Genomic DNA, 72,089 nt, shown 5'->3' on the forward strand with positions numbered 1-72,089 from the left:
TTTTTCACCGTAACTCTAAAATATACGGTGAATGTGTGTGCTCACTAAATGCTATAACAGACCGCTAAAAATTCAATGGAGAACTTTATATACGTTTTAGGGACCTCGTGAAAATCTAAAAGTTTTCACGAATCGACTCAATCACATAGGTCTTAGTTTGTCAACATAGTCAGTGTAGCCATTCACTATGGTGCCAGAATTGAAATTTTAATTATTTTGAGGTAATTAGAAGAGCCAGAATGGGATACGGTCTATGCCATTAGACTTAGATGAATATTTAAGATTTTATGGCGCAATAAAACCATTTTTTAGTTTTAGGATGAAACGTCTATTCGAAAACGCATTTTGATTATTTTGAGGCCCTTCAGAGCTAAATTTTTATAAATGATTTGCACCATAAGGTTAGTATCTATGTTTAGGACTTTATAGTGTAAAGTTTTATTTGGACACTTAGCAAGATCTTAGCCATAGTTGGTGAATAACATTGGACACTTGGCACCAAAATGAACCATGAGATAAAAATGTGAAAGAAACAAGGTGTGAGATCATGCCACCTAAGAAAAATACTATTCCATCCTATCATCCAAATTGTATCAAATCGAAGAGAGTTTAAACCTTAGTGAAACTCCAAATACTTGGAATCCAATTGAAACCCCAAAAGCTTAGAGAAAACCAAAACCCTAAACGGTTTTCCCAAACCCAAAATTTGCTTCCAAACCCTAAATGGCTCCAGTTTCTAGTTTAGTGTTTAATCACTTGATTAAATTACTTTCACATGCTATTAATCAATTAAATTCATGCTATGACATCATTATTCAATCCCTTAAACCTTGAAAATTTTATTGTGCCAAGAAAAATTAGATTTATGCTTGATAGCATCTTAAACCCTAACCAAACCCTCTTTAAACCCAAATTGAGGCCCATTCAGTTAAGACTCATTAAGGCCCACGAAATTGGACCACCTTTGCAAGGGTTGTGGAGGAAGTTTCCCCCATCTATGGCTCACCAAACTCTACCCAAAATACCCCCAAGTTGTAGTTGATTGGAAGGCCAAAGCCACCTCACTCATCAAGTCCCATAAGGCAACTCTAGGGAGCAATACCATGGGTTGGTTTTGCCCATTGTTTTGGGCTGACACACCATCACTCAAGTGTCACTCAAGCCCTCTCTTCAGCCCTCAGATTGTGTAAGAGCGTCCAGTCCATTTCCCTTTTATTTCATCCATTTTCCCACACCCAATAAACTTAGAAGCTCTTTCAGACAGCTTTCATAAGCCCTTTTGCTTGCCATTTTTGAAGCATTTGTACTTATTTTCTAACAAATATCCCTTCACGAAAGTTGTTCCTATTTGAGTCTAACTTATGTGGATATCTTTTTTTGTTGATTTTAATGGCCATTTGATCAGTCAAAATTTGTTTTGACCATGGAAAGGTCGCTCTAGGCAATAAACTCGACAATGCTTGATATTTTGGAATTTTTGACCAAGCTATTGGAATAGGTAGAAAATTTTATGGAGTGTACTTATCATGTTTATATGAAAGTTTGATGAGGATTTGTTTCATGTTATAAGTTTTTGATAAAATATTTTCTTAGATCTAAAAAGCTGGAAATTGGAAGGAGTAAGATAGTTTATGTTTTGTGAAAGTTTGAATCGTTTGTGGCTAAATCATGCCCAATGGCTATGATATTTTTATTTGATGGTTCTAAGCCTTTTTATATACATGTTAGGATATTATTTTGAAGATTTTAGATGTTGATTTATAAATATATGATTTTTATGTATGAGGAAACTTGGTTAGGCCATAAAGTTGAAGTTGGGGTTCGATCCTTGTTATGGTTTAATTTTGGCCATGTGATCTTGAGTTTAATGCTTGAATATATTTTAGGACATGTTTTTAAACTATGTGATGTTGTTGGTTTGTGATTTTTTTCATGGTATATTTCGGATCAAGTGGTTTGATCAAAACAAAACTTTGAGAAAATATGTTTTTGAGTTTAAGTGTTGAAGCCGAAAGTTTGGTGATGGATTTGTGATTTTTAATTGATGATTCAAAAGATGAAATTTCTTATGAGTATGTTAGGAATATATTGGAAATTATTTTTGAACTTTAGAGCTCTTGAAAATGTTTTATTATGGAGTTCCAGACTTGCTCTCTTGAGTGCAGGACTCTGGCTCAATAGCCGATTTAGTCAAAAGGCATTCATAAGCTATATCTTTCTATTGTGTATACCTGTAAGATCGTTAATTACCTACATCTGCCCTGTCAAAAAAATATTTTATGTAAATATTGGTTCTCGGTCTAGCTCATGTCTCATCTGAAAGAAACTCTCCTGAAAAGGAGACCAAACCTTGTGAAACAAAGGTTATGTTAATGCTTGGAGCTTAGTATTTAAAAGTTTTGTGCTTTTGTGAAGTGGATTTTTATTGGTTGTTTTAGTATGCTATTTGGACATAGGATATGATTTTCTATGTTACAATATTTCAGTTTTAAGCATGAGGAATGAGGTTGAGGGAATTGCAACAAAAATCAAGAGTTTTTGCTTTTGAAGGTTTTGGCTTAGTGTGTTGTGATAGTTGTGATGTGTTTTAAACTTTTATAATTAGATATTTAAGTTTATGACAAAATTTACATGATGAATGTAAATTTTGGTGATTTCTGGAGCTAGAATGTGAAATCTTTAAGTTAAAGGTAAAATGATCATTTTTCCATAATGTAGAGGGTAAAATAGTAATTTTACTCTAAGATAGCATTTCATGTTTCTAAGTCAATAGTGAGAAATTTCTAATGTTTAGAGGTCTTTACTTACAATTTCTCGTGTTTCATGATTTCTCCATAACGCGACAATTACTGTAAGTTAGCTTCTACTGTCAGATTACTATGTATGTATGATTGTTTATGTATTTATGTTATCATATATTCCATGCTATGCCATGTCACTATATATTTATCTGTTATACATAATATTTTGTCACAAAATATTTATCTGTTATACATAATATTCTGTCATGAAATATTTATCTGTTACACGAATAATATTTGTCTGCAATACATTATGTCATATCACGTAATGTTATCTATTATATGTTATGTCATGTTATGTAATGTTGTCTGTTATATGTTATGCCATGTTATGTACTGTATGTTTGTTTCATGTTACGTCGAATCATGCATCTCACGCACATATCACGTTTCATTATGTCAAGTTATATGTCCTTTTGTTTTATGTCACGTTATGTCTCGAGTACAATTTGTGTATCTTGAAACCAGTATTTTTCAAGTCAAGTCAAGCCTGTTTCTTTTAATCACGACCGTAAGTGCTAGAATAAGGGAATATCCTAATGGAACTCTATTGTTCACACTAGAGTGTCTAAACTAGTGTGAAATTTTCTAAGTTGACAAGGTAAAGATCAACAGGCTTTAAATGGGGTCTAATTAACTGGTCACTAAAGCGAAGTCAGGCACTAATGCTGACGGTGCCACCTACATTTCAATTTCATTTTATATGTACTCGTGCTGGTGTAGATACTTGACACTGGATACGTACATTATGTGTTCCATAGCAGGTGCAGATACCTCTGAATTGTCAAGTATGTTGACGCACTCACAGCTGGTACATATACTTGTGTTGTGATGAGGTAATCGGTAGGGAGACACGGATCAAGAGGAATCGCGTAGCACCCATATGGTTACTTTTATTAATCATGCTTAATTATTGAACAAGATTTCAAGTTCATGTATTTCACATTCATGTTCATGTTATTTAACGTTCAATTCAGTTCATGTTCAATTTCAATTAATTCACGTTCAATTCAAGTTTAATTCATATTTAGTTCACGTTCAGCTTTATGTCATATTTAAGTTCACTTCAGTTCATTTCTTTTCATATCAGTTCATGTCATGTCAAGTTTCGAGTTTAGTCCATGCTCTGTTTAAGTCATGTCAGTTCATGATATATTATATGTCAAGTCACGTCATGCTTATTTATGATTATGGTTATACATTCAAGCCTTTACTGCCATACATGCATCCATAAACTGTATGTTAAGTTTCATGTTAACCTGCTGATATTTGTACTCTAATCTCACAATGGTAATTCCAACTACCATTCCCCCCCCTCCGGAATGGTAGATCATGTCCCAAGATTAAGAGATGCGGCAAATCGGCTGGCTTGACAGTGACGGCATGACGCAGAGCTCATCACTTCGACGCTTCATTTTTATGATAGTATTATGGCATCCTTGACTGGGTTGCACGAGCTACTCGATGGATTAGGCTAGTAGTTATCGTAGTTTTGCATGTACTTCGGGAGCTCTGTCTCCAGTTCTAATTATGTTGCAGACCTATTGGATAAGTACTGTAACCTTTTAGTTATTAGGTTATATTGTGAATGTCATAAAGTATGTTTATGTTTTTGGGATACATTACTTCTGGTACATAGTATTGCTCAAAGAAAAAAAATTATCCGATGCGAATATTACATATTGTTAGTTTCATGCTCTGTGTATTGCATCGTTATCTGTTATGAATGAGGACAGGTAATTTTGTATTGCATGTCCAGATGCTTCAAGTTCAGTCAAATCTCAAGCAGGATTTGGGGGCATTACATCCCAACCATGCCACATGATTGTAAAACACATCACTATCATGTGCACGATGAGCAATACCATAAGGGAGAGAAATCACATAGTCAACTACAAATAATTAAACCACAACTCTCAAATAGTATTTTAGGACCATTCCTCTCCATGTGCAATCTTATGTGCAGTAACCTTCCAAAAAACATGCGTCTACCAAGAGATTATGCTTTTATATATAAAAATCATTTGCACAACTATGAAGTTAGCGATTCATCACAATCTCACTTAGGGTCAAACTCATAATATAAATCTTAAATTCCAGTCAGCAAGTTCAACTGTGACTTTTAAGAATCTACAAGGTGATCACAAATATCATTCAACAAACTTAATTTGCGACTTCAATGTTTCATATGAATCTCATGTACTCAACAACAACATGTGAGATAACCAACCTTTATTTTTCATTAAGGGTAAAGCGAATAGGATCTTTGCCTTTAAGGACAATCACAACAGTTTAGCCATTACTTCTAATGACTTGTCCAAATTGCATCACAAACTTAATCAAATAAGTCATATTTACCATGTAATGAAATTTCAACCTCTAACTCCTATGAGCAAACCATAATGGCAACACCAAATAATATAGGCAAAAATAAATTCTTTGGTATTCACCATCTCATTAATTGTCAATAGATTTTGAACAAGAACTTCTAGAAATTGTTTTTCTCGTAAACAATCTCGCAAAACATGAAGTTTGAGTTTCTTTTTACAAACCCATGTCCACTGGCTAGTAGTATGGAAAGCAACTAAATAGGCAACAATTAATAATCTAACACAACAGATTGACTTGTCTCTTAGGGGGACACTTTTCAAAAATTGTCAAAAGTGTCTTAAGAACCCATTTTATTCAATAGGTCATCAATAATAATGACTAGGTACATTGGGTATTTTTGTACAAATGGTTGATTTAGTTCGCATGAAATAATACCAGTGCATTCATATGCTTTTTATACCAAAATAGTACAAAGAACAACATGTGCTCAACGTACTTTGCGCCTAAATATCACAAAAACTAACCATCTAATTTGGCTACAAGAATCAACTATTTAACTCATTATAGAAAAAATTTCATCAAATGTGTGATCAATGGTTATCTGTAGGCAACTCAGCTAGTGCTAAGAGATGGATTTATACCTCTATCATCTCCAGTTTTTCTTTGTTAATCGGATCAACACCCTAGGTTAGATCATATAAGTGGAATGAATCTAAAATTCTATGTTAAGATTCCTACCATGTGAATTCAATACTCTTAGCGGAGCACATATTATAAATATTCTATTCTAGTCTCTAAACGATGAGATAATAGTGATATATAGCCACCACACTAATTATGAGAATCTTATATTCTAGTGAGTTTTGAGAGTCACTATTACTAGTGCTACACTCTCATTCAAAGGTATACTCCCATACTTTCACTATTTTCGGCAATTTTTTGTTTCAAAATTTTGAAAATATTTATATTAAGGTAATGTGTGATAAAATGTTCTTTAAAAATTATTCTTTTAAAAAAATATTAATTAAATTCACAATACCCAACTCTCGCCGAAAATATGAGTAATTTTCTTGACTCAACAAAAATATTCAAACTTAGATCCTCCATAATCTTAATAGAATTCATGTTTGCATAAAATAATCAATTGGCCTTACTTAAAGGCCAATGAACTTCATTTAAGAAAGACATGTTAGAATTAAGGTCGCAACCCCATATTACATCAACTTAAGTGTGATGTAATAACTATTTTATGTCATAATTTACTTATAACTCAATTCTTAGCAAGTCATAACATTACGAGATAATTGCTCTCATCATATAACTCATACAATTGTGATTGGAAAAAAATATTTTATATGATGACACAACTTTTCTTATTCCATATCCTTAGTATGCATGTATATGAGCTTTAACATAGAAAATACTCATATTTCATTTTCTTGTTGACTATGCTAAACTAGAATACAATAGAAGCGATTACCTCTAGCAGCAAATCTCAGATCGAGTGTGATTGATCAACGAACTTTCACAGTCGTTGTTGTTCATCCGAAATCATCATCATCAATAGTGGTGTAACACCCCGTATTTTAGTGTATTTTTAATGAATGAATTATTTTAATGATTTAGAATTTATTCTCTTGTTTTAAAATTATTGGATTTTTAATTGGAATATTTTTATGATTTTTTAGTTTACAAAAATTATTTTTGAAGTGCTTTATTTAAATTAATTATTGTTATGTGTTTAAATTTCTTCTCGAATTAAATTAACTTATTATCGGATTTAATTGTTTATTTTCATTTTAATCACTGCATTTGAATTATTTTATTTCACTTGCTGTTTTAAAATCGTTTCCGTTGGATCATTTTTGTGACCCAAGATGTGGGGTTTGGACCTCATTTCTTTCCCTACATTTTCTCTTTCCTCTTTTCTTTTCTTCCTTTTTCTTTTTCTTCTTCTTTTTTTTTTCTTTCTTTTTTTTTCTTTCTTCCTGGTTCTTCCCGTGCGACCCAGCCCCCTCCCTCTCTCTCTCTCTCGTGCGTTATTCTTCATCCACCTAGCCCCGCCACGTCGCGCCGCCGTGAGCGACACCGCCCGGCTCCCCAGCTCCCCCAGTCGCTGGCGACCACCACCCTCCGATTTCAACCCCAACAGCACCGCCGTTAGCCCCCACGCGCCACACGAAGCCGCGGCACCTCTTGTGCTCGCGCACCGCCGTCGCACCACCATTGGCCGCCATTTCTTCACCACATCATCATCGACCTCCAAGCAACCCATTGGACCCAACCCTACCTCCGATCCATCACCGGTGAAGCACATCCAACCTCATTTCCGATTTGGGTGTTTTTGGTCTTCAACCACCATTTGCGCCGCCACCCACGGCCAACATTCACCACCACTAGCTTCACCGACCTTCCTAAGCCCTACCCCCTATCAATCTCAGGTCTTCGTTTGCACCCGTTGAAAAATGGGTATCTGTGACCCATGGCCACAGTGCATTTTGCACTGTTTTGCAACTGCATTTCCAGTTCTTGCACCTCCGTGATCCTCTGAAAATTATTATATAGCGCTGTAAGTATTTTCCAAAGAATTCTTGTGAATTTAATGTATTTTTACACTAACACGTTACACTGTATTTAAACTGTTGATTGGTTGTGTCGGACTGAGTCCGAGGAGTAAGGGGGTCGGTTGGATTGGATGATAGAGTTGTTTGTGTGATTGGTTTATGCTACGAGATTTGTTGGCTGTTTCGGATTTAAATATTGGTGTTTTGTATTTAACGTGTGTTATGGTGGATATTGGTGATTTTAGGAAGTGATGATATATTTTGGGATTATGAAGGTTTTAAGTTTTTAAGAATTAAAATAGGTTATTTAAGAAGTTTAGGCTTAAATATCGAAATCCGTGATTGATTGGAAACTTATGGAAATTATGTGATTATTTTTATAGGTGACGATTTATAGTCGACTCGACATTTTTGATGAAAATTTTGAAAAGCTAAGTTGTCTAGGTAAGTGGGGTTCCTATGCTAGATTTGCATAAAAAAAAAAGAAGAAATGAACTGAGGTTGGGTTGTAAAAAAAAAATGTGCATGTTGTTTTAAAAAGAAAAAATGAAAAACAACCTCAGTATATATTTCGTATTCCATCATGAGATACATATGAAAGAGAAAAGAAATGTTTTTGACATAAAATGTATAGACATGAGCAATATTTGACATGTTTCTGAAATATGCAAAAGAGCGAATATGATATCATTAAATTTTTATGCATGTGATATGAAATGATTTTGATCTGTTTTTTATCAAATGGAAATTATATGAATATGTTTCGCACGTGTTTTGATATGATATGAATATGATAAAACTTTGGCATACGTATTTGTTCTGAATATGGTTCTGAGATGATGATACTGGTTCACGTGATATGGTTGGTACCACCATGATATGATATGATATGAGTGCACCCACTTTGGAAACAAAGTGGTCTTTTTATATGTTCTTTCCTGTGTGCATACTCGGGGCTCCGAGATTGAAAAAGGGGAAGTTCACCACATGATACTGCCTAGTTTGGCCACGGGGTTAAACATGGTATATGATATGATATGATAAGATAAAGATGTTCAGTTATGTTATGCCAAAGCGTTTTTGAATGTGAAATGGATCCTTAAATATGAATTGTTGATTTTGAGTATGAAAAGATTGAAAAGTCACTCTGATTTTTTGATAACACGTTTTTTCTGAGATATGCATATAAAAATAAAATGTTTTTGTTTCTGCATACTGAATTTTTTGAAAAGGCTCATGTTTACATAATAGTATATGTTCTCTGCTTACTGAGTTGTTGATAACTCACCCCTTATCTCCACCATCTTTTTCAGATGATTTGAATGTTTCAGTTGAGGATCAAGGATATGGAGTATGGGTGAGAAGAGTTAAGAATGATGGTTTAAGCATAAAAGGTTTATATGGGTATTGAGAATTTTCATTCAGTAAACTTGTTGTGCTCTGATGATGTGATTTGTTGGGAGATTGAGGTTTATATTAAGACTTTGTATGGTCTTAGAATAGTTATTCTGGAGTAATTGATGTAAATATATAAGTATTTTGTACGATAGAGAAAAATTAGAGTATGTACTGTGTGGAAGGAAAATGATTTTTAAGTGACATGAGTTAACTCTCCAGACCCTTGGATACGGGGCATTACAAGTGGAGTGTGCTATATGAGTATATGGAAGAAAGCCATAGTAATATCCACATATTTCACGGCCTAAAATGCCAGGACTAGAGAGACACACATTTGGGAGAGAGGTTTCTATTTGTGCATGAAGTGCTTCATTCAGAGGGAGAGGGGCTTTATAAATAGCCCCTCTAAGTATAATCCCAGCCGTCTTAGCCTTTAAGGCTCATGAAGTGCCTATTAATTAGCCACTTTATAACCCCTAGCCAAAGGAAGGGAAGGAGTGGCCATAGTGGGCATCCCTTTACTACATATTGAAAATATGTTTTTAGAACTTTTGAGCCGAGATCAATTTCCAAAACAGAAATTTAGTTTTTCATTCACCAAAATCATTTTCCGTTTGACTTACATTTCCAAACATATTCAAACATTAATGAAAACCATGAAATTCTATTTCTAAAAATTGTTTTACAGCAAAACAAACCGCCTTATAACTTAAAAGCATTTGGAAATTAACCGTGGTGAACATTCATTCAGGTAGCAGAAGTGCGCCTACAGACGGGTTGATGTATAGGGATATCATTTTTTCATGATGATCTTGCCAGATTAATTGCTTATATATTTTTCAAACTGCAACTTGCAAAAATATGAGCTTTTCATATTTTAAATTCGAAGAGATGAAATCAGGAACATGTCTTCTGAGTAGGGGTGGGCACAATTCGTGTTTGCATGTAGGTTGTCATATTTGGATCGTGTCAAGTTATGAGTAATAGACTATATGGGTCAACTCGAACCCAACCTGTTTAATTAAACGGGCCAGGCCCTGAAATCCTAACGCAGGACCCGTTTAAATAACGAGTGATACTACACGACCCATTTAATCCATTTCAACTCATTTAACCCCTTTCATATCAATTGGTTGATTTAACCCATATATTTGATTTTTTAACCCAACTAATATAATATAGTTAATTATATAAATCATTCACAATTACAACTGGATTTATATATGATAAAATATTTTATTATCAACATCCAAGCAAATAATACATTAGAAAATTTAATATTCTCATAAAATAAAATTACATATTAACAAAGAAAATTTAATAATTTGAGATATTAAGTAGTAGCCAAATACTAATATTAATATTACATCCCACAATAAAAATAAAAAAGCATATAAAATTAAGTATTTATAAAATTTAAAAATAGAATTAATTCTTGTAAAAAATGAAAATCAAGTTTTGACTGGATCCGAAACCGAATTAAGTTATTTGATTTTTTTTTTTAAAAGAAGAGTCGGTAGCCACACACATAACTGCCTCGTCCCAAGTTTATTAAAAAGGCTCTCACTTATGGCGGAAGAATACTGTGGTAACATTATTACACTTGGGAGTTTACAAAATATAATTCTATAAACTAACCCAAAACCAAGTGTCAAAACAAACCATTAAGATCATAATAAACCAGCAAAATGCCAATTCTAACAAGCCTAAAACAAATAAAACAAAGCAAAACCGAGGCTCTTATTATGTCTATAAGCACCTTACTGACCACCTATAGGAGAAAATAACTTATTTCCTTCTTAAATATGGCAAACCGCCCTTATCAAGTTTGAGGAATCCTCTAGCTGTCCGTGGAAGTTCCAAAGCAGAATAATAAGTAAAATTACTCCATTTTGCACCAAATTTAGCCAAAAAATCAGCAATTGCATTGCATTCCCTAAATATGTGTCTACTAGTGAAACGAATCTGACCAAGAGAGTTCATGATTTCTTCCCAATAATCTTCTAGGTACCACAAACCACACCTACGACTTCCAATCCAATCAATAATCAATTTTGAATCCATCTCAATCTCAATAGCATCAAAGCCCGTACACCTAGTATGCCTCAAGCCATAAAGCAAGCCAATAACCTCAGCATGGTTATTAGAACCACAAACTATAGGCACCTAAGTTATTTGATTTAAGGTTATGTTTGGATGTTGAAATGAATTGAGTTGAGTTGAGTTGAGATGATAAAATATTGTTAGAATATTATTTTTTAATATTATTATTATTTTAGAATTTGAAAAAGTTAAATTGTTTATTATATTTTATATTGAGATTTGAAAAAGTTGTAATGATGAGTTGAGATGAGTTTGATAACCAAACTCACCCTTAAACATATGAAATTCGTATGTATTTCGAGTCGTTTTATCATTTTCTTATTGTGGATATATGTGATCATTACGTACGTATTCGTTTAATTTTCTAGTACTCCATGTTTTAAATCCTTAATTTGTAGCCCTACTGGAGTCTTTATTAATCATGTTCACTTCATTTTTTGACTTTCGAAAATATAGATATATAGACAATCCAGCTCATGATAACTTGGGTACATATTTCAAACAAATTAATAGTTCCAATATTAGAACCACCCTGATGGGTGATCAATGGAGCAACAATATTATTCATCGATAGAAAATTACCGGAAAGCAGAAAATTATATATGTACTTCAAGATTCGATACATGCAACAATATTATTCATCGATAGAAAATTACCGGAAAGCAGAAAATTATATATGTACTTCAAGATTCGATACATGGCCGCCAGTTTCAATCTGTATGTACGTGCGTAAGTGCGCTTACCTTGCCAATGGATTGAGTTCAGTACCCAGATCCATGTTGATCATTTTCATGGATTCTTTGGAATCGCCCTCATTCGCCCGAGCTAATTCAGTTGCCATACACTCCTTTAGGTCCACCACTACCTGGCTCATGGTTGGCCTTTTCGTAGCAGTTGGAGATACACAACCCATTGCTATTTCAACGGCTTTCCAAACAGAATTACTGTTGAAGTTTCCCTGCAACCTGGGATCAACAATATTTTTTATGTCCCCCTTGGCAAGCATGGACCTCACGAATTCACTTACGTGAGTCCTTGCCTCAGATCTTTCTATAGCGGGTCGACTCGTGATTATCTTCAGCAGAACCACTCCAAAGCTATAGACATCACTTTTCTCGGTAAACCTGTTTGTTATGTTGTACCTGCGCGTAAGTAAACAGAGCATGCACCTTACGTTTTCATCACCTTTGTTGCAATGTTGTTCACAAATAACTAAATGAGAGAAATACTGACTCGGGGTCAAGGTAGCCAGGGGTGCCAGCAACAACTGTAGAAACATGAGTGGCGCCACTATCAGTAGGGAAAATCTTGGAGAGCCCAAAATCAGCCAGTTTTGCCTGCAGATTTTCGTTCAACAATATGTTTGTAGTCTTCACGTCTCTGTGGACTATAGGTGGCTTACAACCACAGTGCAGATACTCCAATCCTAATTTTCCCATTCCACACAATTCCATGGGTTCAGTTTTTTTTTTTTAAAAAAAAAAAAATTCCAAGTTAACTCTTTGCAGCATGCTACCTTTTGCAGCATCCGTCGCGATTCGAAGTCTATCTTCCCAAGTCAAGGTTTTTGCGTTCCAATCTGCATCCATTAACAAAATTCTTAAGAAAAATGCTATTTGTAATTACAATTTTTATTTATATCACAATGCATGTGACGAGCTATTGTTATATTGATCAAAATTTCGAAATTTAAAGTTTAAAAAGAAAACTGATAAAATGAGTCTAAAAGTATAAGTACATATATAGCACTACAACTTAATTCCTAAGCCTTTGACCATCAATGCCATTGCCATAAAATTCTGGGAAAGGAATTTTTTTTTTCCTGATTCCTAAAAATATCAGGGAGATTTTCTTTCCTATATCGAGGACAAAATTAAGTATAAAAAAGCTTAAATGTCTGCAAGTCTTTGGTAAATAATTTCATTATTCCCAAACCTGAAAGATGTGCTCCCAAGTCTCCGTTGGCCATGTACTCGTAAATGAGCCCCATGTTCGTTCCTTCATAGCAGTACCCAAAGAGGGTAGTCAAGTTTCGATGATGGACTCTCATAAGAAGTCTAACCTGTAAATTAGAATTACCACGTGATCCTTAGTTTAATATATAAATGTATACACCAATACATACATACATACATTCATGGTAGGTATGTATGTATGAATTTATATTAGCGAAAAGTTCTAATATTATGAGTGATGGTACGTGCCTCCGATTGAAACTGCTGATAACCTTGAACTGATGAATGAGAGAGCATCTTCACTGCAACTTGGGTGTTATCTATGTAGCCATGATAAACTGTTCCGAAGCCACCCCTTCCAAGAATTCTCTCAAAGTTGTTGGTAATTCTTAGTAGTTCAGAGTACGTAAATTGACGCTGTAAAGTCTCCAATGACATGATATTCTGCTTGTTGGATTCAGAATCTACCATCGTATCTGAAAAACAAACATGGTCGCGTTAGGCATGACTTTTGTAAAGAGTGTTTTTTGTTTGTTTACATATTAGTCTTACGTACCGTGTTTTGTTCTCCTTTTAGTCCCCCAAAAGATAGCCACGACAATCAATGTGAGGACAATCAATCCACCGACAGCTGATGCTACTATTGGAATAACATTGTTGTTTTTCTTCTTTTGGCAAGAACGGGACCCACATAGATCTGGATTTTCTCCCACGCTAGCAAAATAAGGCATGGAATTTAATTGCAAAGCGATTATATTGATGTATCATTAATTAATTTTTAGATATTACAAATTTACAATTGTGCTAGCTTTAGCTTCTTCGCTCGCTAGAGATATACGATCGATAAATCAATTTCTTTGACAAATATCATACCTTAATGATAGTAAACCATCGTCTCTTCTTTCAATTAGCTCAAGTGGAACTGAACCTGTGAGCTTGTTTCGTTCTAAGTTTCTGCAAAGGCAGAATGATTATGATTTCCGCTTAATTCATGACCCAGTTCGAGTTTTGTTAGAATCAGTCTTTTAATAAATAAAAAAAAAGGTCCAAGTAACTTACAAGACCCTCAAGTTTGGTAACTTAGACAGAAAACCAGGCACTGATCCAATCAAGCTATTGTTTGATAGATCCCTGTAATAAGGAATCATTACAATTTTGATATTGATTGTCGAAAATAATTGTGAAGTAATTAGGATTTTTTATTAGAAAAATTCTATTCACGAGCTAGTGTGGAGTATGCACAATGTATGATCTCGCCTGTTGATATTGTAGGATTTAATTTGTAAGAAAAATTTTCAAATTGAAATCTTACAAATTAAATTTGCATGTCACATATTCAATGATATGAATGATGTGTTCTCCACATCAACTTATGAATAGATTATTTCTTTTTATTTATTTGATTATGGGAATTATTCATACTTACAAAGATTGTAACATTATGAGATTTGATATATCAGCAGATATCTCTCCGGTCAATCCACTTGAGGACAAGTTCCTGAGCAATTTACATTTTCCAAATTAGGGATAGTTGAGAACAAGTAATTGGAAAGTGATAAAGCTGTTCAAATCAAGGAAGGAAACTTACAAGGATGTGATCCTGGGGGCATTATCAGCATCATAGCTACAATCTAGACCTTCCCACGAGTACACTTTCGGGGCACATGGATCTCCTTGCCAATTTCTCTTTATTCCATATGTTGATTTGATCTTGCTGATGGCATCAACTAAAAATTCTCATATACATATATCCAATTAGCCAGTCAAATTTATGCAGATCAATAGAATGAAGTACGTACGAAACTCATGATAGAGAAAGCTTATAATTTGTGTGTGGAAGAACGTACCATCCGCTCGGTCTGTTTCTGGTTGCAAGAAATCTTTCACATAATAGATCTCAACTGCGTTTAGGATGGGTGGAAGTGTTGAATTTTCCACTTTGACGATCGAGAAATTATACGTCCCTCCAGCCACGGGCGATGTACTGTACACCCTAGTTGTATACAGGTAATCAGGGACAATAGGTCCATGCCAGTATTCCCCATTGAGAGTAATGTTGAATGATCTGTACTGGTTGGGTTCTAGCTTTACGACTTCAGCAAAGTACACGTAGATATAGATTTGCTGATCGTCTGGTTTCCAGTAGATCAATTCCATGGGATCGTTCTCATTTATTGGGGTTATTGCAGTACTCATGACAACAGATGGTGGTTGGTCATCATACTGACTTTGGGAATCAATGGTAAGTCCTGTGCTCAAGTCTTTCAAGTCAATGGAGTTATAGGGCGACTGCGAGGACGTTTTCCATTCATAGGAGTTATAGGGTGTCCAGCGGCGATCATACACATCGTCTGGGTACCTAATTAATTAAACACATATATTCAGTATAATAATACCGGAGCAGAATGAATGTTTTATTGAAAAGTTTTGCAACTAATATCATCATTCTCACATATCATATATTATACTTTTTTTATTTTTAAATTTTTTGTTTTGTTTTATTCTTCTTAAATTAATTGAATTTTTCTACTTATTATCTATATACCACATATTTGATAAAAAAAAAAAAAAAAAAGTGTTATGTATACGAATGATGAGTAAAATTTTTCTTTATTGTAAGACAGACAATTTTCCACAGCTCAAACTTACTTCACAGCCAGAATATTCGTGAAAGATGTATTCACTTTGCAGCAATTAATATTAATGAAAATTTAGCAGTACTTGATCTCATATAGAATGACTTACCGGTATGCGTAATCGCTAGTCGAACCAGTGTCTGCGCGCCAAAAGAGTGCCAACGATCCAGATTTGGTCACGTACGAGTTGTTTTGTAATGGCCTGAACACTATTGTTGATATAAATGGTGTCCCTAGGCCGGTGTTTACGAGACAGACGTGTATATAGTTTCGAGTTGGGACATGTATGACCTCCTTGTTAATACTAAAGGATGCATTCCTCACCTTGACTGTATCCCACATGTTTGTCCCCAGATACAGATCGAATTCTGGTAAATTACCTTCTACATCGTAATTCCCATGCAAGAAGGTTCCTCGTATCAAATATCTAATGCCTCTTCTGATGTTAATGGTGTAACAGTTCCGGACTCCTTGAGGAAAGCTTCTGACAGTCCATACCTGCCGTTGAAGGGTATCTATCAATTCAGATGCTATGCTCCTACTAATACCAGTGTCTATGAAGTTGGCGTCTGAGACGTAATCTATGCCTGTTGTCTTTTCCTTGTATGTTGAATTTGCTGGCAACAACCCACAATCTATGCTTATGAAGCCTGAGACAGATCATAAAACAGAGAACAATATCTTAGATTTATGCATGCATGGTTAGCCCAACCAAAACCAATTAATACTGTACGTACGACAAGATTTAGAGCATGTCATACCTGATTGATCCTGGGCATGAACCAGAAGTAGTAGTATAAGAGACAAAACACCAAGAAATGCAAGGATGAAAGGTTGGAACCCCCCCATCACCAGAGAATTACTTAATTTCTTTCTTGTTTATGGGAACAATTAATGTTGCGGACACGTTGAATTTATACTGCCAATACAGGAGGACTTGAGCAACGAAGTCGTCAATGTCCTTGTCACTATATGTAGAAGGATTTTCCTGCCGATGACGGCTCATCGAATTCTTTAATTCACATGTTCACACCATGTTTTTAATCAAATTTTAGAGGCTAGAGCGAAAGACAATATATATATATATATATATATATGATTATTACGTACAGTGGATTTGGTTTGTAGTCGTTTTATTGATAATCATGTACAATTATATTTATATATAAGTAAATATTCTTCATGCATTCTATTATCAGCTAGCGGCAATTGGATAACGTTATAACTCAAGAAAAAGTCTCCCATTGCTTTACAACGGCAAAGCCTTCGTTATTGATTAGTTTTTGCCAATAAACGGCTGAGTTTTGATCAAGAGATCTAACTGCTACATACTTTGCCACTTCAGTTACACTGTTTACTTTGCCCCATTGACGTCCACGTGGTTAATTTATTAAAAAAAATTATTCAAAACAATATGGCATCCAAAAATACATAAAAATGAATATTGAAACCCTAGGTTCTTTCTACCCCATTTATATTTATGTTTTTAATTTTTTTAATAAATCACGTGATGTTACGTCAATGAAACAAAGTAAGCAGTATAACTGTGGTGGCGTAATAGCATTTGATCTATTTGATCAAACCTGTGGGCAGTAGTTAGAATTAATTCCTAAAAATTATCTCCTGTTAGAAATTATATATACGTACGTTTTTGCAATTTTTATGGCCGGGGGTTTTTCTTAAAATCAATTAATTGGTTGAATGTTGACTTTGGGGTACGCAAATACTAATAGGATTTTTGTAATATTGAACAATTAATATATTTCACATTTTATAGGTATGGGTATTGTTATAAAGTAATGTTTGATATAAGTTTTAAATAGATAAATTTTAAATAAACATATATATGATAGAATATTGAATTTAATGCATATCCATATGAGCCTTCACATGAGTACCATTGATATTAATGCTGGAGCTGATTTTCATGAAATGTTTTAAAAATCTGATTTTTAAAATTTTTCAATATATATATATATATATATAACACATATAATCAATGGTGTAGTACTACTGAGTCATGTGTGGCTTTTTTTTAATATTTTGACCAAGTATTTGTTTTCAAAGTCAATATCGATCGTTACAATTATGTTAATTAATCAGCCAGAAAAGAAATTTAATATTTAAAAAAAAACTATTTCAGTGTTTACATATGTAATCATGGAGACTTGGTCATTTAGCAAATCGGTTGACTGTGTTAAATAACGTTTTTCAAGTGGAATGTCCACATCCTCAAAAAAATAAAGAAAAACCGATAGGCATAACTGTCTATATCATACTGTTAGTCAAAGTTGTAAAAATTGTTTTGTACTTACCGGTACGGTCGGTATTTGTCGTACCAGTCATTGGGCCGATATAAGTACTATTTATATTTTATACCGGCTTAAATATTGACCGTACCGGCTGGTACCAGTTGTTTCGATCTGTATTTCAACTTGTACCGGCCTGTATTTCGACCTTCATTTTTTTAAAAATTTTTTCAAGCTACAAGTTTATTTTTTTACTCCAATTCAGATTAGACTATTTATAATTTATATATATGTATTTATATATAATTTATTTATATATAGACTATTATTTTGAAATATAATTTATTTATATATCGACTATCTCGAAATGTTATCCCGAAACGCTATTATGAAACGGTACCGGTACTGAAATATTTTATTCCAATACCTTGACCGATACAGCGTCTGGTACGGTATTCAAAACATTGCTGTTAGCTTCTCCGAAAAATGTATGTCACAAAATGAAACACAAAAACTAATAACGTGTGATATGTTAAATTATAAATTTATATTTATTATAAACTAGATTTAATATATTATATAAAATATGTCAATTTATAAACTTATTTTTATGTGATCTTATGTTTTATATATATAAACTCAATTTTTTTTTTTCAGAAATAGCAGTAGTACTACTGCTATATGCATGCATGTAAGGGTTTGTTTGTTTGTATGTAAAACGTTTATTTTATGAAAGATTATTTTAGTAAATTAGTTTTTAAGAAAACAAATGTTTTTTCTGGTAATGGTTATCACATCAGAATATTTTTCTAAAAACGCTTTTTATTGTTTGGTAAGTGTCATCTTTTACGTAAATGTAATTTTTTTGTGTGATTTATATAATATTAATGCGTCAACTATCCTTTTGCTTCTGCAATAAAGTTTTTATGCACTAGTTAGTGTTAAATACCAAAATCTATGTGCATGAAATTTTTCTTAAAGTCAAGTTGCAATTTGTGAATTTTAATTGTACTTTTACTATGTGCTTGTAAGATAGATTTAATTAGTAATTTTGTTAGAAATTAAACTATTAACGTGACAAGCTACATCTCATAAAATAAAAAGAAACCTAATTAAAAATAAAAAATAAAAACTTCAAAGAAACTGCAGTGTGTTATTTGATATTAGAGAGTTAGAGACCAAGATTGTGTTAGTAAAACTAAATCAGAATACAGCTGAAGCGTTTACCTCTAGTGGCAAATCTCAAATCAAGTGCGGTTGTTCAACGAACTTCTACAATTGTTGTTGTTCGTCCAAAATCATCATTGTCGATGGGGGAATGTGCTACGTGGTAGAAAGGCAGAGCAACACCCACATGTTCCACAACCTAAAATGTCTGGACTAAAGATCAGATGCACATTTGAGAGAGAGATTTTATGTCTGTGCATGAAGTGCTCATACTGACAAATAGGCTATGTGATTACCGAGCATATTTGTAAAAGAAAAATGGGAGCATTATACCAAATCTCTCTAAGAGAAAATCAGTATAGTAACATCCCTAAAAGTGTCTCGTTATAGCCCGACTCATTTGGTCACATCAGACTAAGAATCCCTAATCCATCTCGAGTCCGAATGGCTCAGAACAATGCTTTATCGCCATAAAACATGATGTACCAACAATTATGTCTCAACTTCCAAGAAGCAACATAACTTGCCTATAGTTAGTTTAAACACAATATTTATGTATTATCAAATAGTCTTCTATTTGCCCTCATATCATTCGGTTTTAGTCAAGTCGCTTTTCCAGTAATGTCTCTTTAGACCGTATCATTCATGGTCATAGACAACGTGCCAAAGTAACAGACATTAAACCTTCAACCTCATGACATGGTCAAAGGTCTCCTAAGGGTATAAATAAATTAAGGTCATCAATTGTGACTTACAAGACTCACCCGTTGTGGAAGCAGAGATTCATTCACTCGCATCTATTGTTGGTCTTAATAATACATGTAGTATGAAATACATGCTACGATAGAGTTCTCTTTTAAAAAAGAGCGTATGTCTAATCTCAATACACCTTACAGATCTTAGTCTAGTTGTTATCTTAACGCCTAACCAGAGTCCCTCCTTTTGCTCGCTATTTGAAGCACCAAAAACGATCTCGCATCTGACTAAACCACAAGTTACATAGATCATAAGCTATTAATGTATGGTCTTAACAAATAACAAATACCTCATATTAACCTAGCTAAGAGTATCCTCATTGGATTATACAAATGCAAATGTAAAATTTACATAATCTCACATAATTTTGCATTTGGCTATTCCACTTAAAACCTATTCCAACATTGGATTATCCATCTATTAATTAAATAATAATATTTTTTCTAAATTATTTTTCCTATTAATTTTTTTTCTAAATTAAGAGCTACAAGGAAATATTGTTTTTATTTCCTTTTTATTAATAATAAATATCACCTATTTCTAGGTAAATTCAAAAGTCAATAAATTACATCAACCCACAATTATAACCCAAAAACAAATGATGAAATTCTGCAGGAACTTTATAATAACAAACATAATTTTCTTCGTCAAATGAGTTCAAAAAAAATATTTTAATCCCTAGTTCATTGAGAGAGAGAGAGAGAGAGAGAGAGAGAGAGAGAGAGGCCCGCATGATTAACATAGCACTAGAGCAGTTCGGTAGAGGAAGAGAGAAAGTGTTCAAAGTTAAGAAAGTATTTTTTATTCCATTTGGTCTAGCTACAGTGAAATCTAAATATGACCCACATCACTAATTTACTGTAGCTAGAAGTAATTTTCTTTTGCATTTGCATAATCTAATGCAGTGTATTTTTTGGCCCTATTATCCAAACTCCTCATTTTTGTTTGGATTTGCATTATCCAATAAGGATGCTCTAAGGCGAAATAAATAAATATATATATATATTTGTGTCAACCATCTCTTTATGCTACATAAGCATCATGGGACACAATTTGTCATCTCCACTCCCTTTCTAAGCTCCAGAGGAGATCGCTCTTGTGAGTGAGCCGATCTAAGTCTATTGATATATCATTTTCGTCATAACTACCAAATATATGTTGAATGTGTGTGTTCATTAAATGCTCTCAATCATGCCACATTATCATAGAATACATCACTATCATGTGCACGACGAGCAATACCATGAGGGAGAGAAATTACATAGTCAACTACAAACAATTAAACCACAACTCTCAAGTGGTGTTTTAGGACCATTTCTCTCCATGCGCAATCTCATGTGCAGTAACCTTCCATAAAACATGCGCCTACCAAGAGATTTTGTTTTTATATATAAAAAGCATTTACATAACCATGAAGTCAACGACTCATCGCGAATCTCACTTAAGGTCAAACTCACAATATAAACCTTAGATTCTAATCAACAAGTCCAGCTGCGACTTTTAAGAATCTACAAGGTGATCACAAATATCATTAACCAAACATAATTTCCGACTTTAAGGTTTCATATGAATCTCATGTACTCAACAACAACATGTGAGATAATCGGTCTTTATTTTTCATTAGGGGTAAAACGAATATGACCTTTGCTTGCAAGGACAATCACAATAGTCTAGTCATTTCTTCTAATGACTTCTACAAATCGTATCGCAAACTTACTTAATCAAATAGGCCATATTTATCCTCTAACGAAATCTCAATCTCTAACTCACATGAGCAAACCATAATGGAAATACCAAATAGTATAGACCAAAATTGATTCTTTGGTATTTACCATCTCATTAATTGTTAATGGATTTTGAACAATAACTTTTAGAAACTATTTTTTTTTTTTTTTTGTAAATAGTCTTGTAAGACATGAAATTTGAGCTACTTTTCAAAAACTCATGTCCACTACCTCGTAGTATGGAAAGCTACTAAATTGGCGATAATTAATAATCTAACACAACTAGATCGACATCTCTCTTGGGGGATACTTTTCTAGGATTGTCGCTAACTAGTGTCCGAAGAACTCATTTTATTCAATAGGTCATCAATAATAACGACTAGGTACGTTGAGTATTTTTGAACAAATGGTTTGTTTATGCCGCATGAAAATAATACTAGCAACATTCATATGTTTTTTGTACCAAAATAGTACAAGCAACAATCATGCACTCAAAGTACTTTGCGCTTAAACATCACAAAAAGTAATTATCTAATTCTTCTACGAGAATCAACTATTTAACTCATTCTAGAAAAAAGTTTCATTAAATGTGTGATCAATGGTTATCTACAGGCAACTCAGCTAGTATCAAGAGATGGATTTATACCTCTATTAACCCCAATTTTTCTTTGTTAATCGAATCAACAACCATAGATTAGATCATATAAGTAGAGTGAATCTAAAATTCTATGTTATAATTCTTAGTATTTGAATTCAAAACTTTTAGCGGAACACATATTACAAATATTCTCTTTTAGTCTCTAAACGAAGAGATAATACTGATATATAGTAACGACCCGTCCCCAAGGGTCCGGAGAGTTAACTCATATTACCTGATAATCAACTCCAACACTGCTAATAAACTTCCAAAAGCTCCAAATCAAACGTAAGCACTTCCAATTTAAATAATCGCACAAACTCATTTATCAAATCCTCGATATAATCAATTCATCAAAATGTCATGTCATCAGAACAAAATGAAATTTCTTAACAAAAATCGCCAATGCTCATCGACACTTTCTATTCTTAATCCATTATTCTTAAGTCATCTCGCTTAACGCTTCATAGTCTTGATCTTCAGCTGAAATATCTAAAATCATCTAAAAATATTAGATAAGGGGGGGTGAGTTATCAACAACTCAGTAAGTAGAAAACATATACTAGTATGTAAACGAGAGCTTTTGCAGAGTTCAAAATGCAGAGTCAGAACATGTTATCAAAAATATCAGAGCAAAAGTTCAAAAATATTTTTATTTAAAATTTTCTTGGCATAGCATAATCGAAACATCATATCAAAACAGAATTTCATGTTTAACCTCCATGGTAGGGTTGTGCAATCTGCAGAAAGTCAAGCAGAACATAAATCATCATGAATATCAAAGCGATTGCACTCAGAACAAAAAACCACTATTATATCTCATGGTGGGGCCAGAGGTCACTATTGTATCCCTTGATGGGGCCAGATGTCACTATTGTATCCCGTGATTGGGCCAGAGTTCACTATTGTATCCCATGATAAGGCTAGAGGTCAGTATTATATCTCGTGACTGGGCTAGAGGTCACTATTGTATCCCAGACAGGGCCAGTGGTCACTATTGTATTCCGTGACTGGGTCATAGGTCACTATTGTATCCTGTGACAGGACCACATATCAGAGCAAAACACAATCAGAATTAGAATCAGAGTCAGAACAGAATCAGAACCAGAGTCAGAACAGAATCAGAAATCAGAGTCAGAACAGAACCAGAGTCAAAACAGAATCAGAATCAAAGTCAAAACAGAATCAGAAATCAGAGTCAGAACAAAATCAGAACTAGAGTCAGAACAAAATCAGAATGTTATGCCAAAGATTTTTCAGATGCCAAGTCATTCCAAAACAGAATACTGAACAAAATCATATGTAAGACCCAGCATTGCTAGACCCATGCACGCGGTTCACGTTTTCAGAAATCATTTCACGGGTTCACGCCACGCATCGCACGGTTCACGTTTTTCGTTTCCATTTTTGTGCATGTTTTTCTTCCCTTTTATTTAGGTTTGATCTACTTTCTATTTTGATCTATATATATATATGAAGCAACTACAACCCTAGACTAAGTGCCGCTCGGTTCCCTCTTCACAGAAGACCACGGTTTCTCTGCAAAACACCAAACTGAAGCCTCGGTCTGCAACAATAGATGGCCACCTGCAGAGCCACTTCCGTGCAGCAACTCCACCACACCAAGCGAAACCACGCCGGTATCTAGGTCGTTCGGAGTCCATCACCCCAACCGCACGCCACCTCAGTCTCACGGTGCTGCCATCCAACTCACGTAGCCCCGGTTTCAAGCTCCGAAACACTCTGTTTTTGTTGTCAAAAAACAGAGCATTGTCTAAGCCGCGGTGATCACCCTCCATTGTGCACTCCTCCGTGCTGCGCCTCCACAGAAACCACCGGCGAGGTCATTCCTCCACCCAGGTCCGCCTCACGCTGCCTCATCCCACGCTAGGAGCCACTCCACGCCGCCGTGTATATCCCCACCCTCCGTAAGTGCTTCCGCCGCACTGTGTGAAGTGAGTTTTCTGTTTCTCGTGTACTTACATATATATATATATGCATGAATGTATACGAAAATTTATTTGTTTTCTTCTGGTGTAAATATATATATATATATATTTGTACATATATATATACGGATTTTCTGGTGTAAATATATGTAGATATATATATATATACGGATGTATATGTAAAATCATATTAAATTAATAGTAGGAAATAATAACGTTTTGTTTTATTTTATTTTATTTTATTTTCTGTTCTCTTAGTGCGCCTCCAAAGTAGTGTTGGGGTGTTAGCTTAATTAAGTTAGGTTATGTAATTCGGATTTGAAATCATGAGTATGATACGTGGATTGTAAAGTGTGTTTTATTTAGGCGTAGATGCATGAATTTATTATAGTTATGTTACTTTGTATTGTAAATTATAGAATAAAATAAAATGTTTAGTCGAAGTCGGATATTGATGAGTTTAGAAAGTGATGCTGGTATGTTGAGAATAATGAGAATTTTGAGTTTGAGGAATTAAAAATGGACTATTTTAGAAGCGGTAGGCTTGAATATCAAAATACGAGATTAATTGGAGACTTATGGAAATTTACGTGATTATCTTGTAGGTGACGAATAAATCTTAGTTCGGCATTTCTGAGGAAATATTTCGAAAAGCTAAGAAGTCCAGGTAAGCGGGGTCCTATGCTAGGTTTTATACGAACTATCGAGACTGAGGTTGACTTCTTGAAAACTTTACATATTTTGTGATGAAATGAAAACTTGAGAAAAATTCAACCTCGGTCGTTTATTTGCATCACTCATGAAATCTGAACGAAAAGGAGAAAATATTTTCTGACATGCATTGTGTAGACATGAGCAATATTTGACATGTTTCTGAAATATACAGAAGAGCGAATATGATATCAATGAAATTTTTATGCATGTGATATGAAATGATATGGATCTGTTTTTGATCAAATAGAAATGATATGAATATGTTTCGCACGTGTTTTGATATGATATGGATATGATAAAACTTTGGCATACTTATCTGTTCTGAATATGGTTCTGATATGATGATACTGTTCACGTGATATGGTTGGTACCACCATGATATGATATGAGTGCACCCACTTTGGAAACAAAGTGGTCTTTTTACGTGTTCTTTTCTGTGTGCACACTCGGGGCTCCGAGATTGAAAAAGGGGAAGTTCACTACATGATACTGCCTGGTTTGGCCACCGGGGATAGCACAACCCTACCACGGGAGTTAAACATGGTATATGATATGACATGATAAGATTGAGATGTTCAGTTATGTTATGCCAAAGCGTTTTTGAATATGAAATAGATCCTCAAATATGAATTGTTGACATGAGTTAACTCTCCGGACCCTCGGGTACGGGGCGTTACAGTTGGTATCAGAGCCAGGTTTGAGGTTCTGCAGACTATAGAGCGTAAGATCATGGAGTATAGATAGGCTTTAAGAAATCATTTTCAGATTGGATGTGATGGTGGAGTGGGTTATGAGGAAGAATATCATAGGTATTCGAGGTCTTAAATTTTACGAACTTTAGGAATGACTTTGATGTGTAGGATTTTGTAGGTCTATGAGTGGAATTCATGTTGTTTGTGGTTTGGTTTGATTTTGGAGACTTTTATTAAATAGATTTGATGGCGTTAAAGTTTTAGACTTTGGAGTTTAATCATTACTACTGTTGCGCGTACTTCTTTTCTCTTTATTACAGGATGCCACCTCGTCGTCGCGAACGAAGTATGTCGGACTTGAACGTGAACGAGAACGAAAGGGGAGCAAACCCGAGTGCTTCTGAAGTACTACGAGCAGCAGCTCATCAGTTAATAGACGAACTCGCGCAAAATCCCGTAGGTCGCCAACGCAACTCTAATGAAGGAGGTGGTAACATAGAACAGTTCAATCGGATGCACCCCCCTTCATTTGATGGCAAAGGCGAACCCACCTTAGCTGAAGATTGGGTGCAAGATATTGAGGAAATATTGCGGGTGTTAACCTGCACAGATGAACAAAAGGTGGCATATGCAACTTTCAAACTGACCGGTGAGGCAAAAAGATGGTGGATCTCAGAAAGAACTATCCGAGAAGCAGGGGGAACAGAAATAGTCAGTTGGCCACATTTTAAGCAGATTTTTCTTGAGCGATTTTTTCCAAGCTCGGCTCGAGAGGACAAGGCAATGGAATTTGCCACTCTGGTGCAGGGATCCATGACGGTGCACCAATATGCAGCTAGATTCATTGAATTATCTCGTTTTGCTGCGTATCTGATTCCTGACGAAGAAAAGAAAGCGCGTAAATTCGAACAAGGGCTGAATGAAAAACTTTATGAGCGAGTAGTGGGCTTCCAGATTCGAAATTTCTCAGAATTGGTAGATAAGGCCACAGTTTTTGAGCGAAGCCTTCAAAGGAGCGCTGCATTGCACGATCAGAAGAAGAGGACTATTTCTTCGGGGCCTCATTTTGGTATGGACCAAGGAGCGTGGAAAAAGAGAAATGAAGGTAGTAGCTCAGGAAAAAGAATGGTTCAGGGCACCCATCAAGCGTATCAATGTAGAACTTGCAACCGAGTGCATACTGGAGTATGCAGGAAGGAAGCGGGACTATGCTACCGTTGTGGCAGATCGGGCCATTATCTCAGGGACTGCCCTCTACGATTGGATAACAGCAGGCCCCCACCACCACCTAGAACAGAAGGGACAGCGCGAGGCAACATGCAGCGTACTACTGCACCTGCAAGGGTTTTTGCTCTGACACCTGGAGAGGCGGAGGATAGGAATGATGTGATCACGGGTATGACTTCTTGGTTATGTTTTTAAGATATTGATTTGTGGATTACGATTAAGACTTAAAAATTTTAGTTCATGAATGATGTTGATTATGACCACAGGTACTATTTCTTTGTTTTCTAAAAATGCCACTGTACTATTTGATTCGGGAGCGACACATTCGTTTGTTTCCATGACCTATGCTCGATTTTGCACCTTAGAAACTGAAGAGTTAAAGTCCAAGTTGGTGGTTGCGACCCCAACAGGAAATTCGGTAGTCTGTGACAAGTTCCTACCAGGGTGTCCTTTATTGATTGAGGGAAGATTGATGCCAGCAGATTTGATAGTGTTTAACATGTTTGGGTTTGATGTAATCTTGGGTATGGATTGGCTGGCTTGCTACCACGCCAGCATAGACTGTTTTAAAAAGGAAGTGATATTTAGGCCCCCAAAAGAAAGTGAATTTCGATTCTCAGGTTCAAAAGTGAGGATGCATCCACCCATCATATCTGCCGTTCAAGTTGGGAAATTGTTACGAGATGGTTGTCAGGGATTCTTAACCTGCGTGGTAGAAGTACCAAAAGAGGAGTTGAACTTAGAGCAGATACCTGTGGTGAGAGAATATCCAGAGGTTTTCCCAGAAGATTTACCTGGACTCCCGCCCGAGCGGGAAGTGGAGTTTACTATTGAACTAGCTCCAGGCACGGCACCCCTTTCAAAAGCACCTTATCGAATGGCACCGTCGGAGTTAGTGGAACTCAAGGAACAATTGCAAGACCTGTTGGATAAGGGTTTTATCAGGCCCAGTGTATCACCTTGGGGAGCTCCAGTCCTCTTTGTGAAGAAGAAGGATGGATCGATGAGGATGTGTATTGACTACAGGGAACTCAATCGTGTGACCATAAAGAATAAGTACTCGCTACCCCGTATAGATGATCTGTTTGATCAGCTCCAGGGCGCTCAGGTATTTTCAAAGATTGATCTTCGATCGGGTTACCATCAATTGAAGATCAGAGCAGAGGACGTAGCTAAGACGGCGTTTAGGACTCGTTATGGCCATTATGAGTTTTTGGTCATGCCTTTTGGCCTGACTAATGCCCCAGCAGTATTTATGGATTTGATGAACAGGGTGTTACATGAATTTTTGGATAAGTTTGTAGTTGTTTTTATTGATGACATATTGGTTTACTCCAAGGGCAAACCCGAGCATGAGGAACATTTGAGGCTGGTACTTGGGACACTCAGAGATAAAAAGTTGTTTGCTAAATTGAAGAAGTGTGAATTTTGGCTTGATTCAATCGCATTTCTGGGGCATGTAGTTTCGAAAGATGGCATTTCAGTGGACCCGGGAAAAGTAGAAGCAGTGGTTAATTGGCCGACGCCGAAGAATGTGCATGAGGTTAGAAGTTTCTTGGGATTGGCGGGTTATTACCGTCGATTCATTGACAGTTTCGCCAAGATAGCAGTTCCTCTCACAGCACTCACCAAGAAAAATAATAAGTTTGAATGGACAACAAAGTGCGAAGAAAGCTTTCAGGAGTTGAAACGGAGATTAGTGACGACTCCGGTATTAGCAGTTCCCACGGCTAGAGGGGGATTTGTAGTTTATAGCGACGCGTCAAGGCTTGGTTTGGGGTGCGTGCTGATGCAACATGGGAAGGTTATTGCATATGCCTCACGCCAACTGAAAGCGTACGAGCAGAATTATCCCACGCATGATCTGGAGCTTGCAGCCGTCATTTTTGCACTTAAGATTTGGAGACACTATCTGTATGGGGAAAAGTGTGAGATTTACACGGATCACAAGAGTTTGAAATATTTCTTCACCCAAAAAGAATTAAATATGAGGCAGAGGAGATGGCTCGAGTTGATCAAGGATTATGACTGCACCATCAACTATCACCCAGGCAAAGCTAATGTTGTAGCCGACGCCTTGAGTAGGAAGTCGGTGGGACCAGCAGTTGCAGCCCTCACCACTCAACATAGGTTGTTAATGGACCTAGAAAGAGCCGGTATTGAGGTTATCACTAGTGATACAAGTACCTTCTTGGCCAATTTGATAGTTCAACCAACCTTATTAGATAGAATCAAAGCTGCTCAGAAGGTGGATTTAGGGTTGGTGAAACTAGTGGAAGAAGTCGGGAACGGGGACAGATCTGACTTTAGCGTTTCCGAAGATGGAGTTTTAAGATTTAGAGGTAGATTATGCGTGCCAGCTAATGAAGAACTGAAAAGAGTAATTCTTGAAGAAGCACACCGTTCTTTATACACAGTTCACCCAGGGAGTACCAAAATGTATCGGGACTTGAGAGAGTCTTTTTGGTGGAATGGTATGAAAAGAGAAATTGCTAAATTTGTAGAACAATGCCTAACTTGCCAACAGGTGAAGGCGGAGCATCAGAGACCAGCCGGATTACTACAACCACTCCAGATCCCAGAGTGGAAGTGGGAGCATATCTCCATGGACTTTGTGACGGGCCTACCGAGGGCATTGAGCGGACAAGATGCTATATGGGTGATCGTGGATCGCCTAACAAAAACTGCTCATTTTGTGCCTATTAAAGTTTCTTATAAATTGGACAAACTAGCTGAATTGTATGTGCGGGAAATAGTGAGGTTGCATGGGGTACCGGTATCCATTGTGTCAGATAGAGACCCTCGTTTCACTTCCAAGTTCTGGCAAAGCTTACAGGAAGCAATGGGTACTAAGTTAAATTTCAGTACTGCATTTCACCCTCAGACAGACGGACAGTCAGAAAGAACTATTCAAATCTTGAGGGCATGTGTGATGGATTTTAAGGGAACTTGGATGCACCATTTACCGTTGGTTGAGTTTGCTTATAATAATAGTTTCCAGACTAGCATTGGAATGGCACCCTATGAGGTTTTGTATGGTAGGAGGTGTAGATCTCCATTGTATTGGGATGAAGTAGGTGAAAGGAAACTTTTGGGACCAAAGATTATTCAGCAGACTACAGAGAAGATAGATATCGTTCGGGCAAGAATGAAAGCAGCTCAAAGCCGACAAAAGAGTTATGCAGACAAGCGTCGCCGCCAATTGGAGTTTGAGGTGGGAGACAAAGTATTTTTGAGAATAGCACCTACGAAGGGAATTATGAGATTTGGAAAGAAGGGCAAGTTGAGCCCAAGATATATTGGGCCATTTGAGATTCTTGACCGGATTGGACCAGTGGCTTATAGAGTAGCACTTCCACCGGCACTTGCGGGAGTGCATAATGTATTTCATATTTCCATGCTGAGGAAATATATTCCCGACCCGACGCACGTTATTGACTATGAACCACTTCAGATTCAGGAGGATATGACTTATGCGGAAGAGCCAGTTCGGATTTTGGAAAGGAAAGAACAAGTGCTACGGACTCGAACTATCCCTTTTGTTAAAGTGTTGTGGAAAAATCATGCTATTAGTGAAGCTTCTTGGGAGTTGGAGGAAGAAATGCGAGATAAGTACCCACGACTTTTCGATGGGAGTTTCGACAATTTATAGCAAATTCCGAGGACGGAATTTTTTTTAAGGGGGGGGAGGATGTAAGACCCAGCATTGCTAGACCCATGCACGCGGTTCACGTTTTCAGAAATCATTTCACGGGTTCACGCCACGCATCGCACGGTTCACGTTTTTCGTTTCCATTTTTGTGCATGTTTTTCTTCCCTTTTATTTAGGTTTGATCTATTTTCTATTTTGATCTATATATATATATGAAGCAACTACAACCCTAGACTAAGTGCCGCTCGGTTCCCTCTTCACAGAAGACCACGGTTTCTCTGCAAAACACCAAACTGAAGCCTCGGTCTGCAACAATAGATGGCCACCTGCAGAGCCACTTCCGTGCAGCAACTCCACCACACCAAGCGAAACCACGCCGGTATCTAGGTCGTTCGGAGTCCATCACCCCAACCGCACGCCACCTCAGTCTCACGGTGCTGCCATCCAACTCACGTAGCCCCGGTTTCAAGCTCCGAAACACTCTGTTTTTGTTGTCAAAAAACAGAGCATTGTCTAAGCCGCGGTGATCACCCTCCATTGTGCACTCCTCCGTGCTGCGCCTCCACAGAAACCACCGGCGAGGTCATTCCTCCACCCAGGTCCGCCTCACGCTGCCTCATCCCACGCTAGGAGCCACTCCACGCCGCCGTGTATATCCCCACCCTCCGTAAGTGCTTCCGCCGCACTGTGTGAAGTGAGTTTTCTGTTTCTCGTGTACTTACATATATATATATATGCATGAATGTATACGAAAATTTATTTGTTTTCTTCTGGTGTAAATATATATATATATATATTTGTACATATATATATACGGATTTTCTGGTGTAAATATATGTAGATATATATATATATACGGATGTATATGTAAAATCATATTAAATTAATAGTAGGAAATAATAACGTTTTGTTTTATTTTATTTTATTTTATTTTCTGTTCTCTTAGTGCGCCTCCAAAGTAGTGTTGGGGTGTTAGCTTAATTAAGTTAGGTTATGTAATTCGGATTTGAAATCATGAGTATGATACGTGGATTGTAAAGTGTGTTTTATTTAGGCGTAGATGCATGAATTTATTATAGTTATGTTACTTTGTATTGTAAATTATAGAATAAAATAAAATGTTTAGTCGAAGTCGGATATTGATGAGTTTAGAAAGTGATGCTGGTATGTTGAGAATAATGAGAATTTTGAGTTTGAGGAATTAAAAATGGACTATTTTAGAAGCGGTAGGCTTGAATATCAAAATACGAGATTAATTGGAGACTTATGGAAATTTACGTGATTATCTTGTAGGTGACGAATAAATTTTCTTAGTTCGGCATTTCTGAGGAAATATTTCGAAAAGCTAAGAAGTCCAGGTAAGCGGGGTTCCTATGCTAGGTTTTATACGAACTATCGAGACTGAGGTTGACTTCTTGAAAACTTTACATATTTTGTGATGAAATGAAAACTTGAGAAAAATTCAACCTCGGTCGTTTATTTGCATCACTCATGAAATCTGAACGAAAAGGAGAAAATATTTTCTGACATGCATTGTGTAGACATGAGCAATATTTGACATGTTTCTGAAATATACAGAAGAGCGAATATGATATCAATGAAATTTTTATGCATGTGATATGAAATGATATGGATCTGTTTTTGATCAAATATAAATGATATGAATATGTTTCGCATGTGTTTTGATATGATATGGATATGATAAAACTTTGGCATACTTATCTGTTCTGAATATGATTCTGATATGATGATACTGTTCACGTGATATGGTTGGTACCACCATGATATGATATGAGTGCACCCACTTTGGAAACAAAGTGGTCTTTTTACGTGTTCCTTCCTGTGTGCACACTCGGGGCTCCGAGATTGAAAAAGGGGAAGTTCACTACATGATACTGCCTGGTTTGGCCACCGGGGATAGCACAACCCTACCACGGGGGTTAAACATGGTATATGATATGACATGATAAGATTGAGATGTTCAGTTATGTTATGCCAAAGCGTTTTTGAATATGAAATAGATCCTCAAATATGAATTGTTGACATGAGTTAACTCTCCGGACCCTCGGGTACGGGGCGTTACATCATATCATTTCACATTTCCCAAAACAAATTCAGAATATTTTCATGTCACATGCAAAAAGTATCAATTTTCATATTCGCTAATATTTTTCTGAGTTCAATAACAGAATGCCAAAAATAAGCTCATGTCTACACCAGTCATGTCAGAAAATCTTTTATTCTCATACAGAATCTTATGAGCAATGCAGAACAAATAACTGAGATTGTTTAAATTTCTTTTCATAACACAACATGCACATTTTAAAAAATTGACATCAGTCCATTTTACTTATATGCAAAGTCTAGCATAGGAATCCCGCTTACCTGACTCTTACGGAGAGTTACTAGAGCCTTGAACTTAAGTTCTATCGATGTCACGACCTAAACAGAAAATTATTCACTAACATGTTAATACTCCGTATAAATGCAAATTCAATAAAACTAACTAAATTATGTGATTCTATTCAGCCCACACATCACATCATTTTGCTTTGGTTTCAATACATGGTATTAGCATACTCACACACAACCTCCTAAACATCAACCCAACACGTCATGTCCAACCAATCAGCTCACTTTCATAACTTGTTATGACATTGACAGCCCACAGTCGTCGCAACCCAACACGACCCGCCATAACTCAAGCCCAACGATCAACATTAACTCAAATTGTAACACCTAACAATTAAAAAATCACCACACCATATAGTCTAAATAATCATATTTATCCACCCAAACGACCATTTATCAATTCCAATAGTAACTTAAACATCCATCATAATCAACGTCAAACCCAAGACACTAATATTTAAACCCGAAACAGCCAACAAATCCCAGCATAAACCAATCACACAAACAACTCCACATCCAATCCAACCGACCCCCTTACTCCTCGGACTCAGTCCGGCACAACCAACCAATTCACAGTAAATATGAGTTAGAGCAAAAATACATTTAAATCTCAAAATTTTTTTGGAAAAATACTTACAGCGCTATAATATAATTTTTGAAGGATCACGGAGGTGCTAGAAATGGCGGCACAGCCACCCAATAGTGCAAAATGCACTATGGCCATGGGTATCAAAACGCTAGATGGATGGGCTTTATCGATGGCTGGTCGGGACTGAGGAATGGTGAGTTAGGTAGCTGGGCGGCTGCCAGTACTATGGTGAAAATTTGGCGGCTGATAGTGGTGCTACAGCGGCGCTAGAGCACAAAAACCGCTCGGCTTGAAGCCGTACGCGAAGGCTAACGGCCGCAAGGGAGGAGCTGGAAACAGAAGGGGGTGGTCGCCGGCCGAAGGGGAAGAAAGTGGGATGTGCAGTGACAACCACGAACGGCACACGGTGGCGCTTGGGGCTGACGAAGCAAATGGACAAGGGAGGGGAGGGAGCTTGCGTTCAGGGGAGGAAAAAGCAGAGGAAAAAGGAGGAGAAAAAGAAAGAGAAGAAGGAAAAGAAAGAGAGGGAAAAGCAAAAGAAAAAAAGTGAGGGAAAGAAATGAAGTCAAATCCTCACAACTTGGATCGCAAAAATGATCTAACGAAAAAAATTTTAAAACAGTAAGTTGAATAAAATAATTTAAACGCAAAGAGTAGTTAAAAATAAAATAATAATAATCCAACAATGCAATATTTTTAAAGTCCAACATTAAACTAATTTAAAGTAAAGAACAATTTAAATGCAACACAAAAATAAATACCAAGAAACTACATCATAATAAATTTCACGACTTAAAAATCATAAAATAAATCCAACGAAAATCCGATAAATTTCAAACAAGAGAACCAATATCTAAAATAATTAAAATAATCATTCAATTAAAAAATACACTAAAATATGGGGTATTACATATATAGCTACCACTCTATTTAGAGGATCTTATATTCTAGTGAGTTTTAAGAGTCACTATTACTAGTGCTACACCTTCATTCAAATATAAACTCCTACTAATTGGTGAATTACTTCCACTATTTTTTGCTATTTTTTGTTTCAATTTTGAAAATATTTATATTAAGGTATTGTGTGATAGAATGTTCTTTAAAAAATATTCTTTTAAAAAATGTTAATAAAATCCACAATATCCTACCCTCGTCGAAAATATGATTGATTTTCTTAACTCAACCAAAATATTCAAACTTAGATCCCTCAATAAACAAAATTTGAAAATATTCAAATTTCTTGACTCAATTTTCATGTTTACATAAAATAATCACTCAGCCTTATTTAAAGGCGAATGAACTTGATCTAAGCGACATGTTAGAATTAAGGTCACAACCCCATATAACATCAACTCAAGTGTGATGTAATAACTATTTTGTGCCATAATTCCCATATAACTCAATTTTTAGCAAGTCATAAGATTGCAAGATAATTGCTGCTCTCATCATATAACTCATACAATTATGATTGGAAAAGATATTTTACCCAAATAGATATTTTCCTTCCAGTTTCCTTTTAAAAAAAAATCTCTTTAGAATCATATTTATATGATAAGACAATTTTTCTTATTTCATGTCCTTAGTGTACATGTATAAGAGCTTTAACACAGAAAATGTTTATATTGTCTTTTTTTCGTTGACTCTGCTAAACTAGAATATAGTGGAAGTGTTTACCTCTATCGGAAAATCTCAGATCAAGTGTGGTTGCTCAACGGACTTGCACAATCGTTATTGTTTGTCCGAAATTATTATCGTCGATGGTGGAGTGTGCTCCGTGGTAGAAAGTCAGAGCAACATCCATATGTTCCACAACCTAAACTGTCAGGACTAGAGAGACATACATTTGAGAAAGAGATTTCTATTTGTGCATGAAGTGCTTCATCCATAGGGGAAGATAACCCCTCTAAGTGTAACCCTTAAGGCTGGCCTTAAAAGCCAACCATTAAGGCCTATGAAGTATTTATTAAGCCACTTCATAACTCCTAGCCAAAGGAATGGGAAGGGGTGCCCACTATGTGTCGCGAAAATGATGACAGCAAAGTAAAAGTAAACAAGAAATAAACAATCAACCAATCACCCGGCACAGATTTACGTGCTTCGGCAATTTGACTATGTCTACAGAGTTGCAGATGATTTTATTATGCTAAGGAATCACAAAATATACTTTGAGGTGAAATTTCACTGTTTAGAACGTCCATACTATTCATAATAAGCATATTTATAGGGTTATAAGGCGGAAGCCAAAATTTTGACTTTTCTTGCGTTATTCGCTCAAGTAGAGTGTCGAGTGTGCATCCAGCGAACTATTTGTCTCATGTGAACATTCATTCAAGTAGCAGGAGCTTGCATACGGGTATATAGGGATATCATTTGTTCATGATGATCTTGCCAGATTAATTGATTATATATTTTACAAACTGCAACTCACAAAAATATGAGCATTTCGAAGTTTAAATTCCCAGAGGTGAAATCACGAACATGACTTCTGAGTAAGGGTGGGCACAATTCGTGTTCATGGGTTGTCATATTCGTGTCGTGCCAAGTCAAGAGTACTATTTGATTATATGGGTCAATCCAAACGCAACATGTTTAATTAAACGGGTCAAGCCCCAAAACATTAACACGACCGTTTTAATAATGGGTGATACTACACAACCCATTTAACCAATTTCAACCCGTTTAATCCGCTTCAATATGTTTAATCTGCTCTAATCCGTTAAACTTGTGTCATAAATTGGTTGATTTTTCAATTTTTTAACCCAATTAATATAATACAAGGATATAACTATATAAATCATTCATAATTATAACTAGATTCATGATAAAATATTTTATTATCAACATCCAAACAAATAATATATTAGAAAATTTAATATTCTCATAAAATAAAATTACATATATATTAACAAAAAAAAATAATTAATAACTTGAGATTTTAAGTAGTCAAATACTAATATTAATATTACATCCCAAAAATAAATAAATAAAGGTATATAAAATGAAGTATTTATAAATTTAAAATATAATTAATTCTTGTGAGAAATGAAAATCAAGTTTTGACCGTATTGGAAGCCGAATTAAGTTATTTGATTGAACGTACGAAATTAGTATGTATTTCGATCGTGTCGTTCTATCATTTTCGTACCGTGAATATATGTGATCAATACGTACGTACGTATGTATTTGTTCAATTTTCTAGTACTCCATGTTTCAAATCCTAAATTTGTAGCAGTACTACTGCGTGGAATCTTTATTATTGTTCTCTTCATTTATTTACTTTGGAAAATATAGATAGACATTAATAATCCAGCTGATAACTTGGGTACATGTATATTTCAAACAAAGTAGTCCCGTCCCAATATTAGAACCGGCCTGATGGGTGATCGATCAATGGATCAGAAACAATATTATTCATCGATAGAAAATTACGGGCCGTAAAGCATGAGAAAATCGTGTTCTGGATTCGATACACCATGTATATGACCAGTTTCAATCTGTACGTAAGTACGTTTACCTTACCAACGAATTTAGTGCACTAGACAGATCCATGTTAACCATATTCTTGGATTCTCTGGAATTTCCCTCGTTCGCCCGAGCTAATTCAGTTGCCATACACTCCTTTAGGTCCGCCTCTACCTGGCTCATGGTTGGCCTTTCCGCAGCAGTTGGAGATACACAACCAATTGCTATTTCAACGGCTTTCCAAACAGAGTTACTGTCGAAGTTTCCATGCAACCTGTGATCAACTATATTTTTTATGTCCCCCTTGGCAAGCATGGACTTCACGAATTGACTAACGTGAGTTCTTGCCTCAGATCTTTCTATAGCGGATCGACCCGTGATTATCTTCAGCAGAACTACTCCAAAGCTATAAACATCACTTTTCTCAGTTAACCTGTTTGTTTTGTGGTACCTACGCGCAAGTAAACATGGGAGCATGCACGTTACGTTTTCATCACCTTTGTTGCAATGTTGTTCACAAATAACTAAATGAGAGAAATACTGACTCGGGGTCAAGGTAGCCAGGGGTGCCAGCAACAACTGTAGAAACATGAGTGTCACCATCAGTAGGGAAAATCTTGGATAGACCAAAATCAGCTAGTTTTGCCTGCATATTTTCGTTCAGCAATATGTTTGTAGTCTTCACGTCTCTGTGGACTATAGGTGGCTTACAACCACAGTGCAGATACTCCAATCCTAAATTTCCCAGTCCACACGATTAGGTTTTGTTTTTTTTTATAAAAAAAAAAAAAAAAAAAAAAAAAAGAAACCCAAGTCCACTCATTGCATGCTAACCTTGTGCAGCCTCCGTCGCTATTCGAAGTCTATCTTCCCAAGTCAAGGTCTTTGCGTTCCCATCTACAATATATCTAACAACAAAATGGGAACGCAAAATTCTAGGAAAGGAATATTTTTTAAAAATATCATGAACATTTTCTTTCCTAAATGTTCATTATTCCCAAACCTGAAAGATGTGCTTCCAAGTCTCCGTTGGCCATGTACTCAAAAATGAGCCCCATGTTTTTTCCTTCATAGCAGTAGCCAACAAGGGTAGTCAAGTTTCGATGATGAACTCTCGTAAGAAGTCTAACCTGTAAATTAGAATTATCACCTAATTAGTTTAATATAATGTATGCATGGCCATACATGTATGTATACCATTCATGTATGTATGTATGAATTAGCGAAAAGTCGTTATAATATTACGTGTGATGGGAACGTGCCTCTGATTGAAATTGCTGATACCCTTGAACTGATGAATGAGAGAGCATCTTCACTGCAACTTGGGTGTCATCTATGTAGCCGTGATAAACTGTTCCAAATCCACCCTTTCCAAGAATTCTCTCAAAGTTGTTGGTAATTCTTAGTAGTTGCGAGTATGTAAATTGACGTTGTATAGACTCCAATGACACATTCTGCTTGTTCGATTCAGCATCTACCATCGCAGACGAAAAAAAAACATGATCATGTTCAGCATGCATGACTTTCGTAAAGAGTGTTTTATTTTTTGTCTTTGTTTACATGAATATGCAGCTTATACATATTAGTCTTACGTACCCTGTTTTGTTCTCCTTCTAATCCCCCAAAAGACAGCCAAGATGACAATCAATGTGATGATAAGCAATCCACCGACGATTGATGCTACTATTAATGGAATAACAATGTTGTTTTTCTTCGTTTTGCAATAACGGGACCCACATAGATCTGGATTTTCTTCCACGCTAGCAAAATAAGGCATGGAATTTAATGACAAAGCGATTATATCGATCGATGTATCATTAATTAATTTTTAGATATTACAAATTTACAACTTGTGCTTTAGCCTCTTAATTCGCTCGCTAGATATATTTGATAAATTATTTATTCTTTGACAAAAATCATACCTTAACGTTAGTGAAGCACTCTCCCCTCTTTCAATTAGTTCAAGTGGAACTAAACCAGTGAGCTTGTTTCGTTCTAAGTTTCTGCAAAGGCAGATCAATAATTATAATTCCGCATATATATATGACCCAGAATTTTTTTGTATGAGTCATTTAAAAAGAGCAAAGTCCAAATAACTTACAAGACCCTCAAGTTTGGTAATTTAGACAGAAAATCATGCACTGGTCCTGTCAAGCTATTGTTTGATAGAACCCTGTCAGAACGAATCGTTACAATTTTTATATTGATTGTGGAATAAAATTGTGAAGTAAGGATTTTTTATTTATTTGATCATGCAAAATATTCATTCTTAGAAGAAAAATTATATTCTCTGGTCGATGTATAGAACACATGCATGACTTAGTAAAATTCTTATGTGGCATAATTTGATTTGGAAGATAAATTTTAAAATTTGAATATTAGAAATCAAATCATACTACTTAATTGGTGTGGATTATGATGTGCTCTATATACCGGCTTAAGAAGAGATCAGTAAATCTACTTACAAAGATTGTAACATTAGGAGATTTGATATATGATCAGATATCTCTCCGGTCAATCCACTTGAGGACAAGTTCCTGAGCAATTTACATTTTCCAAATTAGGGGTAGTTGAAAACGCGTAATTGGAAAGTGATTAATAAGCTTATTATATAAAGGAACAAATTACTTACAAGGATGTGATTCTGGGGGCATGATCACCATCATAGCTACAATCTAGACCTTCCCACGAGTAGTTTTTCGGGGCACATGGATCCCCTTGCCAATTTCTCTTTATTCCATACGTTGATTTGATCTTTCTGATGGCATCAACTAAAAATTCTCACACGCAGATATATATATATATATATATATCCAATTAGTCAGTCAAATTTATGCAGATCAATAGAATGAAGTATGTACGAAACTGATAGAGAAAGCTTATAATTTGTGTGTGGAAGAACGTACCATCCTCTAGGTCTGTTTCTGATTGCAAGAAATCTTTCACAGAATATATCTCAACTGCGTTGAGGCAGGGTGGAAGTGTAGAATTTTCCGCTTTGAACATGGAGAAATTATACGTACTACTTCCATTACGCTCGGGCGATGTAATACCGTAAAAAGTAAATGTATACAGGTATTCAGGAACATGAGGTCCATACTGGTATTGCCCATTCAGAGTAATGTTAAATGATCTGGACTGGTTGGGTTCTAGCTTTACGACTTCAGCGAAGTACAGGTGGAAATAGAATTGGGTATTCGGATCGTCTGCTTCCCAATTAAATTCCATGGGAGCGCTCTCATTTATTGGGGTGGCTGCAGTTCCCATGACAACAGATGGTGGTTCGTAATCATTTTCGGGATCAGGAATTATAGGATCATCTGTGCTCAAGTCTTTCCATTCAATGCGGTTATAGGGCGTCCAGATGCGATCATGGTCATCGTCTGGGTACCTAAGTACGTAATTAAACACGCACGTATATTCAGTATAATAATCCAGGAGCCAAATGAATCTATATATCTATATGATTTACTGAAAGACAGGCAATTTTCCACAGCTCAAACTTACTTAATTCACAGCCAGAATATTCGTGAAAGATGTAGTTACTTCTGCGACAACGAAAATTTAGCAGTACTTGATCTCATATATATGTAGAATGACTTACCGGTACGAGTTATTGCTAGTTGAACCAGTATCTGCGCGCAAAAATAGTGCCAATGATCCATATTCGGTCTCGTACGAGTTGTTGTTTAATGACCTGAACTCGATTGCTGATATAAATGGTGTCCCGAGGCCGGTGTTTACGAGACAGACGTGTATATAGTTTCGAGATGCGACATGTATGAGCTCCTTGATAATACTATAGGATGAATTCTCCACCTTGACTGTATCCCACATGTTGGTCCCGAGATACAGATCGAATTCTGGTAAATTACCTTCTCCATCGTAATTCCCATGCAAGAAGATTCCTCGTATCAAATATGTAGTGCCTCTTGTGATCTTTATGGTGTAACAGTTCCGGACTCCTTGAGGAAAGTTTCTGACATTCCATACCTGCTCTTGAAAGGTACCTGTTATGAGGTGGCTTGAATCAGATGGAACAGTGCATGTGTCGTAGGTTCGCTCGAGCGAAGGTTCACTTGGCTCGAGCGAAGTAAGTCAGAGAGTGTTCGCTCGACCCTCGCTCGACACCCAGCTCGAGCGAGATCAAGTCAGAGAGTTTCGAGAGCTTCGCTCAACCCTCGCTCGACATGCCGCTCGAGCGAAATCAAGTCAGAGAGTGTTCGCTCGACCCTCGCTCGACACCCAGCTCGAGCGAGATCAAGTCAGAGAGTTTCGAGAGCTTCGCTCGACCCTCGCTCGAGTGTTAGCTCGAGCGAAGTACAGAAAACCTACGTTCGCTCGACACTCGCTCGAGTGTTCGCTCGAGCCAATGTTCACAGAAGTGAACATTTCTGTTCCTATAAATACCAAACGGCGCCCACTTCTTAGATAACTTCAGAAAATCACTTTTTGTCTTGTTTTTAGTGTTTTCTTGAGAGAGAAGTTATAGAGTGAGTTTTGAGAGATAACTTCCTTGTGAAGTTTTGTTGTATTCATCTGTACTCCATCTTTGTTGATAGTGAAATCTCCGATACCGACCCCACCAGTGGACGTAGGCTCATTTTGAGTCGAACCACTTAATTCTTGGTGTTCTTTCTGTGTGATTGTCATCTTTTCTTTCGTTTAGTTCCGCTACTTTACTTCAAGTTAGTCTTAGATCTACAGTTATTCCCAACAGTACCTTTAAATTCAGATGCTATGCTCCTACTAATACCAGTGTCTATGAAGTTGGCGTCTGAGATGTAATCTATGCTTGTTGTCTTTTCCTTGTATGTTGAATCTGCTGGCAACCCACAATCTATGCTTATGAAGCCTGAGACAGATAAAACAGAGAACAATATCTTAGATTTATGCATGCATGGTTAGCCCAACCAAACCAATTAATACTACGAACAAGAAGATTTAGAACATGTCATATACCTGATTGACTCTGGGCATGAACCAGAAGTAGTATAAGAGACAAAACACCAAGAAATGCAAAGATGGAAGTTTGGAACCCCCCCATCACCAGAGAATTAGTTTCTTGATCTTGTTTATGTTTTGGGCCATCTAATAATTAGAGTACTTTATACTGCCATAGTGCCAATACAGGCCGGGGACTTGAGCAACGAAGTCAATGATTTCAATGTACGTCCTTATCACTATGTAGAAGAAGCAGGATTTTCTGTTGAAGTCCATGCCGAGCAGTCAACAACGGCTGCTCAGCGCTCAGCAGGTAACTGTATTTGCAGTTGCCCATTGAATGCAAATTAAATGCATTCATAATTGTAATTGAGGCTCCAATGAGAGTCTCAGATACACTCAAGGAAGAAAAGAAAAAAGAGAGAGCTAAGAGAATTCTGAGAAAAAAATAAGTCGATAGTTGAGTTGAGTGAAGTACTGTGATCCTCCTGTAATATTTTCTTATATTAAACTATTTACACTACAATAAATATGAGTTATTGCTAGTTGAACGAGTATCTGCGCGCAAAAATAGTGTCAATGACTCAATGATACATATTTGGTCTCGTACGAGTTGTTGTTTAATGGCCTGAACACTATCGCTGATATAAATGGTGTCCCGAGGCCGGTGTTTACGAGACAGACATGTATATAGTTTCGAGATGGGACATGGATGTATTAGCATATAACATTTTATTATTTGATTATTTACTCATTTCCTGTAAATAGGTTTAGAATACTCTAGAAGATTCATTTTGTGTTTATTGTCGGAAATACCCCTATCCTTGTAACAGATTTGATTCTCTGTGTTTGTGTATAAATACACCAGAAATCCCACTAATGAATAGTGAAGGAATTCATGAAAATCTCTCAGGCTAACATGGTATCAGAGCTGCTCGACTAGCAGTCTCATGATCCATGGCCTCCCTTCCCTCTCCCTCTGCGTCTATCATTTCCTCTTTCTCACATGTAGTCACCCTTAAGCTTACTACAGAGAACTATTTGCTATGGAAGGTACAAATATCTGCTTACCTTAGAGGTCAAGATCTCTATTGCTATGTGGATGGCACCTTACCGTGTCCAGCAAAGTTTCTTATTGCTGCAAACAATGAAATACCTAAAATCAGTCTGGATTATAAAACTTGGGTGAGAACAGATCAACTGGTTCTCAGTGTTCTGTTCTCATCCCTCTCTGATTCAGTCATAGGCCATGTGTTATCAGCTTCTACATCTCACTCTCTTTGGAATTCCATTTCATCCATGTTTGCCTCTCAGTCACAAGCGAAAGATTTTCATCTTCGTTTTCAGTTGACTAACCTTTCACGGGGTGAACAAACTATTACCGAGTACTTCGGTAAGGTTAGGTCCATAGCAGATAGTCTTGCCTCCACAGGTAAGCCTTTACCAGACAAAGAGCTAGTCACGTACCTGCTCACTGGTTTAGGTCACCTCTATGAACCCTTTGTTACGTCTATGACTACCCGTTCTGACCCCATTTCATCCCACGAACTATATCAAATGCTTCTCATACATGAAAGCAGACTTGCTCATACCTCTAAACAAATTCTAGAACCCTCGGCCAATTTCAGCTCTCATGGTTCTACTAGTGGTCGCTACCAGAGAGGTAGGTCTAGAGGTAGACAAGGTAGAGGTCGAGGAAATCAGTAGAACCGTGGTGGTCATTCCACATCCAATTTCTCTAGGAACACTCATCAAACACCTGGTGGTGATCGCCCCATTTGCCAAGTCTGTCAAAAACCAGGGCATGTTGCCCTTCAATGCAGACAAAGGTTCAATCATTCATATCAAATGCAACCTCCAAACTACTTCTCAGCAAATTACACATCCAGTTCGCCCACCCCAAATTCGTCTTCCAACCACCAAACCTACAACTCGGATACTACTTGGTATCCCGATTCTGCCGCAACTCACCATATCACTAATGACTTCTCTAACCTCAATCTGTCCAGTGAGAACTACAATGGTACTAAAGGCATTCGCGTGGGTGATGGATCGTGCCTCCCGATTGAACACATCGGTGACTCTACTTTTCTCTCTAACTCTTCCTCCTTTCTTTTACATAAATTGCTTCATGTTCCGAATATTTCCAAAAACCTTGTCTTTGTACTTCAATTCTGCAAAGATAACCTCTGTTTCTTTGAATTTCATGCCAATCATTTTTGTGTGAAGGACACTCGGACGGGGAGGTGCCTCCTCACCGGACCAACGCTTAATGAACTTTATGTTTTTCCTTCAATAAAAACGTCTTCTGCTTCAACGCATCTGGGAGAGAAAACCTCCATTTCACAGTGGCACCACCGTCTCGGACATGCTTCTCTTGATCTTGTTTCTAAAGTTCTGCACACTACGTGTTTGTCCGCCTCTCGCAGAGAAGACCCTCCCTTTCAATGTTCAGCATGCCCTCTTGCAAAAGCCCATAGACTTCCGTATACTGTGAGCTCGGCCCATTATACACGGCCTTTGGAAATTATTAGTGCTGGCCTATGGGGTCCATCTCCTGTAATTTCTAAGCATGGGTTCAAATATTATATATCCTTTGTGGATCACTTTACCCGTTTCACATGGATTTTTCCATTAAAATTAAAATCTGATGTTATTCAAGTCTTCAAGCAATTTTTACCTTATATTGAACGTCTCTTTAACTCAAAATTGCTTGTACTACAAACTGATGGTGGAGGTGAATTTACACCACTCACATCATTTTGTAAAACACTTGGCATTACACATCGTTTTTCATGCCCACATGCTCACCAACAAAATGGTCTTGTTGAACGCAAACATCAACATATTGTCGAAACTGGTCTTGCACTCCTAGCTCATTCCTCTCTTCCAAAACATTTTTGGGTTGAAGCCTTTGAAACCGCAGTCTATTTAATTAACATGCTTCCTTCAAAAATTCTTCAAAATAAATCTCCTTATTTTTTGGTTCATCAAAAAGAACCTGACTACAAATTTTTAAAAGTTTTTGGTTGTGCATGTTGGCCCAACTTACGGCCCTATAACAAAAACAAACTAATTTTTCGGTCAACACCATGTGTTTTCTTGGGTTACAGTACCTCTCACAAAGGCTATAAATGTTTTGATCCCAGCTCTCATCGTACTTATATCTCACGAGATGTCACTTTCCATGAAACATCTTTTCCTTATTCTCATCAAGAACCCATTTCCTCAAGCCCACCAAAATTCCCCAACACCTCTACACACACGGCTCTCCCCGTCCATTTTAGGCCCAGGCCCAACTTTGCCTCCCATTTCACCCCTAGTTCCCGAAACGTCTCCAAATCCACCTAACCCTAATTTGCAAAATCCTTCTCTGCTGCCTCTCAATCCATCGATCTCCTCATCTCCAGAAAACTTCTCCTCTTCTCCTTCGATTCCTCTCCTTCTCCTTCCGCTGTCTCAACGACACTTCGTCCCCCTCGTTCTCCTGTAATTACTCGGAGTAAAACAAACTCTTCTCGCCCTCACATATTTCGGGATGGCACAATCCCTTACCCACGGCAGCGAAATTGTTTTCTTACTATTGCAGATGTACCGGACAATCCATCCAGCTTCTCTGTCGCGAGCAAGTTCCCGGACTGGCAAGCCGCCATGGCCCATGAGCATCGTGCCCTCGTCAGTAACAAAACGTGGAGTTTGGTACCCCCTGATCCCTCTTTCAATATTCTAGGGTGTAGATTGGTCTTTAAGACCAAGTGTCACTCAGATGGCTCCTTCGAAAGAAGGAAAGCCCGATTGGTAGCCAAAGGCTACCATCAACAGTCTGGCCTAGATTTTCATGATACCTTCAGTCCTGTTGTGAAATCCACAACTATACGTTTGATAATTTCTCTTGCTGTTACGAATGGCTGGTCTCTACGACAGTTAGATATTCAAAATGCCTTTTTACATGGTGATTTACATGACACAGTATACATGCAACAACCTCAAGGGTTCATTGATTCGAAAAATCTAAATTTTGTATGCAAACTGCACAAGGCCATCTATGGCCTCAAACAGGCTCCACGAGCCTGGTTTGCACAACTTAGTACTTGGCTACTTAGTTATGGTTTCTCAGCATCACAAACTGATCCCTCTCTGTTTACATTGACTCATGGTGACTTGAAAATTTTTATGCTTATCTATGTTGACGACATTGTGGTTACCTCGTCAAAACCAAGTGCCATTGACTCTCTGATCAGTGCTCTATCTCAAGCCTTCCCTGTTAAAGATCTTGGCTGTTTATCTTACTTTCTTGGGCTTGAAGTTGATTATTCTAGTTCTGGAATATTTTTATCGCAAAGGAAATACATCAAGGACCTATTGATCCGAAGCAACATGCTTCACTCAAAATATGTAACCTCACCAATGGCATCCTCAGTTAAACTATCTCAATATGACTCACCAGAGTTTGAGGATAGTACACTTTTTCGCAGTACTGTAGGAGGTTTACAATACTTATCTCTCACACGACCTGACATAGCCTTTGCAGTAAACAAGGTCTGTCAGTTTATGCACTGTCCAAAAGTTCATCACTGGACTGCTGTCAAGAGAATTCTTTGGTACCTTAAGGCCACTCTTAACTATGGTTTATTCTTTAAATCTCAATCTTATGTCTCTCTTCAAGCCTATACGGATGCAGATTGGGCAGGGTGCCCTGATGACAGACGTTCCACAGGAGGCTTTGCTGTTTTTCTCGGCACTCATCTCATTTCTTGGAGCTCCAAGAAGCAAAAGACAGTAGCAAGATCCAGCACGGAAGCTGAATATAAGTCACTCTCATCCACTGCAGCTGAGCTTATATGGTTGCAAACTATGCTCAAAGAGTTGGGGATCCACTTATCTACAGTTCCTAAACTTTGGTGTGACAACTTAGGAGCCACCTACCTCACTGCCAATCCCGTATACCATTCAAGAACCAAGCACATGGACATCGACTATCACTTTGTACGTGATAGAGTTGCTGCCCAAACTTTGAAGGTTTCCTTTTGCAGCTCCAAGGAACAACTAGCTGATGTGTTTACCAAGCCCTTAGTTTCTGATAAATTTTTCTCTTTTCGTTCGAGTCTCAATGTAGTTGACACCCCCTTGGACTCAAGGGGGCGTATTAGCATATAACATTTTATTATTTGATTATTTACTCATTTCCTGTAAATAGGTTTAGAATACTCTAGAAGATTCATTTTGTGTTTATTGTCGGAAATACCCCTATCCTTGTAACAGATTTGATTCTCTGTGTTTGTGTATAAATACACCAGAAATCCCACTAATGAATAGTGAAGGAATTCATGAAAATCTCTCAGGCTAACAGGATGAGCTCCTTGATAATACTATAGATGCATTCTCCACCTTCCTTGAAAATAATATAGTTTAGAGGCCTGAGGGAAAGACATATAATATATGATTATTACAGTGGATTTGGTTTGTAGTCGATAGCTCGCGCGGCAACCATGCTGGTCGATCAGTACGTAGCTTCATTAGCGAGTACTTAATTAAAACAATAATCGAATGCTAGCTGAAGGTAATTCGTCACCAAATTACGGGCAAAGCGCGCGGAAACCAGTCGTTTTTTTATTTTATAGAATATTTTGCATCGAATATTTATGGAGTCCATTCAGCGATGATTAATCATAATTTTTAAGAAAACTTCTACACATGACTACATGATTTTTAATTTTTAATTTTATTTTTCTCCTTACTAAATGTGTGGTCATGATGATTAGAAAAATTATTTTAGTTTTAGAAGAATAAAATAAAAAATTAAGTGTAGTACTGTGTGGTATCGAGATTGATAATTGGCAGATTTGTACTTTCCATGCTACCAAGCGGCCTTTGGCATAAATTAAAGGGACGTGATACTATGAACCAATCAAAGTTAATTGAGCTCAAGTTATATCACTTACTTTCTCTCATTGACATCATACCACGATTTACGTAGTGTTGTGGTTTATTAAAAAAAATTAAAAAGAGAAATACAAAATATAAGGTAGAGAGAATCTAGACTTTCAGTATTATTTTTTCAAAAAAGCTATTTGCACCCGAGACGAAGACATGTCGCATACCCGGGTTCCAAGTTAGGTTTAATCAGCATTATTTAAACGGTGCGTTTGTACCCTAAGTTAAATGCACCGTTTCTGTGCTCAATGTTGTTTCTAAAACCAGCACTTATGAAATCAAACTGACCCCCACAAAGATGAGACAACATCTTCAGACTGAACAAGGAGGTTCTGAGGCATCACGTTGCGGTAGGCAATGCCGTTTTGGTGGTAGAAATGCAGCGTCGATACCAACTGTTGGAAGTACTGCCGCGCCGACAGCTCAGCCAGCTTGCCACAGCGCGAGATCTTGGATAACAGCTCACCGCCCGTGGGGAGCTCCACGACGAGATAGATCTTGGTCTTGGTGGCCATGACCTCGAGGATTTTGAGGATGTTAGGGTGGTCCTGGAGGCGACGCATGGCCATGATCTCTTGGATTATCTGTGGTTCCATGGTGGCGTCGACGATTTTGGACTTGTTGATGATCTTCACGGCCACATCTATGTCGTCCACTATTGATCACCGTGCTTGGTACACCTTGGCGAAGCTACCTCGTCCCAATAACCTCCCCAATTGGTACTTCCCCAGTAGGGTAATGATGTTGGATGTTGGTAACGGTGATGGTGTTGGAATAGGCGCAACCCCTAGTTCCATGGCTCGAGAGGCAGAGACAGAGAGACAGAGAAGGAAAAAAACCAAAGAGATGCATAGAACGGGTTTGAAGAATCGTGGTATTTTTTTTAAAATAATAATATAAAGTTGACGTGGCATTAGCCACATCAGACGATTCTGCTACGAGTACACAACGGCAAGTATCTGTAGTAGAATTGTATTTTTTTTTTTTTTTGTATTTTTTGACGCCATTTTGACAAGGTACACGACATTTATTATAAAATTTGACTACGTACGTACATGACATTTATATATTATAAAATGAGCCGTCTCTCTATCAAGATCAGCCGTGCGTTTTGGGATAGGCATGCATCTTTCAAGAACGTACATAACGCTTTAAAAATAATTTATAAAGTCGTTAGTATGAATTAACTTCCAAATTGCTCCGTTAGTGTCAAGTGTTACTTCAATATTAATATTTGTATGTTGATCGCCAGTACCCAAATTAGATCACCAAATCAAAAAGAATGTTATTTGTGGTTTGAACTTCCCTTTTTAATTTTCGAATACAATTATTGAATGAATTAATCCTTAAAACATTTCAGAATAACTTGACAACAGCGGCTTCATGTATGATGATTTCATTAGGTCAGAAGTCCGGTCCCAAGTACGTTTTATTGATAATCATGTACAATTATATTAATTTATATATAAGTAAATATTCTTCATGCATTCTATTATCAGCTAGCGGCAATTGGAAAACGTTATAACTCAAGAAAAAGTCTCCCATTGCTTTACAACGGCAAAGTCTTCGTTATTGACTAGTTTTTGCCAATAAACGGCTGAGTTTTGATCAAGAGATCTAACTGCTACGTACTTTGCCACTTCAGTTACACTGTTTACTTTGCCCCATTGACACTTGGTGCCACGAGGTTTATTGAAAAAATATATTCAAAATAAAATGGCGTTCAAAAATACATAAAAATGAATATTGAAACCTTAGGTTCTAATTTCTATCCCATTTATGTAGATATTGTGTCCAAAAATAGATGATCATACACTTAACTCATTACGCATGCAATCTTTTTTATAACAATAATACTCTTTACACAATCTTTTTTATAACAACTCTTTACGTGGTTTATTAAAAAAAGGTAGATAGGATTTAGGTTTTAGTCTTTATTTTTTATGTTTTTCGACGATTTTTTGTTTTGAATATCATTTTTTTATTAGATTACGTAGCACAACGTGGCCGTAGTGCTGCGTCAAGACTAGGGTCGTCTGAAGCAGCTTATTGCTCATAATTTTTTTTATAATTATATTTTAAATAAATGATTTTTTTTTATATAAAATAACTTATAAAAATATTATTATTTTATTAAAATGCTCTAATTTTAAAATATGATTGCGAAAAGTTATGATTAGAGATATTTTGGTAGGAAGTCAAGTTTATGATCAGAGTACTCATATTGATGAGTCTTTGCCGGAAGTAGTACTTATGACCCAAAAATAATTAACGTGATCATTTTAATTTAAAGATCTTGAAATTGAAAGAAAAACAAGGATTCGTGTGCCGATAATTGATAAGAAGTCTAAGGAAAGATCTTCTTATCAAATCTGAATATGTTCAATATAATGAATTAAGCAAGAAATCACATCATATTTCTCATTTACTTCCACGTTAGGAAAAAATTAACCTAAATGAATGGATAACTTAGGGGTGGATACAAGATTAGTGTTTGTCTAGAATTGTGATAGAAAATAAAGTTTTTATAGTAGTACTTTTAATTGTAAAGCCTTACTATATATAAAGTTTTATAACAAAAAAGTTGTTTAGTGTTTGGCAAACATGCATGTATTTAAAGTGCTCATAGACTTAGTTACGGTAGCTTTTTTAAATGTACACAGTTGATGAGCTTTTCCACTCCCCCAACTCTTGTATTAATTGGTAGAGATTCGAAAGAAATTAAGCCTTGTATTAATTGGTTGAATATTGACTTTGGGCCTTGGGGTAGGTAAATACTAAGAGGATTTTTGTAGTGAACAATTAATGTATTTCACATTTTATAGGTATATATGGATATTATTATCGAGTAATGAGATATTTTCCGGGATTTTTTATTTTTATATTTATTTTCATTATTATTATTTATTTAATGAAGATGTCTCCTCCCTTTATTGATTTAAAACTCTGGGAACCAAGCCCCTACAAAGCAGAGAACCCACGTTGAGGCCAAGTTCTAGGACTAACACTAAGGGCAGGTTTGGGTGGTGGGATGAGATACAAAATTATCATCTCATCATTACATATTTTTTAAATCTTCATATAAAATATAATAAATAATTTAACTTTTTCAAATCTCAATTTAATTTTTTTAAATATCAATATAATAATAATATTAAAATATAATATTTTAAACACTAAAATAAAATATAAAATTTTTATCTCACTCTTCAAATCTGTCCTATCCAAACAAAATAGAGGGTGCACTACGACTCCAACGGACTTTCTAAACATTACAAAATAGGACCTACGCTAATCAATTCTGTCAAATCACTAAGGCTAAGCCCTTTACAACACATTTCAAATATAAGGGAGACCAAATTTATCTGTCCTAATCAACCCCCTAAGGGGAGGGGAATGGATGCCATCTCAGCCCAGAGACTTGCAAATTCTTCTGATGCTTTCTGGGCCAAGAAGTCAGCTGGGGCATTGGCTTGTCTGAAAATATCTTGCTTCTTGGTAAGGCCATCAACTCCTCCCAAAAGTGAATATTGAATTTAACGCATATCCATATGAACCTTCACATGATCAGTACCATTCACATTAATACAGGAGCTGATTTTCATGAAATGTTTAAAAAATCTGATTTTTAAAATTTTTCAATATAACAAATATAATCGATGGTGTAGTACTACTGAGTCATGTGTAGCTTTCTTCTTTTAAATTTTTTGACCGAGTACTTGTTTTCGAAGTCAATATCAATCGTTACAAGTATGTTAATTAATTTGCCAGAAAATAAATTTAATATTAAAAAAAAAAACTATTTCAGTGTTTTCACGTATTCATGGAGACTTGGTCATTTAGCAAATCGGTTGACTGTGTTAATTAACGTTTTTCAAGCGGAATGTCCACAACCTCAAAGAAATAAAGAAAAACCGATAGGCAGGTCAACTGTCTGCATCATACTGTCAGCTCTTTTGAGAAATGTATGTCACAGAAGAAAACACAAAAATTAATAAGTTGGTTTGGTGTGATATATTAAATTATAAATTTATATTTATTGTAAAGTTGATTTAATATATTATATAAAATCATGTTAATTTATAAACTTATTTAATTTTATGGGATCTGATCTTTTATATATATATATATAAAAAAAAAATTGATCATGGCAATTAGTCATGTGTGATATTTTTCTTGAATATGACTGTTTGAGTTTGAAAGGGAAACTTTTCATCGGTTTCATAAGCAGCTTGATTGGCATTGTAGATATATAAAATGGATAGTGATAGGCTTACTATCCTGTTATTATCTATTTACTATTAAAAGGTATTTTAAGTTTTTTTATTTTTTTATTATTTTCTTTTAAGTATTTTTTTAACATCCTTAATCACTAATAAAAAATTAAAAAAATATATATATATTTACTAATACACACTTCCTTAATCATTAAATAAAATTAAAAAATTAAAAAAAAATTAAATATAAAAAAAATAGTAAATAAGTAGTAATAAGATAGTAATCCTATCATTATTCATATATAATAGCGAGATGTTGAATTTAGTTTTGCACCAAAGTTTCAGATGGTGGGTTGGACAATCTGCCTGCTTGCATACTACGCTAATTCAATGAAGGATGGGAACGGAAAAGTGACAACCTTGTCCTAGCGGCTGAGGGGGAGGAACTAGCAATAGGAAGTGGTTACCCACCCACAATGCCAAAATCCACTCTCATGCATGTACCATCCCCGATATCAAATATTGATATACTGCAAGTTATATTTTGAAACCTACAAATTATAGAAATATATATATAGAAAAATTTTATTTTATTTAATTTTAATTTAACATAATTTGATATAATACGTTAGATTATAAAATATTTTTATTATAAAATAAATCTAACGCATTACCTTAAATCATGTTAGACTGTAAATATTCTTGCACCGCACGACAGTGATATAAAGATCGATGCACTGCACAAATATACATGATTGTTATTGGTCATATTTAATCCTTTTTTTATAAGATGTTTAATATGTAATCTTAAAGGACCAACCTTTTCTGCTCCTTACAACATAATTTTGTTGCAGGGGCGGGCTCTCTATTATATATCAGAAGTCCCCAACGTTTTATTGATATTCAAGTACAATTATATTTATATATGTATGTATAAGTAAATTATATTCTTCGTGCATTCTATTATCAGCTAGCGGCAATTGGATAGTCCATTAGCTCAGGATAATAATTCATGATAAATGATTAAATGTCATGATAAATTGTAGAGTCAATTTTTTAAATTGAATAATTAATTCTGTTATATATTGTGAAATCATCGATTGTTTTAAAAGTCTTATAAACTGATAGAAAGAGCTATATAGGTCTTGTTATTTAAATTATTGAACACCTTTGCACTGCCAAAGAAAAAGTCTCCCATTGCTTTACTTAAAGGGCAAGCCTGGTCTTCGTTATTGACTAGTTTTTGCCAATATACGGCTGAGTCTTGATCAAGAGATCTAACTGCTACGACTATGTCATTTCAGTTATACTGTTCACTTTGCCCACATTAACGTTCACTATTGTTTTGCAATTTTTATGGCCGGGGCTTTTAATTCTTAAAATCAATTTTCCTATTAATTTTGTCAATTAGTCATGTGTGATATTTTTCTTGAATCTGACTGTTTGAGTTTGAAAGGGGAAGTACTTTTCATCGGTTTCATGAGCTTGATTGGCATTGTAGATATAATTGCGAGATGTTGAATTTAGTCATGTTGCACCAAAGTTTCAAATGGTGGGTTGGACAATCTGCCTGCTTGCATGCATACTACGCTAATTCAATAAAGGATGGGGACGGAAAAGTGACAACCTAAGACCTTGTCCAAGAGGTTGAGGAGGAGGAACTAGCTATAGGAAGTGGTTACCCACCCACAATGCCAAAATCCACTATCATGTACGTACCATCCTCAATATCAAAGATTGATATACGTACAAAAACTAGCTAACTGCAAGTTATACTTTGGAATGTACAAATTATGGGAAAAAAAAAAACATTTGATTCACATATAAAAATTTTATTTTATTTTAAAATTGACATGATTTAATATGACACGTCAGATTATAAATTATTTTTTTTTATAAAATAAATTTAACTTATTACATTTAATTAATCACGTTAGAATGTAAATGTTCTCCCACAGGCCACTCCACGAGAGCGATATCAAGAAGCAGTACTACTATTCGTCATATTTAATATTTAATCCTTTTTTATAACATCGATGTTTAATATTTAATATTAAAGGACCAACCTTTTTTTTCTCTTCATAACAGTAGGGGAGGGCTATCTATTATATATCTTTGAGAGGTGTTACTCTCCCACTTGAGTAGAACCGTTCTATTTGACTGCTAGGTCATTTTGATATTTTTTTTTAATATTTTTTAATATATTTAAATATTTTTAAAAAATAAAAAAATACAACAATACATTAAAATTATTTTCTTAATTATTAAGTAAAAAAATTAAAAAAATTAAATACATAAATAGTCAAAATAAGTAGACAAAATGAGAAGACAAACTAACATTTTCCTGTATCTTTTTACTACCGCCGCCTCAAAGTTGGAGAAGATTGGATATGATCCTCTTGCTTCTGACTTTGCTTCTTTTCCCTTTGCTTCCTATGTCCTATAATAGTGTCTTTTCTCTTTTACTTATACCAAAATGATTATCCACTATCAAAAGGTGACGTAAAGAAATTTATTGAAAGGGTTATGTTATTCATCATCATCCCACTCCACACATCATACATATTTTAAATTTTTTTAATTTTATTCTTGCTAAACTAATTGAGTTATTCTAATTATCATCCATACCCCAACATACTTGTTATGAAAAAAAGAAAAAAAATTAAAAGATGTGTGGTATATATATAGTGTGTGGGATGCAAGGTAGAATTATTCTTAGTAGATAGGTGTAGTGGTGCAACGTTTGAATCCTATCCTTTGAGTGATTGAGTCTATGAGCATGGTTAAGTCTGAGACCACTACTAATTCTGGAGTAGATGTTGTTATTTTACTAAGTGAGGATTCAATGCAGAGCACAGTTGCTATGCACATTAAGTCTTAGGCTCTACTAGGGTTTTGGTTTGTTGAGTTTGTGGAGAAGCTATAGTTGTTGCCAGGGGCCTTTCTGGCTCGTCGATGCCGGCGAATAGACAGAGGACTTTTGCTAATTTGGTTGCACAATCGCCTCAAACGATTCCTGTGGTGGAGGCTCCCCTACGTCCTCCTAAAATCATTGATGGTGAGTTCTGTATTTTGTTCACTAAAGAAGAAATTGATATATCCACAGCGCCTTTCAAATTTTCAATGGTGATTAAATTCATCCGACAAAGCCCATCTTTGGATGCTATTCGTTCATTTATAAAAAATTGATGGGGATTGGAGAAGCAACCGGTGGTTTCGGTGATGCGAAGGCCGCGTAATATTTTTGTGCGGTTATCGAATGCACCTGATTTTTTGAGGCGCTATCGAGAGAAGCCACTGATGTAGATGGAGTTCCTTATTGTTGTTTCCAATGTTCATCGGATTTTAATGAAGACGAAAAGCCTTCATTGGTACTAGTTTGGATTGTTCTTTCTGGTTTACCCCAAATTTTATATAAGGAATTGTTTCTCATGAATATCACTACTCCGATTAGAATTTTCTTACGCTGGGACAATGCAACTATATGTGCTATAAGAACAGATGGGGTGAGGGTTTGTTTGTTGGTTGATGTTGCTCGTAAACATGTTCATGGGATATGGATTGGTAATCCCCACCAAGAGTTGAGCATTTATGTGAAGGTTTAGTATGAAACATTGCCTGTCTTTTGTTTCAATTTCAATGTTCAGGGACATAATTTGAAGACCTATAGATGGAAGATTTCAGAGAAAAATGAGGTGGAAAAATGAGGTGGGAAAAAAATAAACCTATAAATAGACGTCTATACTCTAAAATGACTATTCAATGATACAATCAGAGCCATTGAAATCATTATACAAGAGCAATAGCTCTTCCGTCCCTAATGACTAGCAATGTAAAATCTCATTTACCACCTATACTCACTTGATATCGAATATCCCAATTGTTGTGAAAACGATGACAGAAAATCAAAAGTAAACAAGAAAAATAAACAAACATTCACATAGGACAGAAAATTAACGTGGTTCGACAACATGCCTACGTCCACAGAGCTGTTGAGGAATCACAAAGTATACTTTATCATCGGAAAGCCAATGATCAAACTGTATGACAACCAAGCCAAGCCACTACCACCAAAACGTTGGTCAAGTGATCGTGCAGGGGCTCACTCTTGCTATGATGGGTAATGCGATGGCGCCAATTGATTGCACCATTTCTCCAAAAAACCCTTTCAACTACGTGGGGTTGGTCATAGTCTGTCTTGCTCGATGCCCATCTTTACGAATGCATCCCAGAGTAGGATATATGCCAAAATTTCATTGTTGATCAGGATCTGAAGGGTGGTAGCTTGTGACCACCCTTCAGATCTTTACTTGAAGGGTCATAGTCTGTCTTGCTCGATGCCCATCTTTACTTGACCCGACAAACAATTTGTTTGCCTCTACCGCAGTAGCAGGCAAAATTCCTAATGATCTTTAAATATTGACTTCTCTCCTGAAACTCAAGTGGCTGAACACAATCAATCAATCTCGATCATGGAGTATGAACGCACTTGAAGAGAGAAAAATAGCTAGAAAATTCTCAAATGAATTTTCTCACACACAATCTCTCGGAATATGCTCTTCAATAATTCTAGATAAAAATCACCAAGTCAGTTACCCAATTGAATCTCTTAAATAAATAATCTATAAGCAGTTTGAGTTGCAGTAGGACTTTGTTGACAGAGCGACTCTGTTGTGAATAACTTTCATGACGAGATACTGACACCTGTCACTAAATCTTCTTAGCATAAGCAGATTCTCATTCAAATTCTTCTTTGGATAATTACAAACTCATTGGAACTCTATTTTCACACTTTTGACTTATCTAAAACACTTCTTAATAACTTTTAAATAAACTCAAAATAGTTATAAATAAAGTTAAAGTATTTTACATTCATCTAAATGACAAAACTAAAAATAAGATGAAGTCTATTATCTTAGTCACCTAGTCATATCCAAACTTATCAATTTAGTCACCTAGTTCTAGCCAAAATTTTGCATCTACATTTTTGTTTTGAGATCTAAAAAATTGAATTATTTTTTGTGTTTTATTTGTGTAAAAGTTATAATGATTAAATGAAAAAATTAAAAATTAAAAATTGAAAAGAGTTTGTTTTTTGTGATATTTAAATATTGAAATGAGATGAGCTGGGAAGATTTTTCTATCCAAACCAAACCTTAATGTATTTCACATTTTATGCATAATGGGTATTATTAAATGGAGAGAATAGACGCTGGATGTATGAGAGGTGTCGACCAAGTTGGAGCAGTGATCATGACCAGATTAGAAAAAGTTTAATGGTAAAATTTGACTTTTAAAATTTATGTTTCAAATTAAATTATGTCACGTAAATTCTTTATTAAGTGTGTTCTATAAGCCAGCTTGAAAATAAAATTTTTCAATAACTATATGGCACTATTAAGAAATATGGAACTAGTTCATTGGGATCTAGAAAAATATAACACCACCATCTCATCTAGGGCTACAACCCAATCAACTCCCACTGGGTCTGGACCCGGTCCCACCCGACCTGCTGCTGTTCACGCGCCAAACCGACCCGGCCCGACCCGCTACTGTACGAGTCGGGTCGATTTTTTTTTTTAATTTATTATTATTATTATTATTATTATTACATCTATATGAACTTATAAAACTATCTATTACAAAAATATCTAAATTAGTCCAAAGTATCTATTACAAAACTCAATTCAACACTGCCATGAGCTTGATAAGGATGTTGAGTGAAGGACTAGAGGTGTCCTTGAGAGGATCTCCAATCGTGTCGCCTATGATGGCTGCCTTGTGGGGGTCTGATCCCTTGGGACCAAGTGATTTAGCATGTTCACTAACACCGACCTAAGAGTATTGCATTGAATTAGTGAATCAAAATCCTAAAATTTGGTGCCAAGAGATCTCAGCTCCTTACAAAGATGAGTAAACATGTTCACTCAATGCAAAATGAAATCTGATGAAGTAAATAAATTTCAATTATCTAATACATACTTGGGGATGGATTGACCATCATGAGAAAGTCAAATTTCAATTACCAGACAAAAACAAAAGAGTATGTGAAGTAAACAAATTCGAGAACTTGAAAAATATGAGCAATCAGAATAGAAATTGAGATATTTCTGTGGTAGCTAAGAGCTGTTGCAAAACTATACCTAAAGATGCATGTTTTCATAAAATCAATCTCAATCCATTCTTTTGATACAAAGTTTAACATAGGAGCGGTTTAACATCTCTGAATTTCCTCACAGCAGTGCCAAGCGAAAACCAAATAGCCCTAACATAATTAATACAAACCTATGAATTAATAGAATTAAACTAGAGCCTCTAAAATAAGCTAAAACATACTAAATGACTAAAAAAAATAGCCCCATGGTTCCACTTCAATATCGTTCCAGTACCTTCACTTAACCCCAAAGGTGACACTAGTTCTCATACAAACCAACTTTGCCATAAAATCCCTCAACCCAATATCAACATCCCCAACTTCTAATTAAGCACTAACCTGATACATTCAAACATCCAAAATCCATTCAACCTCATTGAAACATCACAACCACCCAAAGCCCAACAAAATCCGTTTTAGATCAACTCCACAATCACCAATCATAGACCCTTTACCATTCACATACTCCTACCATTCTAACACCCCATTGATTCGATCAGAACCAAAATATAACCACCACACCTAAACTTCCAGGTAATCCCGATCCAACCATTTTAATTTCCCAGCAATTATTCAAACCAATCATCAATGAAGTCCATCATAGAGTTTTGAAATTACCTATTGTCCGATGATGGCAGCTTCACACTAAATGGAGTAACGGTGTTAGACAAAAACAGTGGATGGCGAAATCGAAGTAAAACCCATTAGACAGAGAGAAATAAAGAGAGGCAGAGAATGAGACAGAGCAAGAGCAAGCTTAACAGCATGGCGGTTGTTCACGGCGACGATGCAATGTGATAAGGGAGAGGTAATTCTTCCAGACCCATTTCTTTTTTTTTTCTTTAATTTTTTATTTTGTAAAGGTAGATGATTTTCTCCCATTTTTGTGCATGCAATCGGCCCCAAAGAAAAATAGGAACACTCCCAAATGGCAAATATCATCAAGAAATATAGCAAAAATCAATTTATAGAGACTGACGGACTAACGGACTTAGTCTAGAGAGAGAGAGATTACCGGTGGCAAGGCGTTGATGGTGCTCGATGTGAAGACTAATGGACTGAAATGAAATGGAGAGAAGATGAAGAGGGCGACAGTGGGTAGGGTTTCGCAGTGGGGAGGAGATTCACAGAGGTTTTTGGTTTCAACAGTTTCGACGGTTTTGACATCTCTAAACCCGTTATTAAACTTTGACACGATGAACCCGTATTTATTCGGGTTGGACGGATCGGGTGTTACAGACGGTGCGGGCCAAAGCCTTTTATGCACAGGCCTAATCTCATCTCATCTCATTTCATACGATAAACATAAAAGAATTATTGTAAACTAAGTTTATTAGATGTTTAGAGCAAGTTAGTTGGCTTTTCTCGTATTACCATGTTTTTTTTATTATTTAAATCAAACCAAACACATCAGGTAGAGTACCCTATGATATTAAAGTCATTAACTTGGGCCAAGACTACCAATTCTGGTAAGTTTCTTGTTATTTTTGTAGATGGTCGTTAACTCGGGTCGAGAGCATTACTCTTGATCAGAATATACAAATGACTGATTAATGAAGGTGAAAGATCGTCAATATGATCATTTGGCATTGTAGATATAAATGCGAGATGTTGAAGTTAGGTATATATGAATGAGCAAAGGATTGGGACGGAAAAGTGACAACCTTGTCGAAGCGGTTGAGGAGGAGGAACTCGGAGCTAGTTCCTTGATATCAAAGATTGATCTACTGCAAGTTATACTTTGGATCGTGCAAATTACAGAAAAAAGAAAAATATATTATGTATAAAGAAATTTTGATATTTTTTTAAAACGTTTTATATCGTATTTTATATTATAAAATATTTTAAATGAATATTTAAATTTATCATATATTGGTGTAAAATTAATAAGTTATTATGACACCAGATAATGTCGCATTAACAACCTTAAATGTTGTTGCTGCAGTAATAATACCATAGTTTAGTTAAAAAAAACAAAAAAAACCTTTCATCGCATCCACTAGTCGTACGTACACACACGACCCGACTGACAGATTAACAAACCGAGCCAGCTTGATGGCGACTCCACCGGTGGCTTCTGTTCCGCCGGCGAACCAGGGGTTGGAAGGCGGCCAACCAGCTCCGCCAGCGCCTCCGGGAACTGACATGACAGGAATATGCTTCAGGGACCAGCTGTGGCTCAACACCTACCCTCTCGACCGCAACCTCGTCTTCGATTACTTCGCCCTCTCACCCTTCTACGACTGGACCTGCAACAACGAGCAGCTTCGCATGCGCTCCATTCACCCACTTGATCTCTCCCACCTCTCGTAAGCTCCCCCAAAACCCTCCCTCCCTAACAAATACATTCACATACATTTTTTATTATTTTTATTTTTATTTTCAGTGCTTTCCATTGTCGAATCTCTTGATTTATGCACAATAAATTAAAAATCCCTAATGATTTAAATTATTTCCATTTCATAATTTCTGACCTTTTTCGTATAATTTTTCTTTAAGTTGAATTCTCTTTATTTCGATTTGTATAATCTTTCTTCTTATGTGCCTGTATTTCTTTTCGTGAAGCTAAAACCAATCTTTAATTGGAAATTTTCAAGTATCAGTATTGACGTAGTGTGAATTCAATGTCCAAATCAACATATATTCATAAACAGAACTTGAAAATAAATATTGCCGTAAGTTTTTCTTCATATTTCTCTATATTTCTATTGTGAATACTTATATAAAAAAAAATCTATTGTGAATATGTCATTTACATTTATTTTGCAGTTTCTCAAATTTATTTTTCAAAATTTTCTTATAAATATTATAAATATTTAATTAATTTATAAAAGATCATGCAATTTGACCGGCAACCTATTGGTTGAACCAATGACTGGGTGACCCAATATCCTCTCTGGGTGACCCAAGACCTACACTATGTCATGGTCAGGTACCGGTTTAATAATTATAGTTTCGGAGTAATTTATGGATGCAAGGTTTAAGTAATCTTGCAATGTAAGTTATTGATCAAAAGAAAATCTTGCAATGTAAGTTGATAGCAGTTTTGTACTTGTAGCGACCCACATCAAGGCACTGTTAAAGATTGTGATTTGTTTGTTGACAGGAAAATGGCAGGTATAGAATACATGCTATATGAAGTTATGGAGCCCCATCTATTTGTTATCCGCAAGCAAAAGAGGGATGGTCCTGAAAAGGTTACACCGATGCTCACTTATTATGTTTTGGATGGCTCGATTTACCAAGCACCCCAACTTTGCAATGTTTTTGCTGCTCGAGTTGTAAGTTCTTATGTCTTCCCTTTGTCCCTATGATATTCTTGCAAAAGAATGCATACAAGCATGTCAGCATTTATTGGAATGAAAGTGTGCACGGTGTATTGGAAACGCTAGTCATGCCAATTTCTTCAAAACAATGAAAACTGAGGTTCTTAAAACCCAATATTTTAGATTCATGCTTATGCTACATTATTGCCATAATTGCCATATGGATGCTGTAGGTGGTCATTATTCTTTTTAGTGCAGAAGTTGGGATTGTAAATGTTCTTGCACTGCCCAACAGTGATATCAAGAAAAACTGCAATACAAAGGCTGCTTTCAAATATACATCATTGTTATTCGTCATTTTTTAATATTTAATCTTTTTTTATAAGTTCTTAATATTTAATCTTAAAGGACCAACTTTTTTTGATAACTTTTTTTTTTTTGCAGGGGCGGGCTCTGTATTATATATCTAAGGCTTTTACTACTGCTGCCTCAAAGTTGGAGAAGATTGGATATGGTAGCTTCTGACTTTGCTTCTTTTCCTTATGCTTCCTGTGTCCTAAAATTGTGTCTTTTCTCTTTTACTTATGCCAAAGTGATTATCCACTATCAAAAGGTGACACAAAAGAAATTTATCGAAAAAAGGGTTATTCAGCATAATGGTTATGTGTTTGACTTATGGAAGGGTGTAGCTCTAGAGCTTTAGTAGACATGTGTAGTAGTGCAACTTTGGAATCCTATCATTTGAGTTTATAAGCGTGGTTTATTTGAGTTTCACTGCTTTGAATTCTAAGGGGTTATGATTTTGAACATTCTACATAAGATGCAATTAATTTAACCTAAACTATTGTAATGCCCCAAGGAAGGCCCAAGCCACATTTGGGTCCATACTGCAAAAGGACCAAAAGGTGGTACAATTGGAGCCCTTTGAATCATTATAAAAGAGCAAGACCTTTTTTAGCCCTAGCAACGTGAGATCCCATTCCACCTATACTCACTCAGTATGGGGGGTATCCCAATCTCCTCCCTTAAACTTATAAGATAATTCATTTGCGTTCATGTTCTGAGATGTCTTGTCATTGCTAAACATATGATGTTCTATTTTTTTTTATGATATTACCCACAAGTTAACTGCTCGAAAGTTTAAATGCTTTGCACAAAACATTGGATCTGTTAAATAATAATTAATTATTCCATCATTACTCCAACTTTAAAGGAGAAAGATCTTGTTTGGAGTTGCTATGTTTTGATAACATGGGTTTGGGCATTGTTTAGGAATCCTTAGATATTAGGGTAGTTAAGTCATTAGCTCGACCCCAAGTAACTTTGTCCTGGAATATTTGGCATTGAGCATAGCCTAGTCCAGTCATACCTTGTCTATGATATGGTCTATGCCTTAAAAGTTCGAAAATTGTTTTATCACATTGCTCTGAAAGTAATCATCCTTGGATAGGTTCTTGGTTATCTTCTTTCTTATAGCATGGGTTGCTGGGGGAGAGGGCTGATCATAACAGATTGGTCATTCTATTGGCCAGCATGCATGGCATTGCCATATGTTTTGATTGTGGCATTTTCTCCTTTTCTGCCCCCCGCGCACCCGGGGGGGCAGGGGTATCGTGTTTCTATCATGTTGATTTTGTTGTCATTCTGATGCAGTTGATGCTGAAAATGACAGTGCAGCCTTGGAATCGAAGGTTGCTAAAGAAACTATTGATTTTAAGGAAGTTAAGCGAGTAGATCATATTCTTGCATCCTTGCAACGCAAGGTAACCTCTCTATATCGTTGGAAGTTTTTTCTCATTAAGGAGTCATTGAGCATGGCATTTCCAGATATATTACTCAAAAGAATCGGCTGAATATGCCTAGTCAATTGGAATTGAGAAAATTCTTAACCTTTTTTTTTTCAAACATACAATTCATGGGGAGAACAAGAAACTTGATTGAACTACTTCATTTCTACTATGGTACCACTTAGAATGTACCAAACCCTGGTTGCCCCTCCTGCCCTTTTTTCTAAAACAAGGAAACAAATAGCCCTTGCGTTTATTTATATGCTGGTTGATATGCACATCTTTGGTTTTCTTCCAATTTGAGTTGACAGCAAATGTAACCCATTGAGGCATTTGAATACTCGTTATATTTTATTCCGGTATTTATTTATCATTGACCTTGTTTTTCCCCTTACCTAATCGAAGTCTCAATTCTGACAACCACGTTGGTCTATGGAAGCATAAAGTAGTAATGCGAGACCATGGTTGTGAGTTTCTTATATTCTGTTAGCGTAAATGTTTTACATCTTGGCAAAAGATGAATGTTTTCCCTTTGAAATAAGTGGCTGAGTTGTTTCTCAGTTTGATTGTAAGCCACAGTTTTTTTGTGAGTCTAAAATCTGAATACTAGGAATTTTGCTTTCTTTCTCCTCTCTTTTTGAGCAGTTACCTCCGGCTCCCCCACCACCACCATTTCCAGAAGGTTATGTGCCCCCTCACACTGCCGATGCAGAGAAGGGACCTGAAGGCCCACAATCAGGAGAACCGCAAGCTCCTTCAGTTGACCCCATCATCGATCAAGGTCCAGCTAAAAGAATGAAAATTTGAAGAACATCCAGTTCCCAGATTTATCAGCATCCAAGAGTATATTGGACGTGGATGCTACCTTCGAGAGATGAATTTTTCATGCAGCTAAGTCCTGACTTAAATGTCTTCCAAAGTCCCTTTTGTTGGTTATTAAAACTTCACCATTTGAAGTTCTGGTCATGATCCGTATTAAAGGTTAGCGTGATATAACATGTATGCCGACAATGCACCTAACATGTGTAAGTTCAAACTAACATATTAATTTTCTCTTGTACCATATCTCCATTTTGAGGATTGAGTGTAAACATTTTGCATTTAAGCTTTTGGTCAAACAGATGTAATGGGATATACAAGTTGCGCACTCTTAGTTCCAAGTGACTCTAAAGCAAGATCTGGTCCGGGCAGCTGATTACTTATTTTGCATGTTCATACCCAACTTGAAAAGCTCTATTTCAGTAATGGTTTTTGACATTTTGTTGTGTTTTTCCTTGTTTTTTAGTTGATTGGAAAATATATTTCCAGTCTTAATTTTTATGTCTTGGTTTGAAGTTGAATATAAGTATTGCGATCATCTTGAAATATATGTTTGAGGACGTTCAATACAGAGAGACAACTATTGTATGTAGAGAGAGAGAGAGAGACTTGTCAAGTGAGCTCAGTAGCTAGTTCATGAGAAAGTGAAGCATAAAACACAGAAAGTGATTGGGCGGTTGGTGCACCAAGGAGTGTAGGGGTTCTTAGGGAGTGAGTTTATGGAAGTTTATTAGGAAATGATGGGATTTTTTCTTGAAACAAGTCAACTTTGTGGTTGGTGATGGTTCAAAAGTTAGATTCTGGTTTGATGTTTGGTGCAGATAAATTGAATTGTTTAGAGCCTTCCCGATTGTTTTCAGATTGGCTGTTAATCAACAGGCTTCAATTTCAGAGATGATGAGCTATTCTAATGGAGATGCTTTGGGATGTTAGGTTTTCCAGACCTGTTCAAGATTTTGGAAATTGAGGAGGTTACTGATTTTTTCAGATTGTTGTACACAGTGGATACTAGAAGACATGGCAGGGATCAATTGTTTTCCTTGGAAGAGTATATGGAAGGCTCATGTTCCGTCAAAGGTGGCTTTCTTTGTATGGACAGCTGCAATAGGAAATATTTAGACAATAGATAACTTGAGAAAGCGTGGAATGATTGTTTTGGATTGGTATTTTATGTGTAGAAAAGATGCGAAATTAGTGAATCATTTATTTCTACACTGTGATGTAGCTAAAGTGTTGTGGGATGATGTGTTTGAAGAGCTAGACTGATCTAGGTCTGATCTGGGTTATGCCAAAAGTAGTGGTCGATTTACTAGCAAGCTAGACCAGTCTTCATACTTGCTCCCAAGTGGCAGCTGCATGGAAGATAATTCATTTGTATATTATGTGGTATATTTGGTTAGAAATGAATGTAAGGTGTTTTAATAATAAGAACGTAATGTAGATGAGAACTCTGAAATTTTTTTTACGAGTTCTTTTCTTGGTTGGTTTTCTGCAATTGTATCCAATGGAGGGGTTGTCAATGAGTTTTTGTTATTTTTTTAATTTTAGAATGTAACTAGATGTTTCTTTTTGTATACTTTCTATGTAAATAGGTTTTACCTATTACTATTTGATGAATAAAACTTTTACTTTATAAAAAAAAAAAATACTAAGATCGCTCCAAATCTCCTTTCACAATATAGAATTCATGAGGGCTTGGGTGGGAATCGATTAGATTAAACAAGAAGAAAAATGACAGTTTTCCATGCAGGATAAATCACCAAGTAGTCAGTAGTCACATCCTCACCAGCTTCCTTATTTAATTGACAACTGAACTACTGCTAGCAATCTGTCCACCATGACTGAAACCCGAATTTTTTTTTTAATTTTTGTCCCTTTTAACGTAAAGGAGATTAAAGAATCAATTAACCAATATGCCATGAGATCACCCTCTCCAAAATTTCTTGTTCAAAGTTCTTGAGGCCGGCAGTGTCTACCAACAGATATACTCTTGAGAGAAAAAAGAAGGAGAAGAAAAGATAGATAGCCAGTCCAAGTGGTAAAAAGGATTGGTGCCAGGCATTGAAGACAGACAGGTGGATTATTTATTTTTTTTATTTTTTTAAAGCAAGTTTTCATTAAAACGATAAAAGTGCATACATAATAGTCTTAAGAAGTTGAAAATTATAAAATACAAATACAAACTAATTAGGAGGATCCTTTCCACTGTGAAATTGGAGCATTGACGGAGGAATTTGGATTAGTGGGATATTGTCAAAGGCTTGCACTTCTGCTGCCCATTGCGCTAGATTATGCGCACATCGATTTTGGGATCGATGAATCTTCCTAGTCTTTCAGTCTTTGAATGACTCAAGCTTGTACCTGATGTCGTTGATAAGAGGGCTGATGGTCCAATCTTGAATTTCTGATGCATTGGAGATTGTTTGGATAGTGACTTTAGAGTCACCTTCCAAGATTATTTTTCCTAGACAGACAGGTGGATTAGGATATTTTGAGGGAGGGCTTCAAATTTATATTGTCCAACTTTACTGTCCTTGGTCATGGAATTGGAAACAACAAGATATTCTAAACTAAGAATTGTCGGAGCATATTTGTATATATATGTGGCAAGTTGTGGGTCGTGAGCTGTACTCTGCAACTGATGTTTTAACCATAAATAAAAGAAATTGGACAATTTAATTTCAGAGTACCAGCTAGCTGAACATGACATTACGTGCACCATCTTATTCTGAGCCACGCCACCTCTCTCTCTCTCTCTCTCTCAAACATTTATTTTCTTGCAAGTCTAGATTTTTCCTGTATATTGATAAAGAGAGAGAGAGAGATTCTAGAGCTACTACCGACGATGCTCATGGTCAAATTAAAGAGGTGTAATATTTCCCACACGTGTCACCTTAGTCTTTGCCACTGTACGACACATGGCTCGTCGCGGACTGCCCGATCAGAGAGTGTTCGACAAGTCGTGGCGTTACGAGAAACAGTAGGGACGGGAAATACAACTTCCTATAAAACAACAACAAAAGACAGAGGTAGTAGGTACGTTACAAAAAATTTTGACTGGATGCCACGTCAGGTGGGCCCCCACGGAACAGTGTCTGACCCTTAAGCTGGATCGAAAGAATGCTCCTGTGGGTCCCATTAAAATTGGTAATTATCACTAAACGCAAAGATTTGCCAAGTTAATTACACCACCACCCTCCTCTCTCTCTCTCTCTGGCTGTGCTCATTGCCAACTTGCATGGGAGTCCCTTCTGTTTCCAACTTTATCATTCTTTCTATATATCTCTCTTATCCTTCTTCTTATTATATTTACGTCTCTTTTTTTTTTTACTTTGTTGTAAAATAATATATAGTGTGTGATAAAATAAGATAAAATATAAGGGAAATGAAAACTGAGAATTTTCAGGTAAGGACTCGAGACCTGCGAATTCTCAGGGAAGGACTCTCCGGCCAATTATAAATACCAAAACCCACAATGTCAATTTCAACACGGCTATCACACTCTTTATCACATTCCTTAGGTTTCCTGCTTTTTTTCTTTTGTTTTCTCAAGCTTTTCTGGTTTACAATTTTGTGTCGGGATCATGACTATCCTCATTCATGAGCAGTACTCCGAGTTTGGTAATTAATATTTTTTTTTTTTTTTTACTTTTTTATTGTCAATTTCTTCTTTTTAATATATTTTTTTTCTTTTTCGAATTTAATTTTGGTTAAATCCCAGGAGTTGAAGCAGAGGAGACGAAGGTCCTTCCTATTGACGAGGAAGAGTTGGTGTTGGATAATGGGTTCGTTGTGCCACAGATCAACTCGTTCGGCCACACCTTTAGGTCTGCTCTTCCTTTTTTTTTTTTTTTTTTTTTTTTTCCCAACTTTGCTCAAAACCTAATAAAATCAGATGATGGAATAATGGAAACGTTTCTAGTCTTTTGGGCTCCAATACTTGACAAAGAAGGCTGGAAGATCTCTTAAAAATAATCTAAACTCTGAAAATATATAAAAGATTATACAATGGATCATCTTTGATCTCCAAAACATCCTGTTTTCGAGCGAAACTATCACAAAATAAGGTTTTTTGTAAAAAAATGTTAACACGATTTATATCTTATTTTTTAGCTGATCTTTGCCTTTTGTTTCTGTTTGAAATCCGAAGATCTTAATAATTGGAATGGGTATATTGGGCCTAGGGGCCCCTCAAAATATCCCAGAAAATATCTTTCTTTTTTTATTGTTTTTGGGCCTTTTTTTCGTGGTCATAACGACTAACGAGTTTGAATTTTCTAAAAAATGTTGATATTTCCTGGTGTTATGGAAGACTAGAGGCTCTAGCGCATTTGCAATGGTCTAGGCGTCAAGTCTAAGTCCAAATTTTTGTATTGGACTAATTAAAAGAATATTTGTAAAACTTTAATCTACAGTAATTTAGGATCTCTAGTCATATTTGGAGAGTCATCAAATTAATATTTTATGATTTTTCCTTCCAACTACCTCACTCTTTTAATATTAAATTTTAATATCAATACAAAATATTAAATACAAGTGTATTTATATAATATTAATTTTTTAAAAAATATTATTAAAATATATAATATTATATTATTATTTTAACTTTAAGATAATAGTTTAATGTCGATTAACCTCTTCAAAAATTTTGACTATAGTTAAAACCTTAAATTCTAGTTAAAATTTAAACTTGACAATAACTAATATACTGTAGCCTTTAGCCTTGGCCTTAGGCAACAATTGTGTTTTCCGGGCCTAGTTTCAAGTCTCAATTATTTGTTAACGTGATCCTAGTATTGGGCCAAAGGGCCCAATAAAAATAGGCGGAACATTAGGTCCACGCAGCCTGCCGCGCCCAATATCCTTGTTACGTGATGCGATGTCAACCTTTTGCCACTGGCAAAAGTTGTAAATTTGTCTTCGTGTCTAATTTTCCTTGATAAACTGCTATGTCTGTAATAAACCCTGTATGCCAATGCAAAATAGGGACTATGATGCTGAAAGTCAGAGACAAGAAGGGGTGGAGAACTTCTACCTAACCAATCATATAAACCAGACTTATGACTTTGTGAGTAGATTTCCTAATTAGCAGTTCCTTTATTTATTTGCCTCAGTAATACTATTATTCATCCTAGATTTTGTCACTTTTTATTAATTTCATATGTTTACTTCTAAAACATATGATTGGATTAAATGCAGGTGAAGAAGATGAGAGAAAAGTATGGAAAATTGGACAGGGTGGAGATGAGCATATGGGAATGTTGTGAACTTCTCAATGAAGTTGTTGATGAGAGTGATCCGGACTTGGACGAGCCCCAAATCGAGCATTTGTTGCAAACGGCCGAAGCAATTAGAAAGGACTATCCCACTGAAGATTGGCTGCACCTGACTGGCCTTATCCATGGTATTTTTTCTTTCTTAATACCATATGGCAATGAAGTTTTAGAGGCTGTTAAGCTGATTCGATTTCTATTGTTCGCTTTAGATCTTGGAAAGGTGCTTCTTCTTCCTAGCTTTGGGGAACTTCCTCAATGGGCTGTTGTAGGTGAGTGTTGCGTTTCTCTCTAGTTATCATTGTTATTTGGTTTCTAAATAACTCTGTCAATTGACTGGATCATGCACCACATGATAATACAGGGGACACATACCCAGTTGGCTGTGCTTTTGATGAATCAATTGTCCATCACAAGGTAATGATTTCCACAAATCTTTACACTCTAGGAAAGACATCATTAACTAACTCAAAACTTTTTTGGTCATACCCATATTTTGGTCGATTAAATCGGATCTAACATTAAAGTCTGACCACAGCATTTCAAGGAAAATCCAGACTATAGCAATCCTGCTTACAACACTGAATATGGAGTTTACTCGGAGGGCTGTGGACTCAACAATGTATTGATGTCATGGGGACACGATGACTACATGTATTTGGTACGTCTTTTGAATCCCACAATGTATATGAAACTGACGTATTAATCATTACTTACACTATGAGGTACGAAATCTTCAACTTTGGCATGTCATAAATTTTCAGGTAGCAAAGGAAAATAAAACCACTCTACCTTCTGCAGCTCTTTTCATCATCAGATACCATTCATTCTACGGTAAAACAAGCGTACAAGAATGCGGCAAGTTATATCCAATAATGTCCGATTTCTAACAAACATGTTGCAATGGAAATATTTGTTACTGCAGCATTGCATAGATCACGAGCATATAAGCACTTAATGAACCAGGAGGATGTTGAGAATCTGAAATGGCTTCAAATATTTAAGTAAGATTATATGATTATAATTCTCTTTAGCTGGAGATTATGGATGTTGCATTTCATTTCCTGATCTGTATACTAAATGTCAACTTCTTTCAGCAAATATGACCTTTACAGCAAGAGCAAGGTTCGAGTTGACGTTGAAAAGGTTAAGCCATACTATCTATCTCTTATTGAAAAGGTGAACACCAATGAGCATCGTCAAGCTAATTATTCTTCTTCCCTTTTACCTACTGCATCATTTCTTGATTTGTTCTTAACACAAATTATGTTGTTACAGTACTTCCCTGTGAAGCTAAAATGGTGAAACTCAGTGGTTTTGAAGTTTGATGAGTTGAGATATGCATCACAGCAAATAGAGTACTTGCCTCTAGTTGTGGTAGTTTTTAGTATTTTCCTTTCTTTGATGGTAGGGATCATTGTATTGTAATAAGCAGTAGTTGTACTTTGTTTGCAATTTTAATTCTACCGCTTTTAAATAAGCTTTTTCAAGTGTTTTCAAAACAGTAAGTTTGAAATATGAAGTTATAATGAGAAAGTATTCCCTCGATATGAACATCGAAACCAACACAATCTCAGTTCCTCTGATTCTGTCTTTATAATACATGATGGAATTTCAAATTTATCTATTTTTTTCAAAGGGAGTGCGCGAAGCTTGATACTTTAGGATTGTACCTAACATTACCTTAATTGGTGTGAGTGGATGAAAAAATTTGAGATGACAACATTTTTCACAAATAAATAGAGTCCAAATAATGGTATGAAAGTGTAGGGATTGATCCTAATCCTAAGGTGATTTTATATATTAACCGGCCCGGCAGACGTGATACGGGAGGTGAAGCTTCGATCCATGGCACATATTATAATCATAGTCAACAGACATGGGATGGATAAAATTTTAAGAAATGGTAGCTCAACAAAGACTTTACCAGCAACAGTCAAAGAGTCAGAAGTCAACGTTCCCCTTTCAAATTATGCTGCAGATAGCTGACCTAGTGCCGTGAGGCGCGGTGTATGGCCCTGATCAGAACCAATATAAATATACCTTCACCACAAACACACACTGTGTTCATCGCAGCAATTCTATTTCTATTTTCTATTTCTTTCAAGCAATGGCTGCAGGAAACTCTTTGAGGTCTGTTTTTGTGTCCCTCTTCGTATTTGCAATCATCTTATCTCCATTAATGGTAACATGTGATGCAGCTCGGTTCACTCATAGAGGTAAAAACCCTTTCATTACCTCGTTTGTTTACGTTATCAGCCATGGCCATGACAGGATTTAGATTGAATTATCGTATTGTCTTTCAGTTACCAGACCCGTATGTCCTGCTTGTGTCTGCTGCACGCCTGCACCAACTGGGTCTTGTTGCCGGTGCTGCACCACTCCGGTCGAGACACAGTCTGAGAATGGATCTCCCTGACACCTATCTATGCCTATGCAGCACCCCTTTAATCGATGAGAATAATATATACCGTTTTAGTATGCTGTAATATGGACTTCCTCGTGTTGGATCCAAGATGTACGTGATTTTCTCTTCTTGTCATAATGTAGAAATATATGATTATTTACAATATTATGAAATTGGTTATGTTGCTTAAATTATATATTACTTTTCTTTGTAAGACCTTTTCTTAGTTCAAAGGTGAGAATTATGAGGGGAAAAACAAAACAAAAAGCT

General features: G+C 36.1%; 5 protein-coding genes across 7 annotated transcripts; 3 read left to right on the forward strand and 2 right to left on the reverse strand.

Moving 5' to 3' along the window:
- Positions 1 to 11,905: 11,905 nt before the first annotated feature.
- LOC109007879 (LRR receptor-like serine/threonine-protein kinase IOS1) lies at positions 11,906 to 16,637 on the reverse strand. The gene is made up of 13 exons (XM_018987751.2): positions 16,550 to 16,637; positions 15,898 to 16,438; positions 15,000 to 15,511; positions 14,741 to 14,879; positions 14,579 to 14,650; positions 14,212 to 14,283; positions 14,026 to 14,106; positions 13,709 to 13,866; positions 13,402 to 13,628; positions 13,133 to 13,259; positions 12,714 to 12,776; positions 12,431 to 12,623; positions 11,906 to 12,339 (listed from the first exon to the last, which is right to left on the reverse strand). The coding sequence occupies exons 1-13, from the start codon at positions 16,635 to 16,637 to the stop codon at positions 11,937 to 11,939; spliced, it is 2,676 nt and encodes an 891-aa protein (XP_018843296.1). The 3' UTR covers positions 11,906 to 11,936.
- Positions 16,638 to 26,024: 9,387 nt separating this feature from the next.
- Positions 26,025 to 27,098, forward strand: LOC118344045. The gene has a single exon (XM_035683797.1). It carries the CDS (start codon positions 26,025 to 26,027, stop codon positions 27,096 to 27,098), a length of 1,074 nt encoding a protein of 357 aa, XP_035539690.1.
- A 9,849-nt stretch (positions 27,099 to 36,947) lies between these two features.
- On the reverse strand, positions 36,948 to 46,341 carry LOC109007822 (LRR receptor-like serine/threonine-protein kinase IOS1). The gene is made up of 15 exons (XM_035683331.1): positions 46,315 to 46,341; positions 41,981 to 42,044; positions 41,742 to 41,873; positions 40,623 to 41,028; positions 39,925 to 40,409; positions 39,651 to 39,789; positions 39,484 to 39,555; positions 39,120 to 39,191; positions 38,941 to 39,021; positions 38,615 to 38,778; positions 38,281 to 38,492; positions 38,022 to 38,148; positions 37,853 to 37,915; positions 37,564 to 37,753; positions 36,948 to 37,469 (listed from the first exon to the last, which is right to left on the reverse strand). The coding sequence occupies exons 1-15, from the start codon at positions 46,339 to 46,341 to the stop codon at positions 37,067 to 37,069; spliced, it is 2,637 nt and encodes an 878-aa protein (XP_035539224.1). The 3' UTR covers positions 36,948 to 37,066.
- Positions 46,342 to 60,250: 13,909 nt separating this feature from the next.
- On the forward strand, positions 60,251 to 64,454 carry LOC109007876 (mediator of RNA polymerase II transcription subunit 6-like). The gene is made up of 5 exons (XM_018987745.2): positions 60,251 to 60,576; positions 61,374 to 61,548; positions 61,978 to 62,047; positions 63,187 to 63,296; positions 63,966 to 64,454. The coding sequence occupies exons 1-5, from the start codon at positions 60,323 to 60,325 to the stop codon at positions 64,125 to 64,127; spliced, it is 771 nt and encodes a 256-aa protein (XP_018843290.1). The 5' UTR covers positions 60,251 to 60,322; the 3' UTR covers positions 64,128 to 64,454.
- Positions 64,455 to 67,455: 3,001 nt separating this feature from the next.
- On the forward strand, positions 67,456 to 71,035 carry LOC109007875 (inositol oxygenase 1-like). Of its 3 annotated transcripts, none has more exons than XM_035683334.1 (11): positions 67,539 to 67,760; positions 67,873 to 67,966; positions 69,126 to 69,207; positions 69,339 to 69,543; positions 69,625 to 69,684; positions 69,777 to 69,829; positions 69,951 to 70,073; positions 70,177 to 70,246; positions 70,338 to 70,416; positions 70,510 to 70,591; positions 70,691 to 71,035. In XM_035683334.1, exons 1-11 carry the CDS (start codon positions 67,724 to 67,726, stop codon positions 70,715 to 70,717), a joined length of 912 nt encoding a protein of 303 aa, XP_035539227.1. In that variant the 5' UTR covers positions 67,539 to 67,723; the 3' UTR covers positions 70,718 to 71,035. The 3 variants fall into 3 exon arrangements, with proteins under 3 accessions (XP_035539226.1, XP_035539227.1, XP_018843289.1); XM_018987744.2 differs by having other exon boundaries at positions 67,540 to 67,760; positions 67,861 to 67,966; XM_035683333.1 differs by having other exon boundaries at positions 67,456 to 67,760; positions 67,861 to 67,966; positions 69,339 to 69,684.
- The last annotated feature ends 1,054 nt before the right edge of the window (positions 71,036 to 72,089 follow it).

The sequence above is a fragment of the Juglans regia genome, chromosome 12 (assembly GCF_001411555.2).
Source record: "Juglans regia cultivar Chandler chromosome 12, Walnut 2.0, whole genome shotgun sequence".
Classification (NCBI taxonomy): Eukaryota; Viridiplantae; Streptophyta; class Magnoliopsida; order Fagales; family Juglandaceae; genus Juglans; species Juglans regia.

What these genes read in the sequence shown, in the direction of transcription:
- LOC109007879 (XM_018987751.2), bottom strand. Translation starts at nt 16,637, where the DNA reads ATGGGGGGGTTCCAACCTTTCATCCTTGCATTTCTTGGTGTTTTGTCT. An exon ending in TCATGCCCAGGATCAATCAG is followed by an intron (nt 16,439 to 16,549) that starts GTATGACATGCT and finishes GATCTGTCTCAG; the next exon opens with GCTTCATAAGCATAGATTGT. An exon ending in CTCATAATGTTACAATCTTT is followed by an intron (nt 14,284 to 14,578) that starts GTAAGTATGAAT and finishes TCCTTATTACAG; the next exon opens with GGATCTATCAAACAATAGCT.
- LOC118344045 (XM_035683797.1), top strand. Translation starts at nt 26,025, where the DNA reads ATGTCGGACTTGAACGTGAACGAGAACGAAAGGGGAGCAAACCCGAGT.
- LOC109007822 (XM_035683331.1), bottom strand. Translation starts at nt 46,341, where the DNA reads ATGTTGCTTCGGATCAATAGGTCCTTG. An exon ending in ACTAGCAATAACTCGTACCG is followed by an intron (nt 40,410 to 40,622) that starts GTAAGTCATTCT and finishes TTACGTACTTAG; the next exon opens with GTACCCAGACGATGACCATG. An exon ending in CCTGGCTACCTTGACCCCGA is followed by an intron (nt 37,470 to 37,563) that starts GTCAGTATTTCT and finishes ACTTGCGCGTAG; the next exon opens with GTACCACAAAACAAACAGGT.
- LOC109007876 (XM_018987745.2), top strand. Translation starts at nt 60,323, where the DNA reads ATGGCGACTCCACCGGTGGCTTCTGTTCCGCCGGCGAACCAGGGGTTG. An exon ending in CTTGATCTCTCCCACCTCTC is followed by an intron (nt 60,577 to 61,373) that starts GTAAGCTCCCCC and finishes GTTTGTTGACAG; the next exon opens with GAAAATGGCAGGTATAGAAT. An exon ending in GTTGGAGAAGATTGGATATG is followed by an intron (nt 62,048 to 63,186) that starts GTAGCTTCTGAC and finishes ATTCTGATGCAG; the next exon opens with TTGATGCTGAAAATGACAGT.
- LOC109007875 (XM_035683333.1), top strand. Translation starts at nt 67,724, where the DNA reads ATGACTATCCTCATTCATGAGCAGTACTCCGAGTTTG. An exon ending in ACGATGACTACATGTATTTG is followed by an intron (nt 70,074 to 70,176) that starts GTACGTCTTTTG and finishes ATAAATTTTCAG; the next exon opens with GTAGCAAAGGAAAATAAAAC. An exon ending in CAGATACCATTCATTCTACG is followed by an intron (nt 70,247 to 70,337) that starts GTAAAACAAGCG and finishes TTGTTACTGCAG; the next exon opens with CATTGCATAGATCACGAGCA.